The sequence below is a fragment of the Hyperoodon ampullatus genome, assembly GCF_949752795.1.
Source record: "Hyperoodon ampullatus genome assembly, chromosome: 11".
Classification (NCBI taxonomy): domain Eukaryota; kingdom Metazoa; phylum Chordata; class Mammalia; order Artiodactyla; family Ziphiidae; genus Hyperoodon; species Hyperoodon ampullatus.
The window spans coordinates 95,248,880-95,320,768 of record NC_136924.1 but is presented as its reverse complement, the minus strand read 5'-3'; the positions used below and the strand labels follow the sequence as shown (position 1 = coordinate 95,320,768).

Sequence of the window (71,889 nt, the reverse complement as noted above, 5' to 3'; positions counted from 1 at the left end):
CAAGTCATTGCCACTTTCTATCTCCTGTGATATGTTGTTTTCCTCCTGGTGTGGTAGAGAGGAGGAGAGGCAGCTCTGAATGGGAAATTTATGCCCTGCTTTTAGGCAGAAAGGGGGAGGGCAGAGAGTTCCTCCTGAATCTGCAGCTTCTTAATGGCCTTCAGCTCAAAACAATCCTTATGCCAAAGTGGCATATTTGGGGGTGGCATGTTCTGCATCTCGTCAACTATGTGGGTGGTTCCATCCATTCAGGCAGAGATATAGAAGGACGGAAAATTGTGTGTTCAGTTTCATACATTGACTTCGAGGATTTGTGAGGCCCGTGGGATATAAAGGCTCAAGTCAATAGCTGAAGAAAAAGACTGGATTAGCCAGGGAACTGAAAAGAGAAGGGGAGAGAAGGAAAGGGAGTGTCAACATTTAACCGACAGAGGAAGGGAAAAGAATTCAGAACCCAGGATTCACCAACATTTCTTCTCTTAACAATAATTAATTGAGGGGACTTCCCTGGTGGCACAGTCGTTAAGAATCCGCCTGCCAATGCAGGGGACATGGGTTCGAGCCCTGGTCCCGGGAAGATCCCACATGCCGCAGAGCAACTAAGCCCGTGCACCACAACTACTGAGCCTGTACTCTAGAGCCCACGCGCCTAGAGTCCGTGCTCCACAGCAAGAGAAGCCACCACAATGAGAAGCCCGCGCATGGCAACGAAGAGTAGCCCCCGCTCGGCACAACAAGAGAAAGCCCGCGCGGAGCAACAAAGACCCAACGCAGCCAAAAATAAATAAATTTATTTAAAAAAAAATAGTTAATTGAGGGGCTTCCTTGGTGGCGCAGTGGTTAAGAATCCCCCTGCCAATGCAGGGGACACGGGTTTGAGCCCTGGTCCAGGAAGATCCCACATGTTACAGAGCAACTAAGCCCGTGCGCCACAACTACTGAGCCTGAGCTCTAGAGCCTGTGAGCCACAACTACTGAAGCCCACGTGCCTAGAGCCTGTGTTGCTCAACAAGAGGAGCCACCGCAATGAGAAATGAGAAGCCCACACACCACAAGGAAGAGTAGCCCCGGCTCGCTGCAACCAGAGAAAGCCCGCGTGCAGCAACGAAGACCCAACACAGCCAAAAATAAATATAAATTTTAAAAATTAAAAAAAAAGTTAATTGAGACGGCTTTCCCTTCTCCCTTAAGTCCCATTCTTCATCATGGATTTAGTGGGAAACAGGATTGAGGGAGGGAAGCAGTGTCAGGAAAGAGCCCTACCTAATAAACAAAATATACAAGAGGCGAATTTAGAGCACATAGAACTTTTCATCCCTCTTCCTGAAGCCCTGACTCAAATTTGTATCACATCATCCAGACTGTTGGAAAAAACCCTGTTCCTGCTCCCCCATCTCGGAACATTCCTCCACCACTAAGTGTATTATTACATATTGTATATTCTCTGTACACATGGCTGTCCCTGTTCATTCAACTAACACGTCTGAGTGTCTAATTGTTTCAGGTGATGTGCTTCCAGAAATATCTACTTAAACTCCTAATCTGACTATGTCTTTCCCTCACTTAAAATCCTTTAGGGACTCCTAGGAATAAAGTTCTACTTCATTTTTGTGGCACAGGAGACTTTCCCTTTCTGCCCCTCTAGCTCCAATTTTGGCCTTCCAACTTAATACTTCCTTCTTCAGGAATACCAGACAACTTTTAGTTCCCTAACTATGCTCTCTGATAATTTTGATATGTGCTTTTTATCCTGCTGTTGGAAAGCCTTTCTATCTCTTCTGCCTGGAGAACTTCCACTAGTCCTGCATGTTGTGGCCTTCAAGTTGTGTTTTCTATTCTAATCAGTAAATCGCCCCTAAGGAATCTCTGTTCCTATAGCGCTTGTACCTTCCACATCTTCTTTATTCATTCATCCACCGATGGATGATAGCAAAATTAGGTTGCTTCCATATCTTGGTTATTTTAAATAATGCTGCAATAAACATAGGGGTGCGTATATCTTTTCTAGTTAACCATTATTCTACTTTCTGTCTCCATAGATTTTCTTATTCTGAACTTTCATATGAATGTAATCACATAATATGTGGACTTTTGTGACTGGCTTTTTTCACTTAGCATAATGTTTTCAAGGTTCATCCAAGTCATAACATCTGTACCGTACCAGGCATCAAGAAGTGGAAATAGTATTTACAAGCGCAGTGGAATTGGATGGCTTTTGATGAGGAGCAATGATGTTTTGGAGAGAGATAATTACATGTTAAGAGTGATTAATAAGCAATTAAATGCCAAGTATGAAGTCAGAAGGCCTCTTGGCAAGATATAAAAATTTTCAGCCCAAGGGCAGGAAAATCTGAATATGGGCTTTGTCATAAGAGGAAGGTTGAACAGCTCCACAGATGGTTGAACTCTCAGCCATTGCAGGTCTGGTATGCCAAGGTCAAAGCACTGTTTGGGAAGGACTGGGACCCTGAGACATTGGGATGGGGATATCACAATTGATGCCCTCAAAAATTTTCAATTTCTAGATGCCCCTGAATTCTCAGGGCCTGAAAATTTCCATCTCCTCTCTGTTAAATGCTATCATTTCTCCCTTGCTTAAAGAGGAGACAGAGGCATCTACCTTTTGAGACAGCATGTGGTCCTCTCAGCCTGTGTCCCTTATTTCTCTCCTGCCCAATAACTAGGGTTAAGTCACATAACAGTCTGACTGGAGAAGTGCTGGGCCTGCTAATGGAAGAACAAGATTATACCCAGAAGAAGCTGTAGGATCTTAAACCAGCAGAAGCCAGGAGAGTGCACATGAGATAAATTCTGAGGTGCTGAATCAAGGGATCTAGAACATAGGTCGAATGAAGGAGAGTCTATCAATATGGGGGGACTTTCTGACGATACAGGATTTTATACCCAGGTAAGGATATCAGGAGATGGTACAAAAAATACCACTAGGATGGCGGTGGAGGAAAGTGATGCCCACAGTAAGAGAAGCAGAAATGACAGAACTGCCATGGTAGATAGTTGAAGAAGGGATCAGCTAGTTCAGAGAAGTGGTCCATGGGAAGATACGGAGCACCTTTTGTTTACCAAAGTAATAGGAGTGCTTTGTTGAGTGAGGCACCCGAATCATGGAGAAGCTAAGTGGTGGCTGCAGTTGCAGGCATGGGCTGAAGATTGGAGGTGCCGTTAAAAACTGGATCCTCTGACAGCACTCAAAACGATAAGTTCCTGAAAGGATAGAAGCCAGGTGTTGGCGTGTCACACTCAGAAGCAAAGTGAGTACATTTGTCATAAAGAATAGCCAGTCAGGGACTTCCCTGGTGGTTCAGTGGTTAAGACTCCGCACTCCCCATGCAGGGGGCTGGGGTTTCATCCCTGGTCAGGGAACTAGATGTTGCATGCTGCACCTAAGAGTTCACATGCCGCAACGAAGGAGCCCACCTGCCGCAACTAAGACCCGGCACAACCAAATAAATAAATATTAAAAAAATAAATAGATAAATATTTGTTGAATAAACTCAACTGACACAATCAAGGTCATTCAGCGGTGGTCACCCAACTTTCCTCCACTGCATCTTAAAATTTTGTCTATGGCCTTCTTTTTCCCAAAACCCAACTGAGGAGCCACCTCTTTCGGGGTATCCTTGAGCTTTAGCACTACAAGTATTCCCTTAGGCTACCCTAGCACTTCAGCCACACCTTTGGCATTGCTCATGTCTCTCGTACTTTTGTGTTTGTCTTCATGATGTTTCCTACTAGACTATAAACTCTTCAGGACAGGAATCATGTCAGATTTATTTATCTTTGACCCCTCAGTGCCTGACAAGTTTCTACCACATAGTACGTGCTCAAGAATATTTACTTAATAAATGAAATGTGTACCACATATTAACCAAGGTCAGATATGAACAACCAGCACTGGGAACTGCTGTGTTTTTTAGATGAGAGGTACGAAAATATATGTTCTACAGTAACTATGATATAAATAATAGGAAATGGCCATTAAACACCAACCTAATCTCTCTGGATTTTATCCACTTTTCCACTCTACCACTTCACACTTAAATCTGAAGTGGTTATTTGAGGTGTCCATTCAGATAGTCATGATTTAAGAAGACTTTCCATTAAGGAGAAAGTGAATAGAAGGGAAAATAAGTTGAGGTGGGAGGGAAATGAGAAAATAGGGAAGGAAAATGAAGCCCCCCCACTCCCCACCACCCCCGCAAGAAGCTATGGGACTACTCTAATGTGTATTCAAGGTAGAAGCATGTGACTTAGACTATAAGAGCCTTAGGCAGTTAGTGCAATAAATCACAGATAAGAATAATGTCAGTCTATGTGTGTAACAGTACTGCCTTCTATCAAGAAACAGCCATGGGGTTTCCCTGGTGGCGCAGTGGTTGGGAGTCCGCCTGCCGATTCAGGGGACATGGGTTCGTGCCCCGGTCTGGGAAGATCCCATATGCCGCAGAGCGGCTGGGCCTGTGAGCCATGGCCGCTGAGCCTGCGCGTCCGGAGCCCGTGCTCCGCAATGGGAGAGGCCACAACAGTGAGAGGCCCGCGTAAAAGAAACAGCCATGGTTGGTCTATCTTCATCTATTCTGCTACTTTGATACTTCTTTGTCCTCTCTTAAGTTCCCTGATGGAATAGGTGAGAAAGGAAAAGTAGGTGGGATAAAGGAAATACAAGAAAAAAGAGAAGTACAAAAAAAAAAAAAAAAAAGAGGGATGAAAAGCATAAAGGATAAATAAGGAAATACATTAAAGAATGGAAAAAAAGACATTAGGGAGAGGAGAATTTTCATCAAGATGTTCTCTTTCCTTCTCTACCCCAGACCCCTTTCTTGGTGATGTTGAAGGATTACTCGATTTCATGAACTTCCTCTCCTCGATAATACTGAAGAGCTCCTTCTCAGTTCCACTGAACTACCACTGTGTAAGCCAATACTTTTCTTTTTTCTTTCTTTTTTTTTTTTGCGGTACGCGGGCCTCACTGCTGTGGCCTCTCCCACTGCGCCACCAGGGAAGCCCTTTTTTTAAAGTTTTTATTGGAGTATAGTTGTTTTACAATGCTGTGTTGGTTTCTGCTGTACAGCAAAGTGAATCAGCTATACGTATACATATACCCCCTCTTTTTTGGATTTCCTTCTCATTTAGGTCACCACAGAGCATTGAGTAGAGTTCCCTGTGCTACACAGTAGGTTCTCATTAGTTATCTATTTTATACATAGTAGTGTATACATGTCAATCCCAATCTCCCAATTCATGCCCTTAACCACAGACTTAATATATATACCTGACTTTGTTTCCTAACTATTAAGTTGCTTGAAATGAATGAATCTTCTTGTTCATCTTAGTACATCCATAATGCCTAGTAAAATACCCTGAACAGAGTGAAATAATTAAATCACAGGAAATATTTACTAATTCTCTAAAGGGTGTTATTTGTGCAAAGAATTATAGATTCAGGTATATGGATTCAGGTTTTATAAGTGCTGCATCTGAAAGTTATTAACATATGCCACTACAGGGAATTCCCTGGTGGTTCAGTGGTTAGGACTCAGTGCTTTCACCGTTGTGGTCCAGTTTCAATCCCTGGTCAGGGAACTAAGATCCCTCAAGCCGCATGGCGTGGCCAAAAAAAAAAAACAATATGTCACTACAAAATATGCCACTTTGATATAAGGATTGTTTCCAGCTGAAGGCAATTGAGAAACCACAGATGTAAGAAAAGCTCTCCACACTCTCCTTATCTGTCTAAAATCAGGGCATAAATGTCCCTTTGTGAAGGCATCCCACTTCCTCTCCCATACCAGGAAGAAGAGAACAACTCTCAATCACTAGAGACAATAAGAGAAAGATGGTATCAAGATGGGTCTACACAAACACATCTTACTAAAGTAACCCTTATTGGGAATTCCCTGGCGGTCCAGTGGTTAGGACTCTGCACTTTCACTGCAGAGGGCCCGGGTTCAATCCCTGGTTGGAGAACTAAGATCTTGCAAGCCTCGTGGCAGGGCCAAACCAATAAATAAATAAAGTAACCCTTATTTTCCATTGGTTTCCTCAATATATTTACCTTCTTACAATTTACCGCCCCTAGAAGCCCAAACCTTTTTTTCTTTGTCTTATTTCTCTACAAATCTATTGTCCTTTGTTAAAATGGTATATAAGCTACCAGACCTAACTGCTTTTTGGGATTTTTCAATTCTTTTCTGTGAGCCCTTCCGGTCATGTGCATATGAAACAAACATTTTCTCCTGTTAATCTGTCTTTGTCAGCCTAATTTACAGGTTCCAGTTACAGAACTTAAGAGGGTAGAGGGAAGTTTTTTCTCCCCTACATATTCAAAATTAAGAAATCAGACTACCTATATGACACTCAGACAGTAAAATAATCACCTTTAGCAGGACCACCAAGCCATTAGGCTACAGAAGCCATACCCTGCCTAGGATCAATGTTGTTGCTTTCTCTACTTGGGTCATCATTACACATTGTTCTCAGTACAAAAATGAGACATACTGACGATTCATGTGATATTACAGTTAGTGGCTTCAAAAATCTAAACTTCTCTTCATCCATATGTCAACTTTGAACTTATTGGGCAAATGGTTGAATCTGTTGTAAAGTATTTATTTTTATGTAGTATTTAGAATTACTAAAGCTGAGCATACCCAGATAACTCCTGGAAGCAATACTCTCAAATTTCCCGCTACTACTATTGATGCCAGAATCCATTTGGGCTTGCCTTTTCATTTAGCAATTTTGGTTTATGTGCAGGTTTATGGGCAGAAAACTCATTCATGGTCAAATAATATACTTCTAACCCTAACCAGCATCTTGTAAATGTATCATGTTGGTTCAAGAAAAACAAAAGGCTCAGCATAAATTTATTACTATAAACAAAACTATCAAGGAGGGACTTCCCTGGTGGTCCAGTGGCTAAGACTCCGAGCTCCTAATGCAGGGGGCCCAGCTTCGATCCCTGGTCAAGGAACTAGATCCCACATGCCACAGTGAAGATCGGGAGCAGCCAAATAAATAAATAAATATTGGGGGAAAAAAAAACTATCAAGGAATTCCCCAGCGGTCCAGTGGTTAGGACTCTGTGGTTCCACGGCCAGGGGCCCAGGTTCGATCCCTGGTCGGGGAGCTAAGATCTCACAAGCTGCGTGATGTGGCCAAAACAAAAAACAAAAAAAAAACTATCAAACGTGTGTATTCTAAAAAAAAAAAAAAGTGTGTATTCTATTGATAACACATCATCTTTTTGTGGTAGGTATAGCTTAACTTTAGTTAACAAGTGTCCACAGGAGACATGTTTTCTGTGTGTGTGTGGAGGTGAGTGGATTGGTGGGAGTGTGCATGGAGGGTTAGAAAGGCAGAGAGAAAGAGAAAAAAGTTAAAAAGATAGAAAAAGACAACTATAAAATTACAAGGCTTAGATAAGAAGTCATCTAAAACTGAGGTTTTTAAATCGTTTTTCTACTATACCATGAATGAGATGACGTTTTCACCTGCCATCCTTGCCCTGACTCATCTCTATAAGGAGATCCAGAATTATCTCTAATTCTGGCTTCCAGCATTAATTTACCCACTTAACAAAATATAAGAGTACAACATCTATGAACAGCAATTTTGCAATAGTTACTGAAATATAAAACGTGCACATATTTTAACCTAACAATTACACTTTAAGGAATTCATTTTACAGTTATGCTTGCATCTATGTGTATTGATACATGTTTAAGAATATTGTGGCTGTAAAATATTACAAATAACAAAAATGTTTATCAATGTATCTATATTATATAACAAAGATGCCCATTCAACATAGTTACACAAGGGAATACTATGCAATTGTTAAAGAAGAATATGGCAGCTCTACGCAGCCTCTTATAGAATAACCTCTAAGGTCTATTCTTAGGCCCCAATCCTTGGAGGTACCTTTGTTTTCTTTCTTTTTCTCGCATCCCACATCCATTACGTCAGTAAATCCTATTGGCCCTAGCTTCAAAATATATCCAGTACCTGACCACTTCTCACCTCTTTCACTGTTATCACTCCACTCTACTGCAGATGCTTCCTGACTGGTCCCTATCCCTGTCTCTCATGCCTGTTCTTATCACGGCAGCCAGAGCCATCCTGTTAAAAACTGTAAATCAGATCCTATTACTCCTCTACTCAAATCCTCCCAACATTTCTCAGCCAGAGTAAAAGCTGATGTCAGGTTTTACAATCATTATTTGCTTCCTCCCTCCCTCCTCCAGTCCTCCCCTGGCACTCCCACACTTCTTTACACCTCTGACCTCACTCCCTCTCCTCTCTTCCTGTCTCACTCTGGTCCAGACACACTGCGCTTGCTCTTCCTGTAGGGGAGGGAAGAGTTTCCTTGATCCTTTTGAGGTTCCTGGCTGGGTCTGAAAGTTAAACTGACAGATTAACAGAAGAAAAGCATACACGTTTATTTAATATAATTTTGATGTGACTAGGGAGCCTTCATAAGGAAATGAAGACCTGTAGAAATGGTTAACTCCACATTTTTTTTTTTTTTTTTTTTCCTGTACGCGGGCCTCTCACTGTTGTGGCCTCTCCCGTTGCGGAGCACAGGCTCCGGACGCGCAGGCTCAGCGGCCATGGCTCACGGGCCCAGCCGCTCCGCGGCATGTGGGATCTTCCCGGACCGGGGCACGAACCCGTGTTCCCTGAATCGACAGGCGGACTCTCAACCACTGCGCCACCAGAGAAGCCCAAACCCACATATTTTTATGCTAGGTTTGATGAAGAGTGGACAGTCTAGGAGAAATCCGACAGGTCAAAGGGTATGTGGGAAATGTCGAAAACTGGGAGGAACTCAGAAAGACCTGTTTGTTCGGCCCCTTCTTGGCATCCCTGGCTTCAGAGGTAAGGATGTTCCTTTCCTCCAGGTACAGTACAGGGAGAGTGCTTCTCAAATGAGGGTTTATAACCTGTTTCAAGGGAGAAGGGCAGGGAGAAGTTCACTCTGACCTTCTTGTTTCCGCCTTCAGCTTAAAATATTCAATATGCCGAGATATATTTTGGAGTATTGTTCCCTGACCCGCATGGTTCCTCTAACGCACTGGCACATGATCCCTCTGCCTGGAGCAAATATACACATGGCTGCCTCTCTTCCCTTCATCTCTCTTCTTAAGTACCGTCTTCTCTGTGAGGTCTTCCCTGACAACCGTATTTAAATTCTAGCCCTATACCCAAATTCCCCCAAACGTTTTCCATTTAAAAATTTTCCTCTATTGCACTTGCAATCATTAACATTCCGTAGATTTTAGATTTTATTTGTTTACTGTTCTTCTCCCCCACTAGAACGCAAGCTCCACGAAGGTAAGAATTCTTGCCTGTTTTGTCTACTGATGGACATGCATGAGAGAAGAAAGTGACTGTGTTATAGTAGGTCCTCAAACTATTTTTTGTTGAATACTCGGTATATGGAGGACTTAGATGTAGGGTATAAACTACAGAAAGGAGTTAAGGATGATTCCAACATGTCTTCGTCTTGACTGGGACTGCCATTTTCTAAGCTGAGGAAGTCTGGGGGAAGAACATGTTTGCTGCAATTGCTGGTGGTCTGCCATCTATGTCTCTAGAATGCAGTCAGGAAGGGAAACTCAGGCAGGGAGCTTGGATGGGGAGATCTGCTCTCCCTAACTTTGCCAACGCTGACAGTTTCTTTACTCGGATTTATAGTTGACAAAAAAATGATCCAAAAATTAGAAATAGAGGGAAGAGGTTCCTAGGTGTTCTTTCAGTTTAGTGCTGGGCTTGGGCCTTGCATTGATTTCCTGTTGACTGAGTTATTTTACAACCCTGAAGAGACAGAGGTTAACTCAAACCTGCAAATAGTTCCTGTCCAGCAGTGGAAGACATAATCCTTATTTAGGTTATGGTTCATGGTCGAATATGACATTAACCAATTTTCTATTCAACTCAGCAATCTTCTCTAACATACCTTTATTAAATTGCCTCTAAACATCCAGCTTCTCGAATGGACTTTTAACTGATTTTAGGATCTCACTGGTTCTTTCATTAATTAACAAGTTATATGAAATCTTTGACACATGTTCTTTTTATTTTTGTATGAGAGTTATGATTCTACCTTTTTGAAAATTACACTTGAATGGTGTTTTCACAGAACTGAAAAGCTGCCACTCAAAATGAGTCCTTAGCACTTTCTCATTGATTAGCCCAAGCATGTGATACAATAACTTCTCCAGTTGTTAGCAAACAAAGGAGTAAAGAAGTTGGCAGCTGGCTGGACTTTAGGCAGCAGAAAAGGTATAAGATTAGCTTCTGTTTTTTGAAATACCGGTAAGCTTCTGTGTTCACTTTCTATTGCTGCTGGAACAATGTGCCACAAGCTTAGTGGTTGAAAACAACACAAATTTACTATCTTACAGTTCTGTAGATCAGAAATCTGACATGCATCTCACTGGGTGAAAACCAAGGTGCTATCAGGAGGCTTTTGTGGATGCGCTAGTGAAGAATCCATTTCCTTGTTTGTTGGTTTGTTTCCAGCTTCTAGAGGCTTCCTGCACTGCTCAGCATATGGTCCCCTTTCACCTCCAAAGCCAGAAATGGCAGGATGCGTCCTTCTCCCATCACATCTCTCAACCTGTCTCTTCTGCCTCCCCATTAACACTTTAAAGGGCTCTTATAATTACATTGGGCTCATCCAGATAATCTAGGATAATCTTCCTATGTTAAGGTCAGGTGATTAGCAACTGTCAACCAATAAAATAATGTAGGAGGCTGCAAATAAGAGTTTATTTGGGATCTTAAGAATTGCAATTCAGGAGACACAGGTTATTCTGGTAGTCCCGAAAGGATGTTCCAAGGAAGAGAAAGAGTCAGGGGCTTTTAAAGACAAAAAGTCATGAGATTGTTAAAAGTTGCCTGGAGAGAATTGTGATTGGCTCTGATGCGAGTCAGAAAGTCATTGTCCTTTAGGAATCATGAGTTGTTTTAGGGTGAGGGTCCCATAAGCATCTTGAGTTTCTAGCAGGTGTTTTGGATGACTTCATCAGGTCAAAAGGTCAAATTCCATCCAGGAGGAGATGTGCATAAGTCACACTTCTTTAATGACCTCCCAGTTCCATTTTAGAGAGCTCTCTTAGCAATAGCAACCCCATTTTGATTTTCCTTTCACACTGCGTTATATCCATCTGCAGCTTTAATTCCCCTTTGTCATACTGTAGCACAGTCATAGGCTTCACGGACGAGGACATCTTTTGGGGCCATTACCTGCTTATCATAGTTTATAAGCCGATAAGGGAGAAAACAGAGAATTTAGGAAAGTGATATATACGTCTCTCTTCTTTATTTTTTGCTTCGACATCTACCCAGTATCTATGTAGACTGATCGCCAGAGTTATTTCCCTTGTTAACAAAGGCAGGTGGGCCTTCCATTAAGGGTATTTATGATGGCAAACGCCAAACATCTTTGTTCAAATGTTTATGTGTGTGCTAAGCATTTTAAATAGATCTTTTGCACTATTCTATTTTTCACACTGAAAGACGTGATATAGTTGAGCTTTGGAGTCAGACAGACCTGAATTTAAATTCTGACTCAATTACTTACAACTCCCATGAACTTTGAGCAATTTACCTGAACTTCCTAGCTTTAAAGTAAGGATAAACTGTAAATTAAGGATTAACAATAGCTACCAGAAAAGGTTATGGAGAGGGCAGGAGCAGTTCCATCTTGGGCCTAGAAATTTATTTCAAAAGATTTATTTAGTATAATTCTGATGTGACATGGGAGACTTCATAAAGAGATGAAGACTCAAAGAAACAGACCAGTATATTTTTAGGCCAGGTTTGATGAAGCTGCGACAGGCATGGAGGGATAACATAGGTTAAAGAGGACGAGGTAATTGTAGTGACTGGGTGAAATTCAGCAAGGCCTGTTTGTTAGGATTCTTCTTTGTGTCCTTTTGTCTTCAGAGATAAGGATTCTCCTTCCCTCCCAGGGCACCTCTCACATGAGGGTTTTATGACCTGTTTTAAGGATGAAGAGAGAGGAAAGAAGGAGATGAGACTGACTTTCCTGCTTCTGCCATTTTCTCAAATTCCTTCAGCTTAAGATACTCAATATGCCAAGATGCTATATTTTGGGGTAGTGTGTCCTGAACACCACTATGGGTATTAGTGATGAGAAGTGAGAGGTATTCTTTTTCTTTTTTGCTTAACAACAAACGTTTATTTCTCAAGGTTCTGAAGGCTGGAAGTCCAAGATCAAGATGCCGACATACTCAGTGTCTGGTGAGACCCCTCTTCCTGGTTCCTAAGACAGTGTCTTCTCACTGTGTGAGAGGTATTCTTATATCTTTTAATTCCACATATTGTTTTGCAGTTGAGAGAAGGGCAAGCACCTAGAAAATTAATTCAGTTAATCAATATTTATTGGACATCTTTTATTTGCCAGGGATTATGAAATGCCCCTCTTCTATATGCATCTTTTAGCCTTCAATTTTTTTCCACTTAAAATTGAGGGGCTTACATACTTTTAAAGTTTTTTTTTTGCTTTCAAAATATTAGCGTCTATGAATTTTCTTAATCTTCATTTTCTCCCAACTAGACCTAGAAGTGGCATACAGAATTGTGGTGGGATAGGGGTGGGATGTGTATGGAGGTTCACATCCACAATTTGTTAAAGTTTGATTGTTTTTCCTACTTCCTCCTATCCACATTTGCATAAAAATGAGATCACACATGTTTACTTACTTGGTTATTTGTAAATACATGACAGTAACACCTCTCTTCCTTCACAATTCATTGCACATTGCTGGGCTTGGAAGAGAAGCTTGAAGAATGCTTATTCAATGTTCAGTTGATGTGCAAAATTATATTACTTTCTATTTGTTTTAGTTGCTGCCAAACAGTTGATTTCCTTCAAGTCCTGATCTTTATTCAGATAAGTTTGCAGGGGGAGGGCTTCCATTTCTACACACCAGATAGAATGCATTTCCTTTTCACCTATTTAGGCTAATGGCTTTTCAGTGTTATGCAGAGTAAAGAAATTATTTGGCTTCTATTCAGAAGACAATTTGGTGTGAAAAAGAAAAGGCTAATTCCAGCATAATCATTAAATGAAAATGAGAAAGGTTAGCACAAATTAAAAAAAAAAAAGAAAGAAAGAAAGAAAGGAAGAAAAGTCAGTTGAAGATTTTCTAGGAATCACAAATTGTTCTGCTCTGTTTAGGTTTAGATAAGCTTTTCAGTACTTCCCAAGCTGATAGAGTCTTTGACAAGGATTTTCTTCTGGGTGGAGGTTTTCCTAATACTTCACTTTGCTGTTAATAAATTTCTTTTTTAAGCTGAATTTGTCTTTGGAAAATTGGGTAGACTTATGACCCTGGAAGTCTGGTCTGTCTTGGAGAGAGAAATGAACTTGAAAAGAATTACTGTGAAGTGAGGGGTACAAGCCTTTAACATGAAAATTAAAATAATGGCCCGTAATCAATACAGCATGCTTTGTGACAGAATATCTGTAGACTAGATTTATATCAGAAATTCAACAAAATTACACATCATCACTACCTTATCCCCTAACATCATCTAAATGTATAACTTTTAGTAGATGTAGGGGTCCATGACCCAGGAAATTAAAAAAAAAAATCTTTAGGGATGGAATGAAATTATATGCAATAGTAGTGATTCTGTTCCACTTCTAATGGGGCTGAAGTGGCCATGTATCCTCCAGGTACGAAATCCCATAGGCTATTAGAAAAATGAGTGCATACTGTCTGGCATCTGGATTCCTTCTCCTTGGGATATATTACAGGCCTTCTTTAAACACTTCACAGTGATAACTCTCCCATAGAAACATGAATAATGTTTCTTGACCTGAATGTCATATAATCTAAAAATTGTCTATAGATAGAACTTTTTCACTGGTGCCAGGAAATCAGCTTAGGCTCACTATATCCATGCTAAGCCTCCGAAAGAGAGCTTTAAACTTCTTTGGCATGCCGAAAATCTAGGTTTGAATTAAATGACTAATGCTTTACCTAGTTTTTACCACGACTTCTCTCTGCCAGAATCTTTTCAATTCATCCTCAGCCAAAGCTGTCATCCATCCTGGCAATGTACCTTTTCACCTCCCCACACCTCATGTCTGCTTTTCCAGTCCTTTGGCTGCCCTCCTGTTTCTTCCCTCACATACTTGTCTGACTGGTTCCTAGAAGCTTGGCTGAGATTTTTCTCTGCCATAAATCTGGCTACCACAAATTAAGGGCCCAGTGCCCAAACACACCTCTCTCAATGAAAATCTAAATAGATCTAATATATAAACAAAAAGAATACTTCTATTTTCCTTCTAAAAATAAATCATGCCATGGCTTTTAAAGGAGAGAATGAAGAGCAGGTTGACAGAGAAAATAACTGGTTAGAACAGAGGTTAGGAAAAGACTTGAGGTAAGAGTAGTTACTCAATCATGATAATATCAGAAAAAGCAACAACCTTATTTATCCACAAGGCAGTCCCTCGCCCCATCCGCCCCATCCATAAAGGCTAATGAGGGCAGTTATCTTTGTTCTGTGCACTGATGTAATCTAAGCCTTCAGAACCGGGGCTGCACATAGTAGGTGCTCTAGAAATATTTGCCGAATGTTCAAAGACTAAGAGAATTAAAAACTGATAAAAAATGACAAAGGCCACAGCTTCACCAAATGTTTAGCCTTCCCAAACACATCCCCATTGTTCAATTCTCTTTATACCCCTAGCCTTCTCCCTTGTTTCTGTCGTTCTCTTTTACATACATATTTAAATCTAAGCACACACACACACACACACACACACACACACACACACACCCAAATCCCTGAAATAACAGACTGAAATGTGTTATTCAAAGCAAGTTATATTGGGCTGTTGCTTTTAAAGGAATGTCAACTCCTAACGGGTTTACTGTTTCTGTACAGCTTTCCCGCCTTCTCCGAGTGGATGTGAGGGATGAGGAATGAAACAATCAACATTCTCTCTCCTTTTCCTCAATCTTTTTCTGTCCTTTTCTCTCCTCTCCTCGGCTTTATCTCCTTTCCCCGTCTGCCGTTTCTCTAGGGTCGTTGCTTGGTTTTCTCCCGCTCAGCCTGTTGGTCTCTTTGATCCTTTCTTTCTATCCCTTATTCCCAGAAGCTCCAGAAAAATACCTTCTTTTTTCCCCTTTTCCACGTCACTTCCCTCCCTTCTCCCATCTCCCTCTCCTTCTCTGTGAGAGGTGAGTTCCCCGCTAGAGGCCAGCACTTTCTCCGTTTCGTCCCTCCCACCGGCGAGCAGAACTCGGAGAGAAAGAAGGGGAAAAAAGAGGAGAAAGAGCGAGAGAGGGGAAAAAAAACACAAAAAACCCCGGGGCCTAAGCGCGGAGGCCTGGCAGCAGCGTCGTCATGGCAACGGGCGCCGGCAGGAAACGAGGGACTCGCGGGAGGGAGGGGGGAGGGCGCCGAGGGGAGGGGGAGGGACGGGGGAGGGGTCCGGCTGCCCCGGAAGCACCTCCCCGCCAGCCCCCTCCTCCAGCCCGGCCCGCAGCCCCCGGCCTGCAGCCCCCACCCTCTCGGCCCGGCAGGAAGTGACAGGCCCCGAGCGAGCCCCGGAGGCCTGGCGGAGCCGCGGCCGGCCCGCACCCGGAGCGGCGGGAGGGGCGGGGAGCCGCGGCCGCGCCGGGCGCCTCCCACCTCGCTCTCGGCTCCCCCGCCCCTCCAGGAAGGGGAGGAGGCGAGGGGAGCCCGCCGCGGAGGCCGAGCGAGCCCCCCGCCCAGCCCGGCGCCGGGGGACCCCGGCACGTGAGGTGGACGCCCCCCCGAGAGCGCTCGGGTGCAGAGCCAGGCGCGGAGGTAAGCGGGCGGCCGCGGGCCGGGCAGGGGCAGGACCTCCGGGGGCTTGGCTGCGCGGGGATGTTTCTTCCGCCACCTCGGGCTGTGGAACGCCCCAGGTACCTCCCCCGGCGTCTTTCCCTGCCTACCTCTGGCGCTCGCTCTGCGGTCCTTCCCTCTGCCTGTCCAGCCTCCCGCTCTTCTGTTCATTTCGCTGTGCTCACTGCTGTCCGTCCGTCACCCTAGTTGCTTGTGACCGCTCATTCTCTCATTCATTTTCCCGTCTCTGACTTTGGCTTTCCCATCCAAGCATGATGTCTAGTTATCTCCCTGCTTTTTCTGGTCCGCTGGGTTCCTCAGCCTCCAGTTCCTCGACTTCTGTCTCCCCGCTCTCAGTAAGCACATTTCTCCGCTCACTTGGGTCGGCTCACTGCTGGCACCGCTCAGTCGACCCCCGTCCCGCGGTGTGATTGATTCCTCTTGCGAACGTCGTTCTCATCCAGGTTCTAGGTACAACAAGGACCCCTGGGGCGTCTCCTCTCCCTCTTCTTCACATGGCTTCCATTTCTTTGGCGCAGCCTTCCCCGGACCACCCCCCTCCTCCCGCCCCTCTTCCTATGCCCCATCCTTTCTACGAGACAGTTTTGTGCTTTGGGGAAATTGATTGCCTCCAACTCTTGGCTCGGTAGGCCCAGTACCAGGTCCACTTCAATATCCTCTTCCAGCTCCTTGCCAAAGGTCTGCTCCGACCCAACCACACACGCCCAAAGGCTGCCTTTCAGGATGACCGTGGTTTAGTTACTTTGGGGACCTCTATGGGTCAGCTTCTCTTTCTCTTCCAGTTAAATTCTGAAAATTTAAATTCACTGTGCTTCCCAAACTTTTTGTTATCTTCACTTTCTGTATTTAATTTTACAGTCCCAACACTGATCACTAATGAATAGATTTATGTGCCTGGGATCCAGGAATCCTGGTTTTGATGACAGTTTCTCCTGATTTTATTAAAAACTTTAAGCTGGTCCCTTTCCACCTCTTCTCTGTTTCTCACTCTGAAAAATTAATAAGACTTCCATTTTGGGGGGGAGATGAGGGATCATACGTTTTATTAGCATTTTCACCCATGAAGGGAATTAATGTCCCCTCCAGCTAGTAAAGGGGTCTCCTCCTGTCTCTGAGTCCAGTGAACTAAGTCCGGTGATCTGTCTATACAGCTATGCCGTGCTGCCTCTAACCCTTACCCACTTTTTTTCTTCACATGCTGATAATGAGGATTCATGGGTCTGTATCTGTTTAGTGCTTTAATATTTTGGCAAAAGATGTGGGGAGAAGATAGACTAGACTTGAAGCCAGTGTGATTTCTCCTGTGTACTTCTTGGGTTATATCCATGTTTGCAGTAACATTTGCTATTCCTGTGCAACTGAATTCTTGGGGGATAACGATGCAATCAGATGATACTGGGAATGGAATCATAAAAAATCTCCCCAACTTTATCTGCAAGCCCAAGCGTTTTGATTTTGTTTACTTTGTTTGTTTTGAATGCAGTCATTAAAATAGGTCCACCCTCATTAAACTGTCGACACCCCTTAGCAGAAATTCTGGTTTGATGTTTACATTCCAAAGCCAAATTGTGCTCTGCTGACCCGATATCTATAGTGGCTCCACGCCTCAAAAGTAGACAATATAGTATTTAGGTTTAACAGAAGACGGGGAAAAAAAAGAATGAACAAAAAAACCTTATTGTCATTTAGTGCTGCTTCGAAGGCATGTTTCTTCCTACTTTCATCTGTCTCTTTGCTTGGTTCTTAGCAATGTTTTCATGTCTTTTTGCAAATTTTAGTATAGACCCCAGAGGGTAAATTCTGACTACTTTAGTGGACTCAAAAGTTGAATCTTATTTTCTTGAAGATTTTCATGGTTGTCTTTACTATGTTTAATACCTGTAAGTTATTTGTTAAAATGATGTATTACACTTATTTGTGAAGCCTTCCTTGCAAACAGGGAAACTGAGGTTGTAAGAAGGGAAAGTGACATGTCCAAGGTGTTACAAGCAGCCTGAGTGGGAACCAGGCAGCTCTTCGGGCGATATGGGCTGTAGGCTAGCTCTTCTGTCTCCTAGTTTTATGCCTTTCTATGATGCATTCGATGTATTGATATCTGTATCTTAAGCCCCTCCTTTAAAATGATGACGGTGCGTACTCAAAGTGAGTGACGCTGCCTTAATCACAGATTGTTTTTGGTTTGAAGAAGCATGTCCTAGTGTAAAGATCTGATACTTAACTAGGACAACTTTAACTTCAGAAAACCTCAATTCCACAATTGTAAAGTGGGGATAATTATATTTACTGTAAAGCAGTGAGAGATAATGGAGGTGAAGAGCCTCGCCCAGTGAGAGGAGGCACCTATCGGCCTCTCAGTCAGTGGCGACCATTGTTAATAAGATGATGCTGAGAATGGCGTTGCACGTGCTGAGAGAGATGAGATAACAGTGAATTTTAAATGGGACTATTTAAAAGTGTCATGGGGATATAAGGTGGCCTTACTGTGATAAGGAACTGCCTCACATTCTGGCCATTTTATATTTAATGGCATGAGGGAACAGGTAAAAGTTGTTTATTTTGCGACACTGCTTAGCTTCAAAAGATGGTGTGGGGAAGTTATGGTTATAAGAGTATATTGAAGATTTGGTAGTTATTAAACTGGAGAAATCATGGTTTATGGAAGAAGAGGAAGGTTCTTAGATAACTTGAATAATAACATGAAAGAGTCGTTTGAGATCAGGTGTAAATTTGAATCCTTTGCTGCTTCCATCTAGGTCTTGAGTCAGAGCGCCAGCCTCGGGCTCCCTGGACCTCTATCATGGAGACTGAGAGTGAGCAGAGCTCCAACTCCACCAATGGGAGTTCCGGCTCTGGAGGCAGCTCTCGGCCCCAGATAGCTCAGATGTCACTGTACGAACGGCAAGCAGTGCAGGTGAGGCTCAGCTCTGAGGGGCTGTGATCTGTGAGCATTGGCTTGGGGCGGGCAAGGATGCAGGAAGATAATTGCCCTTGGTTCCTTTCCAGCAAACGCGGGGAGTCGGATTAGGTGACAACTAAGGTCCCTTCCAGTTCTGAGAATCTTAGGGGTTCACAAGTTTGAGCAAGGAGGCAGAATGAGATTCAGTCTTTAAGGTTTTTATACCATTCAGTTCATGTTGCTAGATTCTAACCAACCATTTCTCTTTATGGATTGTCAGGTTTTTAATTTTTGGTCTTTCTTGAAAATCACCCTGAGTAATGGAAGTTAAGAACTTTTACTTAAAATATTTTAGCTACTAGAATAACTATGCACATCCTAAGACTGGTTCTAGTTATTAAAAAGAATATAGTAATTTCCCGAAGTTAATGTTAAAACTGAATTACCAGTATCATCTTGATAAACACCCATTAGTATTATGCTGTAGATGTTTGAAAATGCCAGTTACTTGAAAATTTTACCTGATACAGTCCTTCGTAAGTGACCATTTACTCTATTTTTCATCATATCCAACCCCTTAGGATTCTGTCACCTTTATTGTATCCTTAGAATATGGTCTTTTATTTTCTTCTTCTCTTTACATTAATCAACATCCCATTTATTTTCACACCAGTTTAGTCCTAATTCTTTGTTATATCGTATATTTACAGATTCCGTTTTGGGAAATAAGAGTTCATGTGAGTTATACTGCTTTACTTTTCAAGAATAGAGCACAGCAGAATTAACTGCTTGTCTACTTTTTAAGGACTTACTGGTTCTGATATAAAAATGGACAAATCAGATGTTGACAATTTAACCAGATACCCATCTTCCTTTGTTTCCCTCCTTCCCATATATCCCTTTCAGAGGACCACAGTGATTTCTATAGAATAGGAGTTAGGAGTGATTCTTCTTTTTTTCCTGGCCACACCGTGCGGCATGTGGGATGTTAGTTCCCCGACCAGGGATCGAACCCGTGCCCCCTGCATTGGGAGCACGGAGTCTTAACCACTGGACCGCCAGGCAAGTCCCAGGAGTGATTCATTCTAAGTGGATTGATCCCCGCTCTTTCTTCCTAGGCTCTGCAGGCACTGCAGCGTCAGCCCAACGCAGCTCAGTATTTCCACCAGTTCATGCTCCAGCAGCAGCTCAGCAATGCCCAGCTGCATAGCCTGGCTGCCGTCCAGCAGGTGAGAGGTCAGCAGCTAGCTGGCCCAGGAGGGAGGGAACAGGCATTACAGGTAGGTCGGGCCACTCTTCCTCCTCCGCTGAGCCAGGGTGGAAACAGTCTCCTCTGCCTCCTGTCCTCCTGCAGGAGGATGAAGGGACTTAGTGTCTGGGCTCTCAGTAAGAACTGTGGAGAAACTACCTTTTAGAGGTAGCATGGCTTTGTGCTAGACCTGTCCTGTCCAGTATGGTAGCCGTTAGCCACAGGTAGCTATTGAGCACTTAAAATACGGCTAGTGCAAACGGAGGTGTGCGAAAAGATTTTGGATTTCAGAGACTTAGTATGAAAAAAGAATTTCAATAGTTTATGTTTGTTACATGTTGAAATGAGACAGATCAGCTTGAATAAAGTAAATTATTAAAGTTTACTTCTCCTGTTTCTTTTCACTTTTTGAAAAATGTTCACACTAGTTTATATATGTGGCTCATATTATATTTGTATTGATTGGGCAGCACTGGGCTGGACTTAGCAGTGACTCATGACATGACCTGACCAAAGTTTCTTGCAGCTAAAAGAAAGTGGGAGGAAGAGGACGGGTTGCCTGCCTGCCCCGGGTGGGTCATGTGGGAGTTATTGGGTTAGCATATGTGACAACATGAGGGGAATTGGGATTGCGAAGACGCTCGTCCTTGCTCCACAGTAGAGGCTCTCAGTTCTTACCTGAGATCTCTATTATATTTTGTGCCTGTGATCTATTACTGGCAGATTCAGAGCCTTTTCCTTCATTGTCTCTGCTCTTTCTTGTCTTCTTTCCCCTCTAACAGGCCACCATTGCTGCCAGTCGGCAGGCCAGCTCCCCAAACACCAGCCCCGCCCAGCAGCAGACCACCACCACCCAGGCCTCCGTGAGTACTGCCCCTCCCCTCCGAGGGGCTTTCCTCTCTGGGTTAAACTACTTTGTGCTGCTGGTCTGAGAGTGTTTTATCGAGCCATCAATGGCATTTACTGCCCTTATGTAGAGAATATTAGTAAAATGGAAAGTAACCAGCTTGGATCTGTATAGGAGTCTTAATGAGGAGGTCTAAGAAAGGAGGAGGAAAATCCTACGTAGGCGGTAGCAAAGCCTTGAATGAGAAGTAAGATCGGTTCTGTTTCGTTCCTTTGCCTTCTCAACTGTTACGCTGGTGGTTAGGGACTGGTTTGGTGATACCCTCCAGTAGCTGGATGATAGTCATGGATAGCAAGGTATTATTCATTTCCTTCTGACTATGAAAGTGAGATACTCTGTTCTTGACCACGTCACTCTGAATTTGTCAGTCGTGTATACTTCCTTTTACCTCTCCCCAATCCTGAGTCCTGGTTCCTTTCTGTACCACACAGATCAATCTGGCCACCACGTCGGCCGCCCAGCTCATCAGCCGATCCCAGAGTGTGAGCTCTCCCAGTGCTACCACTTTGACCCAATCTGTGCTACTGGGGAACACCACCTCCCCACCCCTCAACCAGTCCCAGGCCCAGATGTATCTACGGGTAAGCCAAAGCCACAGCTGCTGTTGCCCCAGGGGCATAAATGTCCTGTGACTTATTGAGTGAAAGCTTTTTTTTTTTTTTTTTTTTGGCTGCACCACACAGCTTATGGGATGTTAGCTCCCCGACTAGGGATTGAATCCGGGCCTGCAGTAGTGAAAGCGCTGAGTCCTAACCACTGGACCACCAGGGAATGCCCAGAGTGAAAGCTGTTTTATTTAATCATGGTTACCCAGATGTTTTAAGACAAGCTGATCTACCTCCTCTGCCTTACTTAACCTCTAGAAGTGATGCTTAGTGTTTACAGGTAGCCTGCAGATTACTGAGATCCTAAGTTAGAAGATGTTCACCTTAGTATTTGAGAAATTTGCGTCAGATAATAGTCTTATCTTTAAACCTATGACTCAAGTACACGAATCCTAAGTGTCATCTCTTGGCCTATCTACTTACTATGTATAGACACTTGCTCCACAATCCTCATTGTCTCAACTTCTTTGACGTTTGATTCTTTGCTATCAGTGTATAGTTTTATACACGTTCTAGGTTTTCTTCGGATGATTCATCGCACGTGGAGAATAAGGGTCTCCTGGGTTGGTGTGGAAAGGGGCAGGGCTTAGCTGTTTCGTATCTTCTGTTTATTTTGTCTTGTGGTCCTTCCCTTCCGTCTCTTCTGTCTCTCTTCTTTTCCTCTTGCTCTCCTCCCTCTGCTCGTCCTCTTCCTCCTCCTTGCCAGCCACAGCTGGGAAACCTGTTGCAGGTAAACCGGACCCTGGGCCGGAACGTGCCTCTAGCCTCCCAGCTCATCCTGATGCCCAACGGGGCAGTGGCCGCGGTCCAGCAGGAGGCGCCGTCTGCTCAGCCTCCGGGAGTTCACGCAGATGCTGATCAGGTCAGTGGCGACCACTTGACCTGTGGACGGACGCTGGGGAGGGCGGGGGGAAAGGCCTCGGACCAGGGCCCACCCTTCCACCCCATTACCGCTTTTCAGAATCCTTTTTTTTAAAAACTTTCTGTAGAACTTGAATACCTTACACCTTTTTAGTTCTTTGAGTTAGGAAGGGAAGTAGACTTGACTGAAAACAGCCCTGTGGATGTGGGAAGCCTTATTCTTAATACAGGACAGATGTCCTTACCCTTCTTTTAGCCCTCCATGGCTCAGTTTCATTCAGGAAGTCTTAGTTCTCTCTTCTTGCGGTACCGTCTCTGTAAGATAAGGGATGGTTGAGGGAATTCTAGTTAGACACACGTGAAGCGGACCTGGCTGAGTTGCTGGCCGAGCACTTGATTCCTTGTCTTTATGAGTCACTGTAGCTCTCAACCTTCAGCAGTCTGTTTCTGCTCACTGTGTTCCCAGTAAAGTCTTCCTCACCAGTGCTTCCCATGCCTTATCTCCAATATATATGTGTGTGTGTGTGTGTGTTTATACATATATATAGAGCCTGCATGTTTTAGCTTCTTATGGGTGGGATGCAAACTGGGATCTCATAGTACTCGTTTCATTCTTTTAGTTTATCAGTCAGCAAGTAAATACTGAGCTCTTTCTGTTGATGTGCTCAGGTATATACCAGAAACTGGGGGATTGAAAAATGAGTCAAGTCTTCAAAGAGCTTAGAGAAGAAAGAAGTGCAAGAGTAAACAGTACCAACTTTGAGTGATGCAGGAGTTTAGGGAAGAGTTGCCTGCATTTCTTTTCAGTGACTTTTAGGAACATGAGCAGATTCTTAAAGGACGGGTAGGATTTGATTTGGAGTAAGAAGAACACAGGAGAGAGAACAGTATGTGTAAAGGCCTGTCTCATGTACGTGAAGATGATTTGGGGATGAGTGAATAAAGTGGAGACGGCAGGCCTGTGGCTGGAAAGGTCGTTGTTAGGGAGAAGTCTGAAAGCCAGGTAAGTTCACACGTAGCAGTGGCACTGCTGGCTTGAACAGCAGATTGATGGGGTCAGGAGACTCCTTGAGAAAGAATCATTTAGGAACACGTGCCTGGAGAAGAAAGAGAAATGAGGGAACCTGCTAAGAAACTGTTGAGGTCATTTAGTTACAAGGTAAGGCCTTTGGTTTAGACTACAGTGATAGCCGTGGAATCAGAGGATGAGGTGGAGCCTGCTTCCATAGCAATTCTTTCATTTATCCATCTATGTATTCATCAGATATTTGTGTGTCAGTGTGTGGAGGGACAGAGTAGTGGTTGAAAGTGGGAATCTGATGACTGGGTCAGATTCCAACTCCATGACTTAGTGTGACCCCTGCAAATGGCCTAACATTTTTAGCCACAATTTCTTCATCTGTTAAATAGCTGTTATAAAATACCTACCTCAGAGTGTGTTGTGAGGACCAAGGGAGTTGATGTGTGTAAGCGTTTGAAGAGTGCCTGGACACAGCATAGTGAGTGTTTAAGAGTTTAGCCCTCGTTAGATCAGATATCAGACATTCCTTGGCCTTGAATGTCCAAGGTCATGATCACTGGACTGATGGAGATGACACATCATCAAAGCACACTGAACAGATAATCACCTGAATAGTTTAATGATTGCTTCATTAGAAAGTACAGAGTGCTGGGACTTCCCTGGCGGTGCAGTGGTTAAGAATCCGCCTGCCAATGCAGGGGACACAGGTTCGAGCCCTGGTCCGGGAAGATCCCACATGCCGCGGAGCAACTAAGCCCGTGCGCCACAACTACTGAGCCTGCTGTCTAGAGCCCGCAAGCCACAACTACCGAGCCCATGTGCTGCAACTACTGAAGCCCGCCTGCCTAGAGCCCGTGCTCCACAACAAGAGAAGCCAACACAATGAGAAGCCCTCGTACCGCAACGAAGAGTAGCCCTCTCTCGCCGCAACTAGAGAAAGCCTGCGCGCAGCAACGGAGACCCAATGCAGCCAAAAATAAATAAATAAATTTATTAAAAAAAAAAAAAAAGTACAGAGTGCTCTGAAAACATAGAAAGGGGGGCTTCCCTGGTGGCGCAGTGGTTGAGAGTCCGCCTGCCGATGCAGGGGACACGGGTTCGTGCCCTGGTCCGGGAGGATCCCACATGCCGCAGAGCGGCTGGGCCCATGAGCCATGGCTGCTGAGCCTGCGCGTCCGGAGCCTGTGCTCCGCAATGGCAGAGGCCACAACAGTGAGAGGCCCGCGTACCGCAAAAAAAAAAAAAAAAAACCATAGAAAGGGACTTAATTTAGCCTTGGGATGGGGGTAGATGTCAAGAAGGCGTTCCCGAGGAGATGTCAGTTAAATGGGGGCCTGTAGAAGTCTTCAGGGGAAGACATGGAATGAGAGTGAAGGCAGGGTCCCCCCCACATCCAGAGACCTGAGGAGGGAAGGGACTTTGTATATTTGAGGCACTAAAAGAATACCCGTGTTCCTGGAGCCTGGTGCTGGGGGATGGAGATGGCACTGGGGAGGTGGGAGAAACTAATCTTACAGGGCCTTGGGGACTGTGTTTAGGATTTGGGGCTCTATGTGAAGGCCAGTGGGAAACGGCAGTGACTTGGAGACTTGAGGGTTTAAAAAAAATTTTTTTTTTAGTTTAAGGACTATGTTGGCTCCTCTGGAGAATAAATGGAAATGGTGTGAGTGTGAATATAAGGAGAAAAACAGTGTTGTAAGAGTTTAGGGGAAAGACGGTGTTCGGATTAGGTGGTAGCAATGTAGATGGACAGAAATGAGTAGATTGGAGAAAAACTTAGAAGATCATTGGAAAGGGAGGCCTGAACCAGTGGATGGGGGAGTGCGGGGAGGTGCCAGAGCTGGGATCTGACACGGCCGTGAGGGGCCAGGAGCGCTGTGAATGCAATGAAGAATGCCGGGGAAGTGGACGCAGGGTGAAGTTCACTTGAGGATGTGCCGACCTAGCAGTGCTTGTGAGCCGCCCACGAGGAGGTCCTGCGTCAGCAGTCTGATGTACACAGTGCTCAGCTCGGAGGAGAGGTCTGACTGAGCTGGAGATGAACAGACAGGAGTAGTGTGCGTGGAGATGATAAGAGAAGTCAAGCACCGGAAATCGCCTGGGGGAGCTGGTACGGATTGAGAAGAGAAAAGCCTTCAAGCTGGAGCCCCGAGGTTTAGAACGAGCCCTTAGAAAACAGAGCAGCTCCAGGTGGAGTAGAGGGTGGTGGGCTGGCAGAGGGGAATAGGCAAGAGTGGCAGAGACGAGATCTGGATTGTGCAGTGTCACGAAGACAGGGGAGCCGCATGTTACGGAAGTGGAGGGGGTCCTCTGTCCAGCTCAGTGGAGAGGGCGGGAGAGCTGGACTTAGGTCTGTGGGTGGAGAGCCCTTCCGGGGGAGTCGGGGGCTGAAGCCAGAGGAGCAGTGTGACTTGAGGAACGACTGGGTGGTGGGAATCGGTGCGGTGGTTGTAAACAATTATTAAGAGATTAGCAAGAACAGGAGAGGAGGGTGAGGCTGGGCTTGGGAATGGGGTTCCGGCTTGGTGATGGCAGGGAGCCAGTAGAGGAGAGGTTGAAGAGAAGGAGAGATTTGAGAAGGAGGGGATGGGACCCTCAGCCTGGAGAAGGACGGCCCTTGGAGAGGAGGAAGGAGAGGAGGAGAGGGGGTGGTAGGCGACGGGGGCAGGTGCAGGGGCACGTTTGGCGGAACTGCTGAAGCATCGCGCACATCTAGTGGTTGTAGTGTCTCTGCTGGAGTGAACAGTGACGGGAAAGAGGAAGTGGTTCTGAGGTACAAGGAAAGGAGGAAAGCTTTCAATAGCCATTATGGAAAGGAAGCCGGTTAGAAAAAATATATATAATTGCCAGGTAGTATATAAGCGCCCCAGCACCCAATCCTGATGATTCTTGTAAATCTCTCTCAAAAGCTATTACCTCTTGTTCTTTATTACTGTTGTCTGAATTCGGGTTCTTTTTGTTTTCCACCTGAATTACTGTACTAGTTTCCTAACTGGTCTCGTGACTTCGGCCATCTCTACTTCTAATCCTCTCCCACATGACTATCAGAATAAGTTTTTTAATAGGAAGATATATGTTGTTACTAACATTATTTTTAATTGTACCTCTGGTGTACCGAATTTGATAAATCATAATCCTTGGCTCATGGCCTCTTCTCATCAATGGTCCACTTTTTTTTTTTTTGCGGTACGTGGGCCTCTCACTGTCGTGGCCTCTCCCGTTGCGGAGCACAGGCTCCGGACGCGCAGGCTCAGCAGCCATGGCTCACGGGCCCAGCTGCTCTGCGGCATGTGGGATCCTCCCGGACCGGGGCACGAACCCATGTCCCCTGCATCGGCAGGCGGACTCTCAACCACTGCGCCACCAGGGAAGCCCTGGTCCACTTTTTAAAAATATTTACTCAGTAGGTTTTAATCATGTAATAAGCTATCCCCAGTTCCACCCACTGCCTCCCCTTACCCGTGATTCCTAGGTTCATCCTTCCCTGTGTCCCTTTTTATATAGTTTTATTGCCTTTATGTATATTTCTAAAATGTACTTTTATTATGGAACATTCCAGACATAAACAAAAATATAAAGAAATATGAATCTCCATGTACTTAACCATCCAGCTTCAGCATTTATAAACATGTGGCCAATCTCTCCAGACCCCTTCCCTTCACCTGTGGATTATTTAGAAGCAAATTCCAGATACTATATCATTTATATATATATATATATACACACACACATATATATACACACACATGTATAATTTATATTTAAATTTATAAGGTATTTGTGTTGTACTTGTGTGCAGTGTTTTTGGGAATGATTTCTTAATAGCTTATTGTCAAAATCCATCTGTATTGTTGTATGTCATTGTACTTTATTCATTTTGATTTCTATGTAATATTCCATTGTGTAAATACACTACACATCTTCATTCATCTTCTCTTCTGATTATGGCCATTTGGTTGGTTTCCAGGCTTTTATTATTATGACTAGTGCTGCTGTGATCATTCTTAACACAAGCCACCCATTGTATACGGCGAGCATTTCTCTTACGGGATTCCTGGGTTATTAGAGTGTGTGTGAATATTCACCTTTAGGATATGATGCCAAACTGTTTTCCAAAGTGGTTGTACTGATTTATACTTTCATCAGCAGTGTTTGAAAGAATAGTTTCAGCTATAGATTTGATCACGATGATTCTGATGCATATTCTTCAGTGGCTTCCTGTAATCCATTAAGTGCTCATCATTCCTTCTCTCCATTCATACCTTGGAGCACTTACTATCTGTCAGGCGCTGTGCTAGGTGCTGGGAATATAACAACGAAGAAGATGGAGAAACTCTGTTTCCAAAGTAAAGTTCAGGCTCTCTTTGTTTTAACACACCAGGCCCTTGGAGACCTGTCCTCTTTCTAGCCTCAGCCTACCTTCCTAGCTTCACTTCTTGCCATTTCCTCTAGTTCACCCCAAACATAATGAAATATTTATAATTTCCAAAAATGCTGGGCTCTTTCTTGGCTCAGTGGTCTTGCCGTGTTGTCACCTATGTCTTCAAACCCCTGCCTTCACTATTACCTGTTGGTTCTCAGCTCAGACCTCACCTGTTTTAGGACGTCTTCACTAATCTCCCTAGTCTGAGTTAATCTCCTCTCTGTGCTCGTGTAGCACTGTGTGCCTATCTGTGCATAGTGTGATTTGGTTTTCTTGTCTTTTTTAGTAGAAAGTACTCATTAAAAGCAGGGGCTCGTGTCTTTCATCTCTGCATTCCCAGTATCCAGTGTGGTACCTGAAGCATAGTAGATGTTTTGTAGATGTTGAATGAATGAATGGAGAGGAAAGGGAAAATCGGAGACATTTTGAAGGAATACAATAACCAGACTAGATGATGGATTTGATAGTGAGTGAAGGAGCCTGAAAAATCAAATATGACTTGAGTCCCTCCCTGGGAAGGCCTTCACGGTGTACGTTTGTACAGGAGGGGGTACGAGTTGAGGGGGGCTGTGGAATATCTGTAGCTGTCATCACTGCTTCGGAATCAGTCACAGAAATCTTTGCCCTGAGTGCCCCCTGTTCCCCTTTTCTCAGTCTGTCTTTTGCTTCTTATCTTTCAGGTGCAGAACTTGGCAGTCAGGAACCAACAGGCCTCAGCCCAAGGACCCCAAATGCAAGGCTCTGCTCAGAAGGCCATTCCTCCTGGAGCCTCCCCTGTCTCCAGCCTCTCCCAGGCCTCTAGCCAGGCCCTCGCTGTGGCTCAGGCGTCCTCTGGGGCCTCAGGCCAGTCCCTCAACCTTAGTCAAGCTGGTGGAGGCAGTGGGAATAGCATCCCAGGGTCCATGGGTCCAGGTGGCCAGACACCTGGGGGCTTGGGTCAGTTGCCTTCCTCAGGAATGGGTGGTGGTGGGAGCTGTCCCAGGAAGGGCACAGGAGTGGTGCAGCCCTTGCCTGCAGCCCAGGCAGTGACTGTGAGTCAGGGCAGCCAGACAGAAGCAGAAAGTGCAGCGGCCAAGAAGGCAGAAGCAGATGGGACTGGTCAGCAGAGCGTGGGCATGAACCTGACACGGACAGCCACACCTGCTCCCAGCCAGACCCTTATTAGCTCAGGTAAGCTGTCACCTCTCATAATGTCATTGTTCTCTCGGGACTTGTTTGAAATCGTCAGAGTACATATCTTTGCCTTTTTTCCTGCTTGTCTTGGTCCCGGACTAGTGGAAGGAAAGAGAATCACATCAACCTTGATCATATTAGTCCAGGGAGACAGGACGACAGGTAACAGAGATGGATCTTGTCTGTTTCCACCAGGCAGCAGTCAGTTTACAAGTTGCCTTGTCCTCTCTTTCTTAGGTCCTGAGTTCTTCAGTTTACTCACTTGATCCATTCATTCACTTGGTTCTTTTTGAATTGCCTGCTATGTTCTAGGAGGTGCTGGGACACATCTTTGAAAAACAGACCCCTCTGCTCACGGAGCTTACAGTCTAGCATAAGGGATGCGTTTAATGTTGGTTAGTTGGCCCAGTGTAGAGCAGAGACTGTATAGGTGCCTTAGAGCACTTAGGATGAGCAAATAGAGCCATGGTTTAATACAGTCAACTTGTGATCATCTATATCAATGATAAGGATAAAAAATAAATAATAACCCAAAATAGTTCTTGATTTCAGGCTGTGTGTAGAGTTAGATGTGTGCACCTTACTTGGTAATGTTTATTTTTGCCTTCCTTGTTTCTAGTTCTTTAGTTGTTGCTATATTTGAATAATGTATTCACAAAATGTAACAGTTAATTATCAGTTTAATACCTAGTATTTACCCACTGTAGCACTTCTGTTACCGAAGTGCTTTCATTTCACATATATCCTCTGGACACTCTGGTAGGGTATGGAGCGGGGAGATCCCAACTCTAGTTTACAGTGGAGGAAACTGGGTAAAGTCCGAGCTCACAGCTGCTGCTGACTCGTAAGACTTCTCATAGGCGGTGACCCAAACTGATAAATCTTGGAGACCGAGGCATTCACAGGAAGATGTTGGTATCTTTACCTCTGTGGACGTTTATACTTTCAGTGACTGCTAAGTGTTTCTCATGTGGCAGGCCCTGGGCTGGGTTCTAGGGGTGTAAAAATGAATGAAACATGGCCTCAGTGCTTGGGGAGCTGAGTCTAATTGTGGAGAGGATGGGCCCGCCGTTGTCCTTGCTGAGTGCAAAGTAACAGGATTTAAGTAGAGCAAAAAAATAAAAGTTAGATAAACGCAAGAAGTTACCGAGGACTGTTAACTGCTCGAGCAAGAGTGGTCTCTTGCGGAAACCTTTAAGACTGGAGGTAGCTGGTACCGTCAGACTCGGAGGAAGGAGTGTGATCCAAGCAGCTGGCCGGGCCCCTCCAGGCTCGCCTTCCATTCGCCGTCCGGGTCCGCCTCGGAAGGTTGCTCCGGCTTCCCATTCCTGGTGCTACTGCTGATTTTCTGCCCCCCTCCCTCTTTGTCGCTTCGGGGCTGTCCCCGCAGCCACCTACACGCAGATCCAGCCCCACTCCCTGATCCAGCAGCAGCAGCAGATCCACCTGCAGCAGAAGCAGGTGGTGATCCAGCAGCAGATCGCCATCCACCACCAGCAGCAGTTCCCGCACCGCCAGGCGCAGCTGCTGCACACGGCCACCCACCTCCAGCTGGCCCAGCAGCAGCAGCAGCAGCAGCAGCAGCAGCAGCAGCAGCAGGCCGCGCCCCTCCCTGCCCCCCCGCCCCCGCAGGGCCCCCCCGCCCAGCAGGCCCCGCCTTCGCAGTCCCAGCAGCCAGCCCAGACTCTGGTTGTACAGCCCATGCTGCAGTCTTCGCCCTTGTCGCTCCCTCCTGACCCAGCCCCCAAGCCCCCCGTCCCCATCCAGTCCAAACCACCTGTGGCCCCTGTCAAGCCTCCTCAGCTGGGGGCTGCTAAGATGTCAGCCACCCAGCAACCTCCGCCCCACATCCCTGTGCAAGTCGTGGGCACCCGACAGCCAGGTACAGCCCAGGCCCAGGCTTTGGGGCTGGCCCAGCTGGCAGCTGCCGTGCCTGCTTCCCGGGGGATGCCAGGCACCGTGCAGCCCGGCCAGGCCCACTTGGCCTCCTCGCCGCCTTCATCCCAGGCCCCTGGTGCGCTGCAGGAGTGCCCGCCCGCTTTGGCCTCGGGGATGACCCTGGCTCCTGTGCAGGGGACGGCACACGTGGTGAAGGGGGCAGCTACCGCCTCCTCACCTGTTGTGGCCCAGGTCCCTGCCGCCTTCTACATGCAGTCTGTGCACCTGCCGGTGAGTGATGCCTGATGGCTTTGAGGGCACCATCATCCCTGAGAGGAGGACCTGAGCTTAATTCAGGAGGGGAATAAGGAGTTAGGAAGGTTAAGATACTGGTATCGATCACTGCTTCTTTTGTAAGAGAGAGACATGTTCATGGAAGGTTAAGATCCTGCCATTTATTTCTTCCTTTTGTAAGAGGGAGACATTGGTGTAGATACTATCTGAAGTTCATACTCCTAAGTTTGCCACTGAAATTCTGTGTTTTTGGATCTGTACTAAGTTATATCAAGATATAGCCTTAACCACCAAAATTGATTTTTAGAAAAACAACAGTTCGTGGTTGGGCTGTCGATGAACCCAGGGTCTCCACGTCTATGTGAGGACCTGGAGAAAATGTTGTATTTTTTGTCTTGATGTAGAAGTTACACTTCTTGGGAATGACCAGAAATTTTACTGTACTCTGGGAAGTATACAAATTGGGGAATCTAGAGCTAAGAAAATTTTCTCTGACAGTATGGGAATAACTGTGTTTTCTTGTTATCCTTCACTCATAAATCTTTTCTTTCCTGTTCTTCACTTTATAGGGCAAGCCCCAGACATTGCCCGTAAAACGCAAGGCTGAGTCAGAGGAGGAGAGAGACGATATCTCCACATTGAGTTCAATGCTTCCTGCGAAGGCGTCTCCGGTAGTAGAGAGCCCGAAGGCCATGGAGGAGAAGGGCGGTCTCGGAGGTGAGTAACTGGCTTCTGCAGTGCTGCTGGAGTACATGGAAATTAGAGGAAGGTTCTGAGTGAGCTGAAAGATCACTCTGCCTCAGTAGGCTTGGTGGAGTACATCCAAACACAGGGAATCCAGGGTGAATGATCCAAAGGGAACATGCCTTACTGTGGAAGATCAGGCTGACCTGGCTCATAGATGGATCAGCTGGGTCTTCCCCTGCCTGTTCCTCAATCTTGTGTTTATTTTCCAGACAAAGCTGAACCAGTGACCACTGTGAATGCTGGTACCCCGAGCAGTGATGTAGTAGCCTTGGCTCCTGCCCCGTCAGCACCGCCTCCCACGCTGGCCATGGTGTCCAGACAGATGGGTGACTCCAAGCCCCCACAGGCCATTGTGAAGCCCCAGATTCTCACCCACATCATCGAAGGCTTCGTTATCCAGGAAGGAGCAGAACCTTTTCCGGTGAGGGCAGGGCCAGAAGGTGGGGCTTGGTCTGATTGTTGTCTTTTCAAACTCCACGAAGTCAAAAGGCTCAGAACTATTTAATTATTAGCGAATGGTTCAATTCTGTTGTTTGTATGGTTAGTTGTAAAGAAGGAAGTGAAGAGAAGAAACAGTATGTAGACTCGAAAGTGAAAATGTTGGGAAGAGGAGAAGAAAAGGAAAAAAGTGACCTCTAAAGCTGTCATGTTTAGTTAGACAAATTAGGTTGTTTTATAGTGAAGAAAATTGTGGTAGAGAAGTTAAGAGACTTTTCCGGATACCATGAGTTGCAGAACCAGGACCTAGAACACAAGTATCTTGACTCCTAGTATGTTCCCTACAATTTAGGAAGGAAAAGGACAAAATAGGGAGCCCAGGTAGGAACTTGTTCTCCAGTGGCTTATCTGAAAAAAGCCAGTTAGAGGCTCTTGATTGCTATATTGAAAATGGTTTTCTCTGCATCGGACTTGGTCGTTAACTCAGAAATCTGGGCAAAGGGCATGGTGGTGAAAAATGGTGGGGAAAGCTATAGGGAAGCAGAAAGGAATTAGGCTAACTTAACTAACCTTTTTCCTGGACAGGTGGGTTGTTCTCAGTTACTGAAAGAGTCTGAGAAGCCACTGCAGACTGGCCTCGTGACAGGGCTGAATGAGAATCAGTCGGGTGGCCCCTTAGGTGGGGACAGCCCATCTGCTGGTAAGTATTTATTTAGAGACCCATCTGGGGAAGGAGGCTGATGGAGATGTGTTTGAGGACTTAGTGTAAAATAGGAATTATCTATTTCAAGTGGGAATTACGTGAAGTCCATCCACGCTGAGAAACCAGAAACCACATCATATAACAGAACATGCAGACTCACACAAAAGTTGTTCCATAGGATAGAACGAAGGGGAATTTTATCAGGCGAGAGTAATCTGTTGAATTATTTACTATAAGGATATATTTTTCAAAAGACGATCTAAAATAGGCTATTTCTGGGAATTCCCTGGCGGCTCAGTGGTTAGGACTCCGCGCTTCCACTGCAGGGGGCACGGGTTTGATCCCTGGTCGGGGAACTAAGATCCTGCATGTTGCAGGGTGCGGCCAAAAAAAAAAAAATACAGGCTATATCTTAATTTCCAGTTCTCCTTATTCTAGATTCTGTACTACATGTTAAGGAGTCCTGTTCACATTTCCCCCCCTGCTTTTGGAAACTTCTGTGGGAGAGAGGTCTTATGTCTTTCCAGGCATTAAGTAATCTTTTCCTCTCTCCTGTTCAGAAATGCAGTCTTGTCTGAAATCTGAGATTGTGAGTCAGGATAAAATTAGTCATTTAAGGTGGAAATCGTCTGGCTTAAGGTTAGGAAGACTGTGATGTTCTTGAGGGACAGTTCTTTACGGTTTTGGATCTTGAACTTTGTTTCAGGGATTCTCAATTAGGTTGAGTAGGTCTTTGGGGGGAACCCTGAGAGTAATTAGAGTCCAGCGCTGGGCCTGATGGGGGCCTGAGTGGCAGCAGAAACCGATGCAGCCCTCCCGCGCTGCCTTGTTTTCAGAGCTAGATAAGAAGGCGAACCTCCTGAAGTGCGAGTACTGTGGGAAGTACGCCCCTGCAGAGCAGTTCCGCGGCTCCAAGAGATTCTGCTCCATGACTTGCGCGAAGAGGTACTGTAGGCACCCCGCCTCAACCCCTCCATCTAACCTTACTTACACCCCTTCCCTAGGATCTGCTCAGGGCTCATAGTTAATGTCTCCTCTGCTTTCATTCCCTTCCCCAAATCGGCCCTTAAAATCCCAATTCACATTTAGTGCAGGGGAGCAAGGCGGTCTTCTCCGGCAGCACTCATGACCTCCTGCACGTGCCCTGACCCGTAGGTATAACGTGAGCTGTAGCCACCAATTCCGGCTGAAGAGGAAAAAGATGAAAGAGTTTCAAGAAGCCAACTACGCCCGCGTTCGCCGGCGCGGACCCCGCCGCAGCTCCTCCGACATCGCCCGTGCCAAGATCCAGGGCAAGCGTCACCGGGTGAGCTGCCGGTGCGGGGCGCACTACCTCAGCAATGGGCCATTTTCCTTCCTCTTCCCCACAGGGCAGTTCCTTTGCCCAGCTAAAAAGAGTATGAGACCAGAACTCCGGTTTTGTGTTGATTGCCTTCCTCCAAATTCCAAGAGATCCTGACCTCTTTGTCCCTTCTCACCTTACTGGTTGCCTGTCCCTTAATCCTTACACCGTGTTTGAGGAGGGAAAATCTTGGGCAGTCATTGATAGAAGGGGAGAACCGAGGGATACAGTTCAGACTTGAAAGGCACTCGAGAGCGGACTGGTGACTTTGGGCATTTGCACGTGAAGTACAGATTATTTCACTTGTGCTAAGATGAGTTTTTCCTTTGTGCCCGACCAAACCCAGGGTGGCTGGGGAGAGGAGAGGGAAACCTCATGACACTATTACTTGTGACCTGTTTTGCGGTTTTTTCTGTAGGGTCAAGAGGACTCTAGCCGGGGTTCAGATAATTCCAGTTACGATGAAGCACTCTCTCCAACATCTCCTGGGCCTTTATCCGTGCGAGCGGGGCATGGAGAACGTGACCTGGGGAACTCCAATACAGCTCCGCCTACACCAGAATTACATGGCATCAACCCTGTGTTCCTGTCCAGTAATCCTAGCCGTTGGAGCGTAGAGGAGGTGTATGAGTTTATTGCTTCTCTACAAGGTATCGCGGGCCTGTCCACCAGAACCCGGGTCACTTATATTGCTTCATTTTCCTACAGTTTTCTTTAGGTCATCCCACAGGGGCTTTTGTAACTGGAAATGTAACGGACTTTAAGCAGTAGAGGTTTAAGTATGGTATGACGAAGGCTCTACTCTTGGTATTTATTCCAGTTACTTGTCCACAGCCTGGTTTCCCAGTTTTCCTGGGTTGACTGTCCTCTGCTATGTCAGTAATTTTGCAACAGTTGATTTTCATCTATGATTCTTAACCAATAATTTTTAGATAAAGTATTTTTTTATGTGTTTAATTGGGATACCCACCATGGATAAAAGACTTTTCTCAGTGGAGAAGGGGATTAGGAAATAATGAGCCATTGTTGCCCTGCTCTCTTCAAGGCAGGATTATTTATAAGCTATTCTTTTTTTAAAAAATAAATTTATTTATTTAATTTATTTATAATTTTTGGCTGCGTTGGGTCTTCGTTGCTGTGTGCGGGCTTTCTCTAGTTGCGGTGAGCGGGGGCCGCTCCTCGCTGCGGTGCACGGGTTTCTCATTGCAGCGGCTTCTCTTGTTGCAGAGCATGGGCTGCTCTAGGTGTGTGGGCTCAGTAGTTGTGGCACGCAGGCTCAGTAGTTGTGGCGCACAGGCTTAGTTGCTTTGCGGCATGTGGGATCTTCCCGGATCAGGGATCGAACCCACGTCCCCTGCATTGGCGGGCGGATTCTTAACCACTGCGCCACCAGGGAAGTCCCTGTCTTGGCTCTTTTTGTTTTTATAAATAGCCAGTTGCTCTGATTTCATTTTGCTTCCAAAGCTTGCCATCTCAGGCCACTGTATTACTGTATTTAGGACAAGTACTTTGGTGCTACCGTGTAGTTTCTCATACATATTCCCATCATTTCCTTCTAGGCTGCCAAGAGATTGCAGAGGAGTTTCGTTCCCAGGAGATTGATGGACAGGCCCTTTTATTACTTAAAGAGGAACATCTTATGAGTGCCATGAACATCAAGCTGGGCCCTGCCCTCAAGATCTGCGCCAAGATAAACGTCCTCAAGGAGACCTAAGGTGGCCCTCTTGCACAAACCAGCCTAAGGCAGACACTCCCCACTGTCCAGGTTATAACCTGGTGCCAGCAGAGACTTCACAGGGAAGACAGAGCTGTTCCAATTATGTATGTCTTCTGTAGAGGGGATTACTGAGACAGGGAAGACAAGTGCAAGAATTGGTCGCTGGTGCTACATGGTGGCAGCTTTGACATTTCTCTGGGTTCTACTTTATTTTTTAAATCTTTACGATTCTCACCTACCCTAATCCAATCTTTATAAAAGAGGCAGTCTAGAGAACTAGGACTGCTCGGCCTTATCCCGGAGTGGAGTGTCTAGCCAGGGTCAGAATTCTCCTAGAGGAGGAATGTACAGTATGGTGAGGCGAGGAAATGGGTGGAATGTAGGTGTGCCTCAGCAGTGGGGGAGCTAGGGTTTTCTAGCTTGTGTGACACAAGTAGCAAAATCTGGCACTCCCTCTTCCCTCTGGATCGTCTGACTGTAGCTGTGGCCCAGAGTTTTGTTGTCACTCCCTTAGTATTGGATATTTTCTCCTGCATCCACGGCAGGGTCACCAGCCAGGGTAGAGACTGGGTTGGCATCACTCTGATTTGCTGCAGGGACTAAAAGTTTTGGGCACACATGTGGCTGTTGTCTTTCTTTCCGCATCCCCCTGCTCCTTTCCAGTTTTATCTGTTGTCTCGTACCCCACCTTTCTTTTCCATTCCAACTCTGCTCTGTCCTATAGCTTTATAAAGCAGGAGCGCGTGGGACTGAGGTCAGGAATAGAAGTACCTGCCTTAGGCGCTATACCTTATACAACAAAAATATTAAATATTTTTTTTCCTCCTCAGTAAAAGGATGAAAATTGGTCTCAGTTGTCTCTTACTCCATCATTCCAGTGTATCTACCCTCTTCTTTTACACAAACGACTAGGCCAACTGTGTGTTTTTTTTTTAATCTTTTAAGTGTTTTTGTACAAAAAAATGTATACATATATTTTTTGCATTTTTAAAACACCAGAGTGTGGGGGAGGGATGCAAACAAATAACAAAAAAGATGCTTTTATAACATTATTTTCCCTGTTTAGAAAGAAGAAGAAAAATCATTCCAATAGTATTTAAAAGTCCAAAGATGAAATCATTTCATTTCCTTCTCTAAAGGCTAAGAAAGGCCCCTGCCTATTGATTCCATCCTCCTGTGTCCAGTGGAGCCATGTTACTCTTCAGTGGCCCAGGCTCGCTATCACACAAAGATCAGGCCAGGTTTCTGGGCACACGGCCTGAACAGAAAGGTGGAAGCATCAGAAGATTAAGACTGTCTCCCCACAGAAGTAATGTCGTGGGCAAGAATACACGTCCCTGAGCCAGAAAAAGGGACAAGTGCTGCAGCCGCCGCAGCCAGGGCGGAAGGTGGCAGAGCCCTGGATGTCCCACTTCTGCCTCCATTCCCTTTCCAGAAGACTGGGGGCAAAAAAAAAAAAAAAAAAGTCAAAATGACATGCCTACGAAGGAAAGTGCAACATGTTTAGAAATACTGCTAGAGGGAATGTTTTAGGAGTAAGAAAAGCTTTGCCAGCTTTGACCGCAAGTGGGAGAAGCAAGTCATCAAGGAGATCCCACTACAAGGTAAACAGACTTCCCTTTTCTGGAACACCAGCAGCATAGGAGGTCAATTTCAATGTCCCTTTCCAATGGACTGGACTCCTGGATTAGGCATTTTGGCTGCCAATGGACCAATAACCTAAGACTACAATCCAGGTCCTAGCTCCAGCGATAAAGTCACTCCAATGCCAGCAAATGATGTATGGTACCTTGTAATCCTCTAATTGGGAAATTTCAAATTTTCCCATCCTAATCCCAGAGGTGGGAGAATTAAGTCTATGACATCACCAGGCTCAAACCAAATGGCAGTACTTGGACTACAACCAAGTAATCACTGCAAAATAGTTACAAGCAGCAAGAAATTACATCCAGATTCTCATGGAGACTACTACTGGAGGGTACAGAGTAACGGCATGAAAGCAATCAAACCTTGTATAAATAATGTTTCTTTGCTTTTTTTTTTTTTTTAAATTAAAGAAATCCAGTGTCTCAAAAACTTGTGAAAATGTGTTTAAAAAAGGAAGGGTCAGGGAGCCTGCCGTACCCTTTTGCTCATGATAACTCCCCTACTTGTACTTTCTGATACCAAGAGACAGTGCAACAGCCTCTGCTGTCATTGGCCCTATTATATTATCTCTGTCCTACAACTGTACCTCTCAGGAGGGAAAACAAATAGGGACCAAAGGGAAGGCATTTCTGCTACTGACAAGTGGATGCAAACCAAAAGCAAACCGGAAAGCAAGAGCAATATTAAGGGTGAGAGGAGAAACTGGAGCGGAGGCTGCTTAAGAAACCTGGCTGAGGATGCTTTGGTTTGGGGGCTGAAGAAGCCGGACATTTAAAGTGCAATCACATCGGTAATAAATGATCATCCCTTTCTTCTGACTCCTCCCCCAGCTGGTCATCCCCCACACCACGATATGCAGCAGGCACGTTTCGGGGTTTAGATCGGCACACAAAGTCACAACCATCCTGTAGGGGGAAAGGAAAGGAAGGAAACGATCATTTGAAATCAGCAGCTTTCAGGTGGGCAGAGTATGTTTATGGTCTAAGAATGTGGCAGGAACTGGTTTTCTCCAGGGATAACGAAGAGAAAACCCCAAAGCTCCAAGGATCAGCCTGAATCAAATGTGGGGAAGAACAGACAGGTTCTAACTTGGCCTCACCCTTTCCTCACCTAGGCCCCTTAAGAGCTGTATCAGGTTCCCAAATCTCAGCAAAAGGACTGCTCTTCCACCAGCCAAGCCTTAGCAAGGCCAGACACTAAGATGCTACGTTGCTTATCTGTACTAGGGCAACCAACTGTCTTGGTTTGCTGGGACTTTTGTGGTTTTAGCACCCAATGTCCTGTGTCTCGGGAAACCCCTCAGTCTGGGCAAACCAGGATGGCTGGTCATTCAACCTTGTCTGTAGGCCACGGACTCGGCCAGCTGCCCTGTTACTTACTGCTACCAGGTTGCCAAGATCCTGCCAGAAGGCCAAGTGGGGAAACTGCTCCATTCCTTTGGCTCCCACCACCAGTCGCTGGTACAGGAACCCCCCGATGATATAGACAGCGATCAGCGATGCAAACCTGTTGAGGGAGAAAGACGTCTATACTCAAAAAGCAAGAAATAGTAAGACTCAGATACTAAAGATAATCTCTATATTCATTGTTACCTGTTTCCTAAGCTGTGTTCCATAAAAATGAAAGGAAAAACAAAAGGGGTAGTCAGTTGAATGAACAAGGGGGCTGGTAGGTCCTTAGAAAACCAATTAGAGTGTCAGTCTGAGAAAACCAAAATGATCAGAATAAAATAAGAGTTTATGACTCTGACTTAGGGCTGAGAACAGTCACCATTAGATATACAACTCCATTTCTTTAAAAGTTCTAATAATCTAGGGCTTCCCTGGTGGCGCAGTGGTTAAGAATCCGCCTGCCAAAGCAGGGGACACGGGTTCGAGCCCTGGTCCGGGAAGATCCCACATGCCGCGGAGCAACTAAGCCCATGCACCACGATTACTGAGCCTGCACTCTAGAGCCCACGAGCCACAAGTACTGAAGCCCATGCACCTAGAGCCCGAGCTGCACAACCAAGAGTAGCCCCCGCTTGACGCAACTAGGGAAAGCCGTGCGCAGCAACAAAGACCCAATGCAGCCAAAAATAAAAATAATAAATAAATTTATTTAAAAAAAAAAGTTCTAATAATCTAATGGCAGCATATTAAAAACTGTCCAGCCCTCCAGTAGGGAAAAAACCCTACATCCAAATACCAATATTTATTGGCGATAAAACATTAAGTCATTTTTAAAAACCTGCAGAGTTTAAAGAGGATTTTTACAAATTACAGTATAACATATACATGCACACAAGCTATTTGTACCTATAGACCTCCAAGTAATTGTGGAGTTAAAAAAAAAAAGTTTGGACTGATAAAGGAAAAAGTACTCACGTGACAAGTAAGATAGAACCCACGCTGAGGTGGGAGATCTCTGGGGAACAGGCCAGGCTGCTGTCTATCTCAAAGAGGTAGAAACAATCTTGGACTTTGCCTCGCTCCTCAAACACAGGGTTAAAATTGTCCTGATGACAAGAGGACAGAACACAACATTTATGTTGTGTCTCACACCTGTCTGAAAAAATCACAAACCCACAAAACCCCCAAAACATTTGCTTTCTCCTGGTTCAAAACCTCCTCTTCGATGTATGATGGAACACGGGTGCCTATGACTCAGGAAAAACTGAACTTCTTGTTTTATCTCCTCCCTCCCAATTATCTTGTTCCCTCTGGACGGTCTCTCCCACCTCAGGCCAGTCCTTTCATTTCCTCTGGGCTCCTAGGCCCCAGGGTGCCTCACCGCTAGGGTGTGTCGATTGCAGGAGATCATCACCACTGCCCGACGCTGCTCCTTGCCGCAGTGATTGTCATATTCATCACCCCCTTTATAGATCAGCATGATCCAATTACCTGAGGAGGGACAAGGAAAATGGAGCTTTGGGGTGCGGGAAAAGCAGAGGCAGATCTGGGCACTGTGGTAGAGTGGAAGTGAGTTCAATGAAATGGGCTGTAATTAAAATAACCCTTTCAGGATGAGCTCTGTATACCAGAAACAGCAGCTAAACGTTGCTCCTTTATAACAGCTATGTGTTCCCTTATTAAGACGACTAGGAATCAGACAGTCATACAAGAATAACCTTAATTTTCCACAAAAATTAAGGCAACTGATAGTGCAAATACAATTATGATCCATACCTTAATCATGACTCATTTTCCGAATACCTGCTAACATCAAAAGGAGGGGTTCCATACAATTACTTGGTGGCAAGGGAAAGCCTAAGATCATAAAGTCGCCACAGATAAATTCAAAGTGGATGATTTTGAAGACTGAGGGGCATTTTTCCTTCTTTAGTATTTACTGTGTTCAAATTTTTTTCACAAAGTATCATCTGATCAATAATCACGTGAGGTGAATCAGGTAAGGACTGCTTCCAATTTTGCATATGAGAAAACAAAAAGGTGAAATAATTTTTCAAAGTCACAGGACAAATAAATAAGAGCTGGATCAAAAATCCAGTCTGACCCCTAGCCCCAAACTCTTGACATTGTTTTTTATTATGTTATTTATAGGAGCAACAATGTGCAATGAATAATTTATTTATCTGCTTAAGGGAGGAAAACAGACCATAGTTGCTCACATAGTCCTTTCCAGCAATATGATTTTATGACTTTTGAGAAATATTATCAACATAACTCAAGATGGTGGGGAAATTTCTGTAGACTGACTGGCTTGCAAAAAAGCTTGATCTCACTTTAAAATAAACACATAAATGTCCTGAGCCTTGGCTGTGGAGGAGCTGTGGAACAAGGTATCCTGTGGTTTGCAGGTATCTCCGGTGAGCTGAACCACACATACCGTATGGTACACTGAAGAGCCTGGGAAGGGCTGAGACATACAGGATTAACAGAGGGCTTCAATTAACCGATCAACAGGGAGAAGCTTACTTCCGTTGAAGATCTGAGTCTCATTGAGTCTCCCTACTACTGTCTCCTTCCCATTACTTTTGCTGATCTGCACCAGGCCTGCCCCAGAGGTGTGGTTGCCAGCTTCTCGGCACACCCGGAACATGTAGATATACGTGTCTGAGCCCTGGCCCACGGTGCTCTCAAAGCTGTGAGGAGAAGAGAGGAGAAGGAAGAGGGCAGTTACAGCTGTCAGCCTTAGGAAGAGCAGTTTCCTTTTTAACAACAACAATGGTGCACTCAACTTATTTATCTGATGTCACAGCTAAACGTCCTAGTGAATAATATCTGTTGCATCATGAGATATCCATGACCCAGACAGAACACCCTAACTGTTGATGATGACTGATTAAAATACAGAATCCAAGACAGCTAGTATTCTAGATATTTCTAGAATAATTTGCTCTAGACTATGCTAAAACATTAGCTACTACTTCCCCTTGAGTAAGGGTCTATGTTCATGAGATTCCTTAAAGATTATCTTCCTTCCTTAAAGGAAGGAAGGACCTTAAAGGACCCTCCTTCCTTAAAGATTATCTTCAGATTTACATACCAGAAGATTCCTGACACTTATGATGATGCAGTAGGCCTAAATATGTTATTCTGATACTTCTAAATATCGAGGCATCAAATAATGCTTTTTAGTTCCTATGAGCTGGTTTCTTGGATCCAGTCTTGGAAACCGCTACTCTTCTGCATAAGGTACCTACCTGCACACGGCTGCTGAACACTGGGCTGAGCATGTGCTCTATATCATGAAGGAAAGCAAGATAGCATGGCCAAATAAGACTAATATTGCTAAAGTTCAGATTAGAACCGTCTCTCAGAGGAGGTTATGATACATGTATCCCCCCTATGTTGGGGGGGGAATAAAATCAGTACTACATACTAAATACTAGTAAATAAAATACTAAAATAAAATCAGTAAGAGGAGGAAGAGATTCTTTAATAAAGTTGTCTCCTCAAGCCCTTTAAGATTCTTCTCATTTACCTTTTGTTAAACAGCGGCGTCAGCCTCTTCAGTAGAGCCAACTCTTTCTCTGACTCTTTATCCTTTTCTCCTACCAGGTCGCATGTTTTTTCTTCGGTCTGCCAGGATTCTCTTACTGCCACAGCCAGCAGCAGCAGCAGCAGCAGGCCAGTCCTCCAGGAGCTGTAGAGGGGGAACATCCTTTTGGGAGAGGGAGTGTGTGTGTTAGGGAAAGAGGGAGAGGATCGGGAGAGAAGGGAAAGAAATAAAGCATATGAATGTGTCATAAATGAATGGTATTTTTTTAACCTTTTAATCTTCCACCCACCACCTATTATTTTACACTAGCCAGTTTTCTTCATTATTATGATGTTGGGCTTTATTTTCTTGTCTCCATTTCAAGTTCTGTTTTCCCCATTATTTAATATTCAGAATTGGAATCTTAAGTCTCCAGGTTTCTCTTTTTCTTTTTAAAACTTATTTCAAAAGCGTCTTCCTAGCTGACTCCCTTGCCTGACACCACTGGTCACCTCCTGTCCTTCTCGTGCCCCTTTCATGTGCATTCAACAAAGAGGACAGCAGTGGCCTTGGTGAAGAGTTAGTGTCTACAGACTGTTGTTGAGATTTCTGCAAGGTGCGCACAAAAAAAGAATGTCTAGACTTCTAAGCTGTATTGGGAGAAAAACACATTTTTGGTCCTAGAAACTGTCAGAAGAACCAATCAGTGGCCTAGAGAATACTTAAGTGTGACTAATGAACAGTATTTTGATTACGCAGAAACTATAAGATTCTTTGGCATATTACTTTTTTTTTTTTTTGCTGTACGCGGGCCTCTCACTGTTGTGGCCTCTCCCGCTGCGGAGCACAGGCTCCGGACGCGCAGGCTCAGCGGCCATGGCTCATGGGCCCAGCCGCTCCGCGGCATGTGGGATCTTCCCAGACTGGGGCACGAACCCGTGTCCCCTGCATCAGCAGGCGGACTCTCAACCACTGTGCCACCAGGGAAGCCCAACAAATATTACCTTTTAATATCTCTGTGCCAAGAGCACCTGTGTTAGGAAACCCATATACAGATATACATATACATAGGTATATACACACATGCACATATATATCTATCACCTGTGTCGGGAAACTCTATATATCAGTCACTTTCAGTCTAATTCATAGGTAAGTCCTTCAGAACAAACCATGGGGCTGAGAAGAGGGAAAGGAAAGAACAAAAAGCATTAAATTATGACAGCCTGGTGGAGACATCCTTGACTCTTTACCATCTGGTGAGAAATTACATTAAGATGTCTCATTATTTAGAGTTCAATACTGGTTCATAAATACTGCTTAAACCAGTGGCCCTCCATAAGATAATACTCGAATTACAATTGACACTTGATAAGGGCTAGTTGGAAGTTATTAAGAAAGATGTAAAATAGAGAAAAAGACTTGAATACTTTGGGACCTAAGTCCTCATTTTAATATTCAGGAGCATCTAACAGTCTTTGTTCATATTCACCATAAGAATGATGAACAGAGATAAACACAGCCACAGCACCTAAAACTCGACATCTACCTGTTCTGATGTCTCACCTCTGGAAAAAATCATTCAATCATTTAAATGACAGGAAGAACAAAATTCACTAGGTTCAAATGAGTGGTTTGAATAAGCATTCCAAAACCCACCTCAGGCTCCACAAGTCATGAACCTCAAGAGTTTCTAGCTTCCAATTGCTGATAACTCTTGGGATTCATCACGTCACTTTACAATTTAGCATATCCAATTAATCTGATGCTTGTACTGCTTTAGGAATGGAAACATGCGGCTGTTTCCCAAACTCATTTTCTTTTCTCTAATTCCATCTTTACACCCAGGATACACTGATTTACCCTTTCAAAAGAATTCACTTTGGTATCCATTAATGATCCCTTAGGCCATCACTACTGGTTAATTTTATAACAGTATCACCAATTTTTCTGATACAAAGATTCAATTCTTCCAAACTTTTCTCACTTATGATAAAATGCTTCCATTCTACAAGTCTGGACTTCGGTTTGAATACTCTTTTAAAGTCCTTTAATTCTTTGTCATGCTGGTCCACCGACTCCACTGCATTTTTAGCACATAAAACTTAAAACAGGCAGAATTTAATGGGTACTAATAGGTACCTGAATAAATTTTCTCCACTCTCCTCAACAAACTTACGTTTTTTTTTTTTTTGGATATCTGATCTCATTTATTTGTTACTCTTAGAACATCTTGTTTTTGACTGGACTCAGACTTAGAGGTAGAAGCTCTCAGAGGACAGCCTCCGTCTCTTGGCAATCTGTTCCTGGTGTTTTTCTTTGGCCTCCTTCATTCACTTGGCCCAGAGTTTAGCATATTCTGCAGCCTCTTCCTTATTTTCTTAGTACGCTGTTTCTTCAGAGCAATATGCTGACGTTTGTGTTGCAGAACACGTGGAGTAACAAGACGCTGAGTCTTGTGTGCTTTGGTCCTAGGTTTCTTACCTTCTTTGTTTAGGGGTTTTCTCTCACAATATACTGGCGGACATAGAGAGAGACTGAAAAGTCTGTCGATTCTGCTAGCTCTTTTGGGCCCCAGCAAACGAGGCAAAGTTGTGAGTCCAGGAATATGCTTCTCCCCTTTTTCCATTATGACCAAATTGAGAACACTCAGATTGGCATCCACAATGCAACCCCGTACAGATTTGTGCTTTCTTTCTCCAGTCCTCTTTGGTCTGTAACAGGAATGCCCCTTACTCAGTAGCGAGTAGACTCTACCATGGGTCCAGACACCTGCTTCATGGGGAAAACCTTGTTTGTTGTTTCCACCGATTCAGACCACATAACCCTTCCATTCTTCACCCAGAGCATCAGCAGCAACTTCTGTGGCCATATGCTTCTTACAAAAGGTATGAAGTTTTTGTTCATCGTCCACTTCAATGAGTTTCTGGCAGTCACTGGCTGGGTAAGAGATGTTCAACTTCATCCTGAAGTGGCCAACCGCCTCTGAGGCACCATGATAAAGAGCTAAACGAACTTACATTTGACATTCTTTTTTAAAAATTTATTTTATTTATTTATTTTTGGTTGTGTTGGGTCTGCATTACTGTGTGCAGGCTTTCTCTAGTTGCAGCGAGCAGGGGCTACTCTTTGTTGCGGTGCGCGGGCTTCTCATTGCGGTGGCTTCTCTTGTTGTGGAGCACGGGCTCTAGGCGTGTGGGCTTCAGTAGTTGTGGCGCACGGGCTTAGTTGCTCCGTGGCATGTGGGATCTTCCCGGACCAGGGATCAACACGTGTCCCCTGCATTGGCAGGCGGACTCTTAACCACTGCGCCACCAGGGAAGTCCCACATTTGACATTCCGTTTCCCACATTCCACTAGGGCAACCAATACTTGGGAAGTCATCTCCCGAACTTGGTGTACTCCAAACATCAATTCATCGTAGTAATATTAATAAGGTGTTTCCATAGAATAAGTATAGCCAGCCACAAAGTCTGAGGCTCCCATAAACACATACAAAGCATCAACAGGAAACACTTAATAGAGTGCTTGCCTTTTGCTAGGCATTTAACATACATTAACCAGTTAAGCCTTACAAAAACCCTATGCAGTAAATATAATGACTGTCCTTATTTTACAGAGGAGAAAACTAGACACAGCTAGTGGAGTGAACCAGATAGTGCAGCTCTGAGCTCATGGTCTACACTTAACCATTCCTTTCACATTAAGTTTTTGGGGGATCAGAGTAGGCAGTCAAAGTCTTGCTTTCATTTTGACAAAGCAAGAAGGGGAAGTGACCCCTCACACGGTTCACCAAATAGGAGGCGGAATAAAGAACCCAGACCTCAAACTCCTACCTTCTCTAAATTCACTCACTGTTCCACACAACTTGACCAGCTGACGAAAATAAGAGGCTCCTTTTAGTAGACTGATTAAGCATGACATTTTCTTTATATACTAGCAGGACCCAATTTGAAATTTCAACTTTCTGTGCTTTCAATATTCTTTTATCCAGGACCATTTTCTGGAGGGATGCTCACACAGAAGGCTGTGTTCTTTGGCTTCAAAGTTAGTTCCTTATCTGTTAACAGTTGATGATTTCTTTCCCCAAATTAGAACAAAGACTCTCACAAAACTGGGAAAGGATGAAGGGCTGAACACCCTGCAGTCAGCATTAGTTGAGTTGAACTAGCTTTCATTTAATTATTGGTTCAAAAAGATAGGAGATAAAAAGAGATATATTCTTCTCTTTCCTGCTTAAGATTTGGCTACGTTTGAGCTGCTTCTCTTTGATTCAGTAGCATATGCTCTAAGTGCTTTATCTAGATGATGTTCGTCAATCTTCACAACCCAGAAAAGTAGGTATAATTTCTCCCATTTTACAGATGAGGAAACTGATTCCTACAGAGCTTAAGTTACTTGCCTTAGGTTAAGTTACTTGCCTTAGGTTATACAAGTATTAAACATGTATGAAGTTATTAGTAAGGCAACTTGAATGAATCATGGTATAAAGCTATTTTCTGATAAATAAAGGAGTGAAAAAATGTATTGGTAAGAGTATGAAATCCAAGGGCTGGGTAGTCCCTTTTTACATCTAATTGTGCTACAATTAGATTCTCAAGGTGCAACACTTTGTCCTACATACTCTGGAAACAAGCGGCAGGACTTAAAGATTTTGAAAAATCCCTTTGAATTTTCTTGTTCTACGATAGATCCATACAGTTAAGGCTAAAAACTTCTCCTCCGATGGGATGACCAATGACTAAGCCAGGAATTGGGAAACACTTTACATCACTGGGCCTCTGTACCACTCACTTCCCCCAGACTAGCCATGACCATTTTCTGTTTTTCGGTGGAATTTCTACTTTCTTCTCTCTGGCTCATTTCTGATGGCGACAGCCCTTATCTCCTGCCTCCAGCAGCCCACACTTTCAGAAGTGCAGCCCTAACTAGCTGAACCGCCCAAGGCTGAAAAGCCTTAAGAAAGCAGCTCTATGGCCCAAGGGCGGAAGCCCCCTCCAAAGAGGAACGCAAACCCCTCTATTGGCGACTCTTCGTACCATACACTCATCTCCCTCAAACTTCTTCCAGGCTTCCAGACATTCGCGTCCCGTCTAGTCTCCCGACTTTCCAAATGCTTAGAGCCATACCCTCTACAAATGATGCCACCTGACCTCCCTCTACGATGCGGGCCAAAATCCCGTCTACGGGTATCCAGTAACACCTCGAACGGACTCCAGACTTAGCGACCTTCCTTTCCCTGCCTTCCAAACTCTGGTCTTGGAGATCCTTTCTCCCTCACTCCTTTGGCGACTCTGTAACTCCCCAACCTTACGCCTCCGCCTTTCTACCCTCAGGCTCCTTAGCTGGATTTTTGGGCTAGAACCCGGGCCAAGGGAGACTCAGCGATCCCGGCCCCCGTCACAGCCACGAGGGGTGAGCGCTCTCCAGCACACTCCTCCTCCACGCCCCTCGTACTCACGTGTCACGGGCAAAGGGAGCAGCCACAGCTCAGAATCTCCGGCCGAGTACCTGCTCGCGGGTGGGAGACAGAACCAGCGAGGGGCCGGCCGCAGACCCCAGTTCCAGAGCTCGCGGCAGAGCCAGCGACCCCACGAGCGCCTCGCTGGGCTCCACTCCGAGAACCGGAAACAGGAAGTGCCGGGCGGCCGCTGGGCAACTGCTCCTCCCACTAGACCCCACGGCATGTCACGGTAGAACCATTTCGCCCCTTTCCCCTTCCCGGCCTCTCAGATCATCCCGGACGCTGATTGGCCAGGACCGTGGGGGTTAGGCTCCGCCCTCGCGGCATCAACTCCAATCCCTATCGAGATTTGCAAGTTTAGTTCCACCTTTGCGGGTCGCCTTTCTACTGACTGGGATCCCAGACTCCCACCTCCTCGCCTCTCGGCTCGGGCCCTTGTCACGCGGGGTCACGCGGGGGTCACGCGCGGTCAGGCGCCAGGCTCGCTCCCTGGTAGGTCGGACCGGAGGGCGGCGGAAGTGGAAATGCGGGGCGGGGCCAGGTCCCCAGGCCGCGGCGGGAGCTGTAGTTCTCGTGCCGGTTGCTGCCTCAGAACGCCTGCCGCCTGAGGGGGACGCTGGTTCGCTGTGTGCTGGCCCCGAGTCGCGTTGTCCCTGGAGGATAGTGGAGAGCGACCGGGTTGTGGTCCTCCTGGCTTTCTTACCGTCACTTTTGTTCCTTATGTCCTGCCTCCGGTTTAGCACCTTGAGGTGCGGCAGGGGTTACTATTCCAGTTAGCCTTATCGTCCCGCCGGCATTTTGTGTGATAAACACTCTGCAGCCACTTCTGCTGACCGAGACAAGTCAATTTGTGGTCTTTGCGCCTTTGCTAAGATCCTTTGCGGTGTCTCTCACGTGTGGCGTTTTAGCCGCATGTGGAAGCCCTACCCGTTCATAGAACTCGGTTCATAGGCTCCTGTGACTCCTGGACTCACCTTCTTCAGCTGGAACCGTTCCGTCCTCCCAGTGCCCGCTGGCTGCTCGCACCTGGCTTTAGTCTGGTTTCTTTCTGCTTTGATTCCTCCGTTGCATTTGCGTGTGCCTCCCAACGTCTCCTCGGATGGGGACTGGATTTTGATTCCTCTTTGTGCTCACCAGAGCTAGAACAGCGTTTTGAATCGAATAATAATAGAAGCTCACACTGTGAGAAACCCGGCACTGTTGTACGTGCTTTAAACGAGTATCAGTTCACTTCACCTTCACGACCAGCTTACTGAGGAAGTATGTTATCCCCATTTTACAGATGAATAAATTAAAGGCGACAGAGGCTAAGTGACTTTTTTTTTTTTTTTTTTAACTTACCCTGGGCCCCACAGCTACTAAGTTATGGAGTCAGTATTCCGGCTCCATCATTTAGGGATAAGTTAGTTATATAGGTTGTGTTTACAGTCCAGAGTTCATGCTCTCGACACTGCGTTATACTGACTATAGGAAACTGCATTTGTTTATTAACTGGTACATTCAATTCAGGCTAGGTGGTATATCTGGGTTGGGTTTGGATGTGTCTTCAAGTAAAAAATACGAAAATTGAAAGATGAGTAGCTTTCTAATAATAAAAGTAATTTGTCTATTGACACATACACACTACTATGTATAGATTAGATAACTAATAAGAATCTACTGAATGGCACAGGGAACTCTATTCAATACTCTGTAATGATCTATATGGGAAAAGAATCTAAAAACAGAGCGGATATACGTGTGTCTATAACTGACTCACTTTGCTGAACAGCAGAAACTAACACATTGTAAATCAACTATACTCCAATAAAAATATTAAGAAAGCGCTTCTAGGAGGTTCCTAAAAGCAAATGTTGAGGCTGCCTCCTCTTTAGTATGTGCAGAAAAGGGAAGGGTGCTTGAAAGAGCTAGGTATTCTGATGCTTGCTTCAATTCATGGCTTTGAAAATTGTCCCAGACCTGCTCTTTTGTCGACTCTGAGGTGGGAGCTCTGTTGGGAATTCCTTTTTTAACCTCTCAAGAGCTTTGTCCTGTGTGAGTTTTTTGTTACAGGTTTTGCTGTGGTTTCACTGTCAAATACACTCTACCTGCTCACGTTTTCTGATCTGCTTAGCAATCTTTTGATATTTGTTTGGTAGTTTCTCAGTCCCATTATGCATGTATTCAATTTGCCATCTTGAGCCAGATTTCAATTTTGAACTTTTATTGATGCCCTCCTTTAAAAAATGATCATATTTAACATATTTCAAGGGCTAAATATATTTTTGTTTTTAGTAATTTTCAATTTTAATGTATCAATAAATTAAACATTTTAGAAAAGATGCAAGAAGAGTACAAAGAACTCTTGTATACACTCTACCTAGATTTGCCAAGTATTTACATGTTGCCCCATTTGCTTTATTGGTCTCTCCCCCCCCATCCTCCTTACACACACACACACACACACACACACATGCACACACACACTTTTATTTTGAACAATCTGAGGGTAAGTTCCCCATTACCACTAAGTACATCATTGTGTATTTCCTAAGAATAATGACATTCTTACATTACCACAGTATAATTATCAAAATGAGGAACTATAGCACTTTTTTACCCTTTCCCAACCACAGAAGCAAAGCCAGAGTCACACACTGCAATTAGTTGTCATTTTCCTTTACCTTATTTGACCTTGAAATTTGGAAAAGTACAGGTCACTTATTTTGTAGAATGTCTCTCATTTTGGTTTGGTCTGATGTTGCCTCCTGATTTAGGTATGCATTTCTTGATAGGACTAAGAGGGAAATAATGATCCTGTATCACTCAGCATCCAATCAGAAGACAGATACCACATGAGTCATTTTAAGGAAAAATTTAGTATAAAGAATCGTTTTTTAGTAAAAAATAATTACTAAAAGGGATAAGAGAGGACTGTAAGTTACACACAAATCTTACAGAAGTAGGAACTACAAAATGCAGCTACTACCTTGAGGGCTGAAGATGGGTTAACAAGGAAGCAACTTAGAAACTTAAAGGAAGTGCTACCTTTCCACCCACAGGGGAGAGATTCAGACCTCTGAAGAAAGGGTGTGGTTCCTGCCACAGGAACATGCAGCCCACTGATGAGGTGAGAGAAAAATTGCTGGGGGCTGTGGGTCACTGGGTCACTGTTGAACTGTCAGTGGGAGCCTCTTTATGGTGGCTTCTTTGTCTTTTGGACTTGTCCCCATCATTTTTTGAGCAGTTCTTTACTTTTGGGCACATAGATGTTCCATGTGGATCTTGAACTTTTCTTACCCTAGAATCAGTCATATCTCGTAGGCGGCCTGGTTCCTTTTCGTGGAGAAAGGTACTCAGAAACCAAGATCTGATTACAGTGTGTGTTTATTGCTACTTGTGTGTCCTTGCTTTGGTCCCTCTCAGCAGACAGTTAGGATATCTATATATCTTTCCAAGAGTGGGAAATCAGCTCCCATTATATTCAACATATTTATATGTTTGTTCACACATGAGAAAACACAGGAAGTAATTTTATAACTGGTAAAGCAAGCCTACTAATTAGAGTTCAATGTTTGTTTAAAGTTTTATTTTTTTGTTATTGAGGTAAAATGTATAAATCATGAAATTCACAATGCTTTTTAAAATTTATTTATTTATTTATGGCTGTGTTGGGTCTTCGTTTCTGCATGCGGGCCTTCTCTAGTTGTGAAGAATGGGGGCTACTCTTCCCTGCGGTGCGCGGGTTTCTTATTGCCATGGCTTCTCTTGTTGCAGAGCACGGGCTCCAGGCACGCAGGCCTCAGTAGTTGTGGCACATGGGCTCAGTACTTGTGGCTCGTGGGCTCTAGAGTGCAGGCTCAGTAATTGTGGCGCACAGGCTTAGTTGCTCTGCGGCATGTGGGATCTTCCTGGACCAGGGCTCGAACCCGTGTCCCCTGCATTGGCAGGCGGATTCTTGACCACTGCACCACCAGGGAAGTCACACAACTCTTAAGTATAGAATTCGGTGAATCTTGACAAATGCATCATAACTGTAACCCCCCTCTAATCAAGACTTAGCAGATTTTCATCACCCAAGAAAATTACCTCATGCCCTTTTCCAGTCATTCTCCTAGGCCTAGAGGCAACTATTGCTCTGAAATTTTTACCATGGATTAATTTTGTCTCTTCCAGAATTTCGTATAAAATTGAATCATATACTATGTTTGGTTTCTTTCACTCAACATGATGTCTGTGAGGTTCTGTTGTTACATATATCAGTAGCAGGGTTTTTCTCTTTGTTTGGCTAGATAGTATTATATTGTATGAATATTTCACAACTTGTTGATCTATTCTTTTGATGGGTATTTAGGTTGTATCTATGTTTTCTTCCAAGAAGCTTTATAGTTTTAGCTTTTATGTTTGTATCTATAATCAGTTTTTTAAAGTTTTTTTAAAAATATTTATTTTGTTTATTTATTTGGTTGCGCTGGGTCTTAGTCGTAGCGGCTGGGCTCCTTAGTTGTGGCTCGCGGGCTCCTTAGTTGTGGCATGCGAACTCTTAGTTGCAGCATGCATGTGGGATCTAGTTCCCTGACCAAGGATCAAACCTGGGCCCCCTGCATTGGGAGCACAGAGTCTTAACCTCTATGCCACCAGGGAAGTCCCTGTAAGCAATTTTGAATTAATTTTTTTGTATTATTGAGGTAGGGTCGAGGTCAGTTTTTTTCCCACATGGATGTATAGGTCTTCCAGTAATGTTTGTTCACTTTTCTTTCTCCCTTAAGTTGCTTTGGAACTTTGTTGAAAATCAGTTGACTATATACATGTGATTCTGTTTCTGGACTTAATTCTGTTCCATTGATCTCTTTGTTCATTATTATGCCAACAACACACTGTCTTGATTCTTGCAGCTTTATAAGTCTTGAAGTAAGTTAGTATAAATCTTCCTTGTTTTTTCAAGATTGTTTTGGCATTTCCATAAGTATGTTTGGAATCAACCTGTCAATTTCTATTTAAAAAATCTTGCTGGAATTATAATTGGGATTTTTGTGAATCTAAAGGTAAATTTGAGGAAAATTGACATTTTAACAATGTTGAATTTTACAATCCATGGATAGGATACACTATTTATTTAGGTCTTATCTAATTTCTTTCAGCTATGTTTTATAGTTTTCATTGTGGAGGTCTTACATGTCATTTGTTACATTTATTCCCAAGTACTCATATTTTGATGCTTTTATAACTGAAAATATTGTGAAAGTTTTTTTTTAACGAATGTTTGCTAGTAGTGTATAAAAATACAGTTGATTTTTGTATTTTGACCTATATCCTGTAACCTTGCTAAATTTACTTATTTTGGCAGTTGCTTCTTTCTTTTGAACTTCTGGCCATCATGGTGTAACTGGGACTGGATTTATTTTCTCATCTGAAACAACTGGAAAACGAAAATATATGAAACAGTGGTTTTCAGATACTGGACAACAGGCAGTACAGGACAGTAATTCCTGAGAGAAGGAAAATAAGGTGAGCCCCTGCTTATCCTCGCTTACAGTTGCCTCTGCTTACTAATTCTTGTCAAAAAGTAAGCCTCAAAAGGATCAAACTGGTACCAAGTAACTGTGTCCGATAACAAAAGCCAACAATTTTGAAAATAGCTCAAGACAATTTGGCACCAACAGCATAAAATTCACAATGTCTGGAATCCAGCAAAAGATTATCAGGCATGCAAAGGAGGCAAATATAACCCATAACCAGGAAAAAAATCAGTCATTAGAAACTGAGCCAGAAATGACAAAGATGAAAGAATTTGTAGAAAGGATGTTAGAATAGCTATTATAAATACACTTCATATGTTCAGTAGATAAGAGGAACATTGAACATTATAAAGAGAAAAAGACAACGTATTTAAAAAATAAACCAAATTATGCTTCCACAGATGAGAAATACAATATCTGAAATGATGCAATGAAAATATACTGAATGGAATCAACAGTAGACTAGAAACTACAGAAGGAAAGGTTAATTTTTTTAAAAAAATTATTTATTTATTTTTGCTGCATCGGGTCTTAGTTCTGGCATGCAGGATCTTCGCTGGGTCTTACGGAATCTTTCGTTGCGGCACACTGGCTTCTCTCTAGTTGTGGTGAGTGAGCTCCAGAGTGTGTGGGCTCTGTAGTTGCAGCGTGCGGGCTCTCAAGTTGTGGCACATGGGCTTAGTTGCCCTGTGACATGTGGGGTCTTAGTTCCCCGAAGAGGGATTGAACCTGTGTCCCCTGCATTGGAAGGCAGATTCTTAACCACTGGACCACCAGGGAAGTCCCAGGAAAGTTAATTAACTTGAAGACATATCATTAGAAAATATCCAAAATAAACACATGAGGAAAAAAGACCCTCCTCCTCCAAAAAATTCCCCCAAAACCCAGAACTTCAGTTACTTATGGTACAATATCAAGCAATCAAATATATTTAAAATTAAAGCTTCAGAAAGAGGACAGAAAATATATTGGCCAAAATTTTTCAGAATTTGATGAAAACTATAAATTTACAAATCAGAGATATTCAATGAATATCAAGCAGAAGAAACATGAAGACACATTATTATCAAGCTGTTGAAAAGCAGTGATAAATAGAACATCCTAAAAGCAACCAGAGGGGAAAAAACACAGTGGCATAGTTCACATCAGAAACTATGCAAGTCAGACAAAATTAGACACCTGTAAAGTACTTTTGTGGGGGAGGAGAACCGTGTCAACCTAGAATTGTATACATACAAAATACCTTAAAAAAAATTAAGGCAGGGGTTTCACTGACGGCACAGTGGTTAAGAATCTGCCTGCCAATGCAGGGGACACGGGTTCAAGCCTTGGTCCGGGAAGATCCCACATACTGCGGAGCAACTAGGCCTGTGCACCACAACTACTGAGCCTGCGCTCTACAGCCCGTGAGCCACAACTACTGAGCCCGTGTGCCACAACTACTGAAGCCTGCGTGCCTAGAGCCAATGCTTTGTAACAAGAGAAGCCACCATAGTGAGAAGCCCATGCACCGCAACGAAGAGTAACCCTTGCTCACTGCAACTAGAGAAAGCCCACGTGCAGCAATGAAGACCCAACACAGCCAAAAATAAAAATAAATAAATTAAAAAAAAATGAAGGCAAATTAACATTTTTTTCAGATGAACAAAAGATGAGGGATTCATTGCAAACAGACCACTAAAATACATATTAAAGGAAGTTCTTCTTCCAGAAGGAAAATTATACCACATGGGAATTTAGAATTATGTAAGGAAATGAAGAACTTTAGCAATGATAAATATAACTATAAAACACTTTTGTTCTAATTTTAAAAGATACCTTTAAAAGGTTAATGCCCGATTAAAAGAAAAATATTAACAATCTATTGTGGAATTTATAACGTAGGTAGAAGTAAAATGTTTGACAATGGCCAGGGAGAGGGAGAGAAAGTATACTATTGTAAGGTTCATTTGATATACATGAAGTGGTATAATATTATTTGGAGGAAGAATGTGATTAAAGATATAATGGAGACTCTAGAGCATTCAAAAAAAGAAAAAGCAAAAAGAAAAAAAAGAAAAGGGAGTTCCCTGGTGGCCTAGTGGTTAAGATTCTGGGCTTTCACTGCCATGGCCCGAGTTCAATCCCTGGTCAGGGAACTGAGATCCCGCAAGCCACGTGGAGCATTCAAAAAAATTAAAAAAGGAAAGAAGGAATGAAGGAAGAAGGAAAAGAGGAAACAAGGAAAGAGAAAGGTATAACTGATATACCAATAAGGGAGATAAAATGGAATCATAAAAGACATTCAATTTTATAAAAAAGATCAGGAAAATAGGGAAAAAATGAACAAAGAATAAATCAAACACATAAATAGTAAGATAGTAGATATAAGGCTACCTATAATGATAATCACATGATCTAAAATGGCCTAAATACTCCAATTAAAAGGCAGAGATTATCAGATTAGATAAAAGAAAAAAGTAAGACCCAAGTATATGCTCTCTGGGAAAATAAACAAAAAATAAAAGGATGGAAATACTTATACCATGCAAACACTAATCCAAAAGAAGCTAGAATGCCTATATTAATTAGACAAAGTAGATTTTAGAACAAGGAATATTACCATGGATAAAGAGGGACATTTCATAAGGATAAAAGAATCAGATCATCAAGAGGACATATGTTTGTAGCTAATAACAGCTTTAAAATATGTGAAGCAAAATCTGAGAGAATTTGAGAGAAAAAGACAAATTGACAATATAGTTGGAGATTTCAATATCCTCTTCTCCTAATTAACATAGACAGAAAATCTGCAGTGATATAGGAGACTTGAACAACACCATCAACTAACTTGACTAATTGACATTAATTCACTTGCCACCCCTTTTGTGAATAAAGTTTTACTGGAACACAGACACACATACTTGTTTATATTTATCCGTGTCTGCTTTTGTACTATAATGGCTGAGTTGAGTAGTTGTGAGAAGACCATATTGCCAGAAAAGCCTGAGATATTTACTATGTGGCCTTTTACAGAAAATGTTTGCTCACTCCTGACTTAGATGAAAAGAACAGATTTATTGAAAGACACAAACTACTGAGGTTAACTCTAGAAAAAATACATAACTTGAATATCTCACTATCCATTAAAAAATTGAATTTATAGTTAAAAGCTTCCCATAAGGAAAACTTTAGGCACAGATGGCTTCACTGGTAAATTCTACTATCTTTTGATCTTTTATTTATTATTCTTGTCTAGTTCTTTCTGTACAGTGTTGAATAGAAATGGTAAAATTAGACATTCTTGCTTTGTTCTTGGAATAAACCACACTTTGTCATGATGAATTACCTCTTTTATGTTCTTCTGGATTTGATTTGCTGATAGTTTTTTTTTTTTTTTAAGATTTTGATGTCTATATTTATGAGGGTTGGGGTCTGTAATTTACATACTTGTAATTTTTTCTCAGGGTCATGATGGCCTCCTAAAATAAGTTGGAGGGTGTACTTTCATTTTCTGTTTTCTGAAGGGATTGTGTTATTTATTCCTTAAAGTTTGATGTAATATGCTATTTGAAGTCATCTGAACATGAAGCTTTCTTTTTCTTTCTTTTTTTTTAATTGAAGTATAGTTGATTTACAATGTTGTGCCAGTCTCTGCTGTGCAGCAAAGTGACTACAAAACAGAAGCTTTGTTTTTTTTAAATTAAATTTAAATTTTTATATTATTTTTTAATTAATTTTTTTTTGGAGTAGAGTTGATTTACACTGTTGTGTTAGTTTCTGTTATACAGCAGAGTGGGTCAGTTATACATATATCCACTCTTTTTTTAGATTCTCTTCCCATATAGGTCATTACAGAGTATTGAATAGAGTTCCCTGTGCTATACAGTAGGTCTTTTTAGTTATCTATTTTATATATAGTAGTGTGTATATGTCAATCTCAATATCCCAATTTATACCCCCCCTTCCCCCTTGGTAAACAGAAGCTTTCTTTTTTTTTTTGCTGTACGCGGGCCTCTCACTGCTGTGGCCTCTCCCATTGTGGAGCACAGGCTCCGGATGCGCAGGCCCAGCGGCCATGGCCCATGGGCCCAGCCGCTCCGCGGCATGTGGGATCTTCCCGGACCGGGGCACGAACCCGTGTCCCCTGCATCGGCAGGCAGACTCTCAACCACTGTGCCACCAGGGAAGCCCCAGAAGCTTTCTTAATGGGAAGGTTTGTACTAACGAATTCAATTTTTTGAGTGAAAAGAGAGTTATTCAAAAATTTCTCCTTGTGTCAGTTTGGTAAATTGTGTTTTCCAAGGAATTTTTCAATTTTATCTACATGGTTAAATTTATTGGTATATAGATATAATATTCCTTTATTATCCTTTTAATGTCTTTAAAGTCTATAGAGATATACTCTCTTTATTCTTGATATTCATAGTTTGAGCCCTCTCTGTTTCTTGATCAGTCTTGTTAAAAGTTTATCAATCAGTAATCTTATCAAAGAACCAAATTTTGGCTTTGTTAATTTTTCTATTGCTTGGTTTTTAAAAATTTTATTGATTTCAGATTTTAAAATTCTGATCTGCTTACTTTGGTTTTAATTTGCTCTTCTTTTTCTATCTTCTTAAACTTGATTGTTTATTTAAAATCTTTCTACTTTTGTATTCATTTAAAGCTATAACATTCCCTCCAAGCCTCTGTTTTAGCTGTGTTCTACAAATTTTTATATTGTGTTTTTATAATAATTTAGTTTGATATGCTTTCTAATTTTCACCCATGTATTATTTAGAAATGTGTGTATTTTTTTTAGATGTACAAAAAGTCATCTTAATTCTTCTAAGAGAACTTAATTTTCTTTGTTTTTTTTCCCCCCTTTTAAATTATTTTTATTATTATATCAATGGAAAAGTCTCAGGTTAAAAATAGTGGATTTTTAACACTTCTCTCTAACATTTTAATTTTTTATATTTATTTTTTTGAGATATAATTGACATATAACAATTGTATTAGTTTTGGGTGCACAGTGTATGATTTGATACATGTATACAATTTGAAATGATTACCACAATGAGTTTAGTTAACATTCATTACCACACAGTTACAATTTTTTTTTCTTGTAATGAGAACTTTTACAATTTACTCTCAAACAACTTGTAAGTATATAATACAATATTGTTAACTATAGTCACCATGCTGTATATTACATCTGCAGGACTTCCTTGTAACTGGTAGACTGTACCTTTTGACTACCTTCACTCATTTCCCCCATCTCTACTCCCCACCTCTGGCAATCACCAACCTGTTCTCTATATCTATGAGTTCGGGTTTCTTTTTTCTTTAGATACCACATGTTAAGTGAGATCATACAGTATTTGTCTTTCTGTGTCTGACTTGTTTTACTTAGCATAATGCTCTCAAGTTTCATCCATGTTGTCACAAATGGCAGGTTTCCTTTTTTAATGGCTGAATGATATTCCATTATATATATAAAATCACATTTTCTTTATCCATCCATCTATCAGTGGACACTTAGGTTGTTTCCATATGTTGGCTATTATGAATAAAGCTGCAATAAATGGGGGTACAGATATTTTTTTCAAGATAGTGATTTTACCTTTTTTGGATAAATATCTAGAAGTGGAATTGCTGGATCACATGGTAGTTCAATTTTTAATTTTTGAGGTGCCTCCATACTGTTTTCCATAGTGGTTGCTCCAATTTTTGTTCCCACCGACAGTGCACAAGAGTTCCTTTTCTCCACATTCTCTCCAACACTTCTCATTTCTTGTCTTTTTGATATTAGCCATTCTAACAAATATGAGGTGATATGTCATTGTAGTTTTGATATGTATTTCCCTGATGATTATAATTTCCAAATACTTAGGAATGTTTTAATTTCTAAATATTTAAGAATTTTCTAGACTTTTTGTAATTGATTCCACTGTGGTCATAGAACATATCTGTAGTACTTCAATATATTGAAATTTATTAAAACATTATTACTCAATATATAATTTACTTGATGAACATTCCATTTACACTTGAACGTCATGGGTATTTTGTAGTTGTTTGATATTATTTTGTTGGGTAAATTTCAATTAGGTCAAGGTGGTTGATAGTATTGTTTAGATCTTTTATATATATATATATATATATTTAAATTTATTTTTGGCTGCGTTGGGTCTTCATTGCTGCACCCAGGCTTCCTCTAGTTGTGGCGAGCGGGGGCTACTCTTCATTGCGGAGCGCGGGCTTCTCACTGCAGTGGCTTCTCTTGTTGTGGAGCACAGGCTCTAGGCGCACAGGCTTCAGTAGTTGTGACACGCGGGCTCAGTAGTTGTGCCCTGCAGTCTCTAGAGCGCAGGCTCAGTAGTTGTGGTGCACGGGCTTAGTTGCTTTGCGGCATGTGGGGTCTTCCTGGACCAGGGCTTGAACCCGTGTCTCCTGCATTGGCAGGCGGATTCTTAACCACTGAGCCACCGGGAAGCCCCAGCTCTTTTATATTTTTAACTGATATTTTTTTGTCTAATTATTTTATCAGTTACTGAGAAAGGGATGTTTATATCTCCAAATGTGATTATGGATTTATTTATTTCTCCCTTTAATTCAGTCAGTTTTGCTTCCTATGTTTGGAAGTTTTATTCAGTATTATTAGGTGCATGCTCATTTATAGTTGTGTATGCTTAATGCTGTGATTCATATAATTATGAAATGTACTTCTTCATACTTGTCAATTTTGTCTTGTAATATAACCAATTGTGGTAGGCTGAATAATGTCCCCCTCTGCCATCCCCCAAAATATGTCCACGTCTTATTCCCTAGAATCTGTGAATATGTTACCCTATATGGCAAAAGAAACTTTGTAGATATTAAATTAATAATCTTGCAAGAGAGATTATGTTGGATTATCCAGATGGGTCCAATGTAATCACAGTGATACTTATAAGAGGGAGGTAGTAGTGTTAAAGTCAGAAAAAGGAGATGAAGCAATGGAAACAGAGATTGGGGTGATGCCCTTTGAAGACGGAGAAAGGGGCCATAAGCTAAGGAATTTGGGCAGCCTCTAGAAGCAGGAAAAATCAAGGAAATGGATTCATTTTACACTTCTGACACACAGAACTGTGAGAGAATAAATATACATCATTTTAAGCCGCAGTATTTGTGGTAATTTATTACAGCAACAAGAAGAAACTAATATATCACTCCAGGTTTCTTGTTTACTGTTGCATGGTATATCTTTTCCAATATATTCCTTAAACCTCTTTGTGTAATTACATTTAAACTGTGTGTATTAATATAGAACGTATAGTTGGTTCTTGCTTTTTCATTTAGTGTTACAGTCTCATTGTCATTTATTTGATGTATTTAGTCTATTTATTCATTTATTTAAAAGAGTAGTTCACTGTTCACTTTGTTTGTTTTAATATTTATTTATTTACTTATTTATTTGGTTGCACTGGGTCTTAGTTGTGGCACGTGGGATCTTCGTTGCTGCATGCAGGATCTTTGTTGCAGCATGTGGGATCTTTGTTGCAGCATATGGAATCTTTTAGTTGTGGCATGCAGAATCTTTTAGTTGCGGCATGCGGAATCTTTAGTTGTGGCACACCGGATCTAGTTCCCTGACTAGGGATTGAACATGGGCCCCCTGCATTGGGAGCGCGGAGTCTTAACTATTGGACCAACAGGGAAGTCCTACTATGCCCTTTGTTTATTTATTTATTTACTTTTATTATTATTATTTTTTTGGCTGGGCCCTGCGGCTTGCAGGATCCTTGTTCCCTGACCAGGTATCAAACCTAGTGCCCCGGCAGTGAGAGCGCTGAGTTCTAACCACTGGACCGCCAGAGAATTCTCTGTTTAGTCTGTTTATGATGAATTCAATTATTGATACGGTTGGCTTTAGGTCTTTCCCTTTGCTATTTGTGTACAATTTATCTTATCTATTTTGCTTTTTTTTCTTTCTTTTAAAGAAATTAAGGGGAGGAAAAAAACTGCAATCTTTTATATGTATGTAAATATTTACCATTTCTTCTTGTCTTCAGTCTTGTAGATTTAAATTTTCATCTTGTGACATGTTCAGTATGAAGAAGTTTCTTTAGTATTTCTAGTAGTGCTGAACTGCTCATGACAAATTATCTGTTTTCTTTACTATGAAAATGATTTTTTTTTTCCTCTTCATTTTGCTGGATGTTTTTACTGGATATAGAATTCTGGATTGGGAGTATTATTCTCCTCCCGACCCCTACTCCAGGTTTATTGAGATACAATTGATGTATAACATTGTGTAAATTTAAGGTGTACAACCTGATTATTTGATACATGTATATATTGTGAAATGATTACCACAATAAGGTTAGTTACCACAGCCATCAGCTCACATACTTACCTTTTTTTTTTGTAGTGATAACATTTAAGATTTACTCTCAGCAAATTTCAAGAATACAATACAGTATTGTTAGGTATAGCCACTATGCTGTACATTAAATCTCTAGAATTTATTCATCTTATAACTGGAAGTTTGTACCGTTTGACCAGCGTCTTTCCATTTCCTCTGTGCCCTGGTCCCCGGCAACCACCGTTCTACTTTCTGTTTCTATGAGTTCAGGGTCTACCAATGTTGTCACAAATGGCAGGATTTGCTTCTCTTTTATGGCTGAAATATATATATATATCTATATATCTCTCTCTATATATATATCTATATATATATATCTGTCTCACATTTACTGTATCCATTCATTAATCAATGGACACTTCGGCTATTTCCATGTCTTGGCTATTGTAAATAATGCTGCAGTAAACATGGAGGCACAGATACCTCTTTGAGATTGTGACTTTATTTCCTTCAGAAACATGCCCAGAAGTGGAATTGCTGGATAGTAGTATTTTTATTTATTTATTTATTTATTTTAAAGTATTTTCTATTTTTAAAAATTAATTAATTAATTGATTTTTGGCTGCGTTGGGTCTTTGTTGCCGTGCATGGCTTTCTCTAGTTGCTGCGAGTGGGGGCTACTCTTCGTTGCAGTGTGTGGGCTTCTCATTGCAGTGGTTTCTCTCGTTGCAGAGCACAGGCTCTAGGCGTGTAGCCTTCAGTAGTTGTGGCACGTGGGCTCAGTAGTTGTGGCTCACAGGCTCTAGAGCACAGGCTCAGTAGTTGTGGCACACGGGCTTAACTGCTCCGTGGCATGTGGGATCTTCCCGGACCAGGACTCAAACCCATGTCCCCTGCATTGGCAGGCGGATTCTTAACCACTGTGCCACCAGGGAAGTCCCTAATGTCAACATCTTATATAATCACGGTACATTTGTCAAAGCCAAGAAATAAACACTGCTACATTATTATTAACTAACCCCAGGTTTTCTTGAATTTCACCAGTTTTCCATTAATTTTCTTTTTCCTGTTCCAGGATGTAACCCAGGATACCACCGTGCATTTAGTTTTCAAATTTTCTTAGTCTTCTCTGGTTTGTAATAGTTCCTCAGTATTTTCTTACTTTTTATGACCTTGATGAATTTGAAGGGTACTGGTCAGATATTTACAGGTCTCAATTTGGAGTTATCTGATTATTTTTCATGTTTAGACTGAGGTTATGGGTTTTGGTGAAATATACTTTAGTGATTAGGTGCCTTTCTCATTGCATCATGTTGGGGGTGCATGATACCAACAAGACTTATCACTGGTTGTTCACACATTTAACCCTGTTCATGGGTGAGGTTGTGTTTGCCAGGTTTCTCCACTGTAAAATTACTGTTTTCCCCATCAATACATTATTCTTTGGAAGTGAGTTGCTAAGTATTGCCAACACTCAAGGGGAGGAGGATTAAATTGCCCATCATGAGGCAGGAGTATCTCCATATATTATCTGGAATCTGTGTAGGGAAAATTTTAACTTCTCCCCCATTTATTTATTCAGTCATTTATTTATAAATCAGTACAGATTCAGAGGAGTGACATCAGTGATGGCAGAGTAGGAGACTCCAGCCTCTGATCCCACAAAGAACAACAATTAGACAGCTATCTACTAACAAAAATAGCTCTGGGAGACCACGGGAGTTCACTTAAGAAGCATCAGCAACACAGTGGAGCCAAAAACTTGAGAATAACCACACAAAAATGGTAGGAAGAATAGTTTCATTTTGCCTGCATCATCCCTTCCCCAAGTATATGCTAATTTCTGACAAAGGGACCGAGACTATGCAATGGGGAAAGGATAGTCTCTTAAATAAATGATATTGGGAAAACATTTCCACGTGCAAAAGAATGACAAAACAACTCATATTGGATTAAAAAATTCAAAGTAAGACCTGAAACCATAAAACTCCTAGTAGAAAACATAGGGGAAAACCTCCTTGACATTGGTCTTGGCAATGACCTTTTGGAAGGTACACCAAAAGCACAGGCAACAAAGCAAAAATAAATGAGTGGGACTACATCAAATTAAATAGTTTCTGCAGAGCAAAGGAAACACCAGAATGAATGGAAATGTAAATTGGTACACTCACTATGGAAAACAGTATTGAGGCTCCTCAAAAAATTAAAAATAGAGCCACCATATGATGCACTAATCCTACTTCTGTGTATATATCCAAAGGAAATAAAATCACTATTTCAGAGATATCTGCATTGCTATGTTCATTGCAGCATTATTCATAATGACTATGATATGGAAATAGCCTTAGTGTCTGTTGATAGATGAATGGATTAAAAAATGTGATATATATATATATATGTGTATATATATATATATATATATAATAGAAAGTTATTCAGCCTTAAAAAAGAAGGGAATTCTGCCATTTGCAATAATAAAAATGAACCCAGAGGACATTATCTAAGTGAATCCGCGCACAGAAAGACAAATTTCACATGATCTCACTATTTGGAATCTAAAAAAAAGTTGAACTTATAGTAACAAAGAGTAGAAAGGTTACCAGGAATTGGTGGGTGGAGGGAAATGGGAGATATTGATCAAAGGGTATAAACTTTCAGTTGTAAGGTAAATAAATTCTGGAGATGTAATGTACAGCCTGGTGACTATACCTAATAATAATGTATATATACCTGAAATTTTCTAAGAGAGTAGACTTCAAGTGTTACCACCACACACACACACACACACACACACACACACACACACACACACACACAAATGGTAACTATTGGAGGTAATGGATATGTTAATTAATTTGATTGTGGTAATCATTTCATAATATATATTATATCAAAACTTCCACATTGTATATCTTAAATATATATTACAATTTTTATTTGTCAAGAATGAATAAATAAAAATAAGTCAGTGTGGATTCATAGATTCATTTTTTTTTATTCCTGCATTATAACCAATACATCCAATACTTACAATATAATCCAATTTATTTTATTGCTCTAATTGTTTCATTTTGGACATAAGGAGCTCTTCCGGGTTGATTCTTGAGTCCTTCTGACCTGCCTTCATATTTTTTTGTTTTGTTTTGTTTTGTTTTTGAGTACTCCCTTTTATTCTAGCACTAAAAGACTAAAAGATGCTCCAGGCTCATCCTGTGTGTTTTCTGTCCTGGCCCTAGTCATTTCTTCAAGGATCCCTGGTTCCTATGTTGCCTTCCTTTTCTCTTTTTTCTTTTTCAAACACCATCTTAACTATTTCAAAGTGTGTAGTTCAGTAGTGTTCAGTGTCCCCTCTCACCCCCAAATTCATATGTTGAAAGCCTAACCTCCATTGTGGCTCTACTTGAGAAGGGCCTATAAGGAAGTAATGAAGGTTAAATGAGGTCATAATGATGGGGTCCTGATGTGATCAGATTAGTGTCCTTATCAGAAGAGATAGCAGAGAGCTCGCTAGCGCTCTCTCTTTTGCATGCCTGCACAGAGCAAAGGCCATGTGAGACCATAGTGAGAAGGTGGGTGCTGCGACCCAAGGGGGCGTCTCACCAGACACCGACTCTGCAGGCCCCTTAATCGTGGACTTCCAGTGTCCAGAACGGTGAGAAAATAAATTTCTATTGTTTAAGCCACCTAGTCGATGGCATTTTGCCATGGCAGCCTAAGCAGACTAATGCAAGTATATTCACATTGTTGTGTAGTTGGTCTCCAGAAGTTTTTCATCTTGCAAAACTGAAACTCTGTAACCATTAAACTACTCCCCATTTCTCCCTCTCCCCGGTTCCTGGCAACCACCAATCTATTTTCTGGTTGTATGAATTTGACTACTTTAGATACTTCATATAACTGGAATCACAGAGTATTTGTCTTTTTGTGATCAGTGTATTTTATTTAGCATAATGTCTTCAAGGTTTATCCATGTTGTAGGATGTGATAGTATTTCCTTCCTTTTAAAGACTGAATATTATTTCATTGTATGTGTTGGGGCCCAGGGTAGGCCACCCCCAAATGTGCCGCAGTGGCACATTGATTATTCTGAATTAAAGTTACTTAAGAAACAGCCAATGCAAGAGGGACACTGTGACCTTCCTCTCTGTGTCCCTGAAAGCAGGAAATAAGTGTGAAAAGTGCACTCCCTGCATCTAGAGGTAGAAGTCCACCCTTATCGCCAAAGACAGGGAATTTGGGGCTGAGAAGCTAGTATAAACAAACTTTGTTACTTCTTTAATTTACTACCGCAGTCCCAAACTGTCTAGATTCTTCACTGATTGGTCGCCCAAAACCTGAGTTTCTTTGTCCTGTCAGTTCCTCACAAATCTATTGTTTCTTTGTCTGAAAAGTATAAAAGCTGCCTGCTTTGGCCATTTCTTAGGTCCCATTTCTATGAACCCTCCATGTGCATTAATTAAAATTTGTTTCTTTTTCTTCTGTTAATCTGTCTTGTGTCCAGCTGCAAGAACTCTGTAAGGGTAGTTGGGGAAATTTCCCCCTCCCTGACATATATATATAGACCACATTTTGTTTATGTTGTCTTCCTTTTAAGGGCCTCAACATTTATTCTCATAGGCCGCTAAATTATTGGTGGATCATTTTGGGTTCTGTCAGGCTGTGTTGTTTCTTTGTTCACACTGGTCAGCACTGAACCACCACTGGTCTCACTATTCAGCTGTCGGCTGTGCAGGAGGCCATCTCTGCAGGGACCACAGAGTCTTGTCCTCTGTCTGTGCACCTAGCTGTTAGCCAGGGACCTAGGATGAGCTCCCACCACATCTTCTGGACACCTCTTTCTGTGACGCTCTCTTTTGTCAGTCACCCTGATCTGCAAATTCCAAGCATGTAAGCAGCTCAAAACTTGGATCACTGCCTCCTCAGCTTCGTGAGACTCCTGCTCTGTTTAGGATTCATTTTCCTGCTATGGGCCAGAAAGTGGCCCTAGGCAGAATACCAGGGTGACCATAGCGCTCACCTTTGTGCGTTATGTTCTCTCAAAGGTCACAGTGCTGCCTGTTCCGTCCCTGAAAACAGTTGCCTCACCTATTTTGTCATATATAGTATTTTGGCTGAAGGTCAAGTCCCGTATCACTCTGTCATGGCTGGAAATAAAACTATATTAGTTTTTAACTAGTATGCTCTCCCTGTTTCTCTTCTCTTTCCTCTCTTCTGTCTTTATACATTCTATCTTGGTGACCTTATCTATTCTTGGAATTTCAATTCCTTTTCTAAATATTTTCTTTAACTTTTATTAAGATTTCACCTATTAGAAGTAAATTACTAACACTGTAGTATGTATTTATTTAATTTATTCCTCTTTATGGTTGGCTCTGCATATAAAAATAAGAGAACAAGGAGAGAAAATTTAATGGAATTCCTTACTCTGTGAAGGGTAAAGATTAGAGCACAACTGGGAGAATGTTTTGGGGAACACAGGCGTATAGCACATTCACAAAACATATGTCAGAGGGAATTGCTGGGTCAATGGGTACTTTCAAATGGGACCACCAGTTTAAAGTCTCCAGCAATGTATGAATTAAAGGGTTTATTTCTCTATACCCTCATCAAGCAAAGGTGAAGTGAACCACAGGATCCTCAAGATCATGATGACTTTTCACTCCCGGCTGTATCCTGGAAAGGTGATGAGTTTTTACTTAGGAGAAGGTCTTTCATCTTCTTCACGTTAGAACATCTATAAGACAGATCTTTTCCTTGCTGGTAATGGTCTTCTCTCATAGCAAAACTTCGATGATAATAAGGTCTTTATTTCAATATTAGTACTGAGATGGGGAAGGAAATGAGGGGGAGGGGAGAAAACTCCTGTGCTGGCCTACAGGAGAGAGTGTGAAAGAGATGTGATAAAAGCTAAGGAAGGAGTGATTTTCAAGGTGGAGGGAGCATTCAAAGTATAAAGTGCTAAAGAGATGTAAGGTAACATAATGAGAGGAGACTATTCAAAGAAATTGACAGTGTGGAGGTCATTGTTCACATCCTTCATTGGTGTGCTGGTGCAAGATGTGAAATTTCAGTGAGCTGACTAATAAGTAGAAGGTAAGGAAGTGGAAACAATGAGTTTAGAAGTCTCTTTTAAGAAGTTTTGTGATGGCAGGAAGGAAGACGATGTTATCTAAATAAAGGGTTATATGTAAGGCCAATATATTTTTACATATCGATAGGAGAGAGTAGCGCACGTTTACAGCTTGAGGTGAAAATTTCAGTTGAATGGGAGAGACTAAAAACACATGCAAGACAAATCCTTGAGGCAGTCGATGAATACGAGACCCAATGCACAACTGGAAGAAATGACCTTGGGTGGAAAGGGTGCCCCCTTTTCTCAGGGAAGTGGGGAGGATGGGTGAGGATGTTGACAGGGTTTGAGCAAGGGGTAGGGAAGAAAATGTAGACTGTTCTTGTCTGGTGAATTCCATCTTCTCAGTGAGATAAAAGACAAGGTCCTAAAGCTAAGGAATGAGGGAGGTAGTGAGAAGTCTGAGATCTGTGGAAGGCTGCGTTTTAGAATAATCACAAAGGGAAAAGACAGACATCCGCTTAGAGACACAGCATTTGCTGGTCTGCACCAAGCACTCTGGTGAAGCAAGAGGCCACACATTTTCAGGGATTTCAGTCTGCATTATTACATGATTATTGGCAACAGCCCATGTCAGACTAGTTGTAATAACAGAGAAGTCAAATGGTAGGAATGATGAAGGGTGGGGATTTTACAGGGTGGTTTCAGGGGAGAAAAAATGTGTCAGAAAATAGAAGTCACCAGAAGTAGACAAGAAACTTAAAGAATAGGGACCCCAAAGTAATGAACATACTGGGTGGGAAAAGATTTGGGAGTAATAGTAGAGAAGATGAACTAAATAGTACAGTGAACATTTTTGTACATATATCCTATTTCTCTACCGTAGATTCATAAAGGTGACACGAATCATGGGCCAAAATGTATAGCAAGTTTAAACTTTTATAGATATTACCAGATTACAAAAAGACTGAGGCAATTTTACTCCCATTAGCAATGGATGAGAGTACTGGTCCTCCACCCTTCTCAGCTCCACATATTCTCAATGTTTTAAATTTTGGCTAGTATTATCATTAGTGTGAATGTGTGGGCTGGGGGAGTGGTGTAGGAATGGTATATCCCTGTTTTAGTTTGTGTTTTCCTAACTGCTAGTGTCTTTGAGAATCTTCTTATATTAATCTGTTATTTGTATTTCCTCTGAATTACCTGTTTATATCCCTTGGCAATTTATGCTATCATTCTTTTTTTTTTTTTGTCTTTTTCTTATCAATCTGTAGGCACTCTTTGTATATTAGGGATAACCTTTTGCCAGTCACATGTCTTGCGATTATTTTCCTCCTGTCTGTTATTTGTGTTTTTAAACATTATGGAGATTTTTCTTTCTATTGATGCATTTTAAGTTTTAATAAAGTCAAGCCTCTCATTTTTCCCTCATTGTGGATTCTGGTTTTCCATCCAGAATCTCCTACCTGGGATTATACATACATTTTTCCAAAATGTTTTCGAATACACTTATATAATTATTATTATTGTTATTTTGTTTTACATTTTAATCATGAATACATTTTTTTGCTGTTCTGAGTAGAGGTCTAACTTGGAACTGAGAGGATGACTGAGTTCTGGGCCTAAGTCCTGGATCATTGTGAGGGAGGGAACAGGTTTGAGAACGCTGGTGACAAGAAGGAGTTGAGTATGAGGTGGGCATATGGCATGGGCGTTAAAGGAGCCATTTTTATAAACTGTAGTAGGGACTTCCCTGGTGGGCCAATGGTTAAGAATCCGCCTTCCAGTGCAGGGGACGTGGGTTTTGATCCCTGGTTGCAGAACGAAGATCCCTCATGCCGTGGGGCAACTAAGCCCACGCACTGCAACGAAAGATCCCACGTGCCACAACTAAGACCTGACGCAGCCAAATAAAATAAATAAATAAATAAAATATTTAAAAACATAAAAAATTGTAGTAAAATATTTAAAACATAAAATTTACCATTTTAAATATTTTTATCTGTACAATTCAGTGGCATTAATTTTGTTCACAATGTTGTGTAACCATCTGCCACTATCTATTCAAGGAGCCATTTTTATATGATTAAGAAATAATGGTCTGGAATCAGCAAAGGGAACAATCACACAACAACAGTAAAATGCAGACTTTCCTCTTCTCGCCACTTGTACTCCCCTTCCAACTCTGGGAAATTTAGCAGACTCATCATGAGAGGACATGATTTTTTAAAAAAACAGTTTAAACAGGGTTGCAGTTAAGGCAAAGAAGCGTGGGAATATTCTGCATAAAGGATCATAATACAGGGTAATCTGTTTTCGATGTCCAAGGGTTATAGTGAGCACACCAGATAGGGTTTACGGACAGGGGCAGTGAGAGGATGGTCAAACTGTGTGGGACCCAGATCAGGATGGGGACAAGGGCGTGGGCAAGTATCAAGGACAGGCATGAGCCTTTCCCATAGGCTCAGACTAGACACTAATGGTATCTCATACCACGTTACTCTTCCTGCTTTTGGCCTGGTCAGTGTGTAGACGTGTTACACTGCTAACAATAGATTCTAAAAAATTGTTTGTACAAATGCACAAAGATTTATGTACGAAGAATTTTATTATACTTCTACAGTAGGGAAAATTAGAAACAGTTCAAAAATCTATCAATATCAAAATGATTAAATAAATAACCTCCTGTTTTGCTTTCTTTTTTCTTCTGGAGAGCAAACCTTTTAAAATGAGAATGTTTTTATCTTTTAACTGTGCAACTAGAAAACAGTAGTAATCAAGACAAAACGAAACCAGTCTGCACCCTCTAACCCCACTGTCAAGCTCTTATGTTGGTGAGGTAGCTTCGCCTTGACAGTGTGTTAGGCTGTTCGCTGGGGCTTCTCTGAGCTCATCCCAGGCAGAGGACTAGTTTGGTTCTATTGCTCTGGGGATGGAGGTTTAGACTGTAATTGTGCTGCTCCATTTGTGCTTTGGATTACTGCTTAATGCACCTTCTCCTTTCTCCCCCGCTTTTAAATCTACTCGCAAATTTGCATTTTCTTTCTTTGTCCCCTCAGAACAGGTCCTGCCTGTCTTGAAAAGGGCCACATCCTTGGTCACATGGACATAGGGTCAGTGACCTCACTGCACACATTCCAAATTTTGTCATGGATGCTGGGACTGCTCTTAGGTTTTGGCTTGTCTTAGCTACAGTGATGTCCCAAACTGTTATATATGTGATGTCTCTGCACAGATTGGCTAGAATGTGCTCTGTAGATCCCCAGTAAAGAGCTAGCGGGTTTCTTCCCCTTAGTTCTTCCTATATTTTGCTTAAGTAATGTTCATGACTTGCAAGGCCCTGCATGACTTCTAACCAACTATTTGCATCTAAATGCTGCTGGCTGTGACAGGTATAGAATGCTCAAATGCTTTCCTGAAAATTGTTAGTTACACTGGTTCTTTGGCCATATATTTTTCCTTAGAAAATGCCTGTCCCCTCTTGAGAGCAGTGGGAACATAGTAGGAAGATCACTGATGCTGGAGTCAATAAGACCAACCTTTACTCAAATCCTTTTTCTAATAATTGCTGTGTGACTTTAGGCAAAATGCTTAATTTCTCTGAGCCTACATTGAGCCATACTGTATGATTGTTCTATCCAAAATAGCTAATCTCCTAACTCTCTGCAACATCCACTTGTTTAGTTTCTTCAAAGCTCTTGTCACAGTTTGTGATTCTCTTCTTTATGTGTTACTTCTTTCAAATTATTATTTACCATGTTTTGAAGATGTGCATGCTCACAGTATAAAATTCAAAAGTTACAAGGGATATATAGTCATGAAAAA

The 71,889-nt window shown here is 42.7% G+C and overlaps 2 protein-coding genes and 1 pseudogene across 17 annotated transcripts; 1 reads left to right on the top strand and 2 right to left on the bottom strand.

Moving 5' to 3' along the window:
- Positions 1–18,697: 18,697 nt before the first annotated feature.
- Positions 18,698–36,151, top strand: PHC1 (polyhomeotic homolog 1; the record flags this gene model as incomplete). Of its 15 annotated transcripts, none has more annotated exons than XM_079715451.1 (15): positions 18,698–18,811; positions 19,915–20,025; positions 20,828–20,908; positions 21,384–21,533; positions 22,264–22,419; positions 28,543–29,032; positions 30,426–30,667; positions 31,109–31,204; positions 31,777–31,924; positions 32,164–32,375; positions 32,978–33,092; positions 33,932–34,040; positions 34,251–34,401; positions 34,856–35,087; positions 35,997–36,151. In XM_079715451.1, the coding sequence occupies 15 exons, from the start codon at positions 18,698–18,700 to the stop codon at positions 36,149–36,151; spliced, it is 2,562 nt and encodes an 853-aa protein (XP_079571577.1). The 15 variants fall into 15 exon arrangements, with proteins under 15 accessions (XP_079571577.1, XP_079571576.1, XP_079571575.1 ...); XM_079715450.1 differs by having other exon boundaries at positions 30,426–30,685; XM_079715449.1 differs by having other exon boundaries at positions 30,426–30,685; positions 31,061–31,204.
- Positions 36,152–38,583: 2,432 nt separating this feature from the next.
- On the bottom strand, positions 38,584–48,220 carry M6PR (mannose-6-phosphate receptor, cation dependent; the record flags this gene model as incomplete). Its single annotated transcript, XM_079714749.1, has 8 exons — positions 48,186–48,220; positions 43,829–43,903; positions 42,728–42,907; positions 41,719–41,885; positions 40,574–40,683; positions 40,168–40,298; positions 39,181–39,307; positions 38,584–38,706 (listed from the first exon to the last, which is right to left on the bottom strand). Exons 3-8 carry the CDS (start codon positions 42,904–42,906, stop codon positions 38,584–38,586), a joined length of 837 nt encoding a protein of 278 aa, XP_079570875.1. The 5' UTR covers position 42,907; positions 43,829–43,903; positions 48,186–48,220.
- On the bottom strand, positions 44,931–45,689 carry LOC307060493 (small ribosomal subunit protein eS6-like; annotated as a pseudogene). The gene has a single exon. The product of its transcript is annotated as a small ribosomal subunit protein eS6-like (transcript).
- Positions 48,221–71,889: the final 23,669 nt, after the last annotated feature.